Here is a 62,390-nt window from a genome sequence, read left to right on the forward strand (position 1 = left end):
GTTCATGGATCAGAAGAATCAATATAGTGAAAATGAGTATACTACCCAAAGCAATTTACAAATTCAATGCAATCCCTATCAAGCTACCAGCCATATTTTTCACAGAACTAGAACAAATAATTTCAAGATTTGCATGGAAATACAAAAAACCTCGAATTGCCAAAGCAATCTTGAGAAAGAAGAATGGAACTGGAGGAATCAACTTGCCTGACTTCAGGCTCTACTACAAAGCCACAGTCATCAAAACAGTATGGTACTGGCACAAAGACAGACATATAGATCAATGGAACAAAATAGAAAGCCCAGAGATAAATCCACACACATATGGACACCTTATCTTTGACAAAGGAGGCAAGAATATACAATGGAGTAAAGACGATCTCTTTAACAAGTGGTGCTGGGAAAACTGGTCAACCACTTGTAAAAGAATGAAACTAGATCACTTTCTAACACCACACACAAAAATAAACTCAAAATGGATTAAAGATCTAAATGTAAGACCAGAAACTATAAAATTCCTAGAGGAGAACATAGGCAAAACACTCTCAGACATAAATCACAGCAGGATCCTCTATGATCCACCTCCCAGAATTCTGGAAATAAAAGCAAAAATAAACAAATGGGATCTAATTAAAATTAAAAGCTTCTGCACAACAAAGGAAAATATAAGCAAGGTGAAAAGACAGCCTTCTGAATGGGAGAAAATAATAGCAAATGAAGCAACTGACAAACAACTAATCTCAAAAATATACAAGCAACTTATGCAGCTCAATTCCAGAAAAATAAACGACCCAATCAAAAAATGGGCCAAAGAACTAAATAGACATTTCTCCAAAGAAGACATATGGATGGCTAACAAACACATGAAAAGATGCTCAACATCACTCATTATTAGAGAAATGCAAATCAAAACCACAATGAGGTACCACTTCACACCAGTCAGAATGGCTGCGATCCAAAAATCTGCAAGCAATAAATGCTGGAGAGGGTGTGGAGAAAAGGGAACCCTCTTACACTGTTGGTGGGAATGCAAATGAGTACAGCCACTATGGAGAACAGTGTGGAGATTCCTTAAAAAATTGCAAATAGAACTACCGTATGACCCAGAAATCCCACTTCTGGGCATACACACCGAGGAAACCAGAATTGAAAGAGACACATGTACCCCAGTGTTCATCGCAGCACTGTTTATAATAGCCGGGACATAGAAACAACCTAGATGTCCATCAGCAGATGAATGGATAAGAAAGCTGTGGTACATATACACAATGGAGTATTACTCAGCCATTAAAAAGAATTCATTTGAATCAGTTCTGATGAGATGGATGAAACTGGAGCCGATTATACAGAGTGAAGTAAGCCAGAAAGAGAAACACCAATACAGTATACTAACACATATATATGGAATTTAGAAAGATGGCAATGACGACCCTGTATGCAAGACAGGAAAAAGACACAGCTGTGTATAATGGACTTTTGGACTTAGAGGGAGAGGGAGAGGGTGGGATGATTTGGGAGAGTGGCATTCTAACATGTATACTATCATGTAAGAATTGAATCGCCAGTCTATGTCTGACTCAGGATACAGCATGTTTGGAACTGGTGCATGGGGATGACCCACAGAGATGTTATGGGGAGGTAGGTTGGAGGGGGGTTCATGTTTGGGAATGCCTGTGAGAATTAAAGATTTTAAAATTAAAAAAAAAAAAAAACACCCAAGTCAGTCATTGTGAGTCAGAGTTACTAGGGCAACAACATTCAAGAAGAGAGATATAATACAAGAACTGAAAAACTAAAATACTTTTAAGAGCGAAAAAGAAAACAAAGATCATAATGGAACCTAAATAACATATTCTCCACCTACTTCCTCATCTATAAAATGAGGAGACTGTACTAAATGTTATCTAAACTTCCTTCTACCTCAAGTCTCTGAAGATATTCCTTTTAGAAAATGAAAAAGTCGGAGTGAAAAAAAAATTCTAAGTGCAAATTAATCTCTTCCATTGGCTTTCCAGTTCTATTGAATTTTTAGCAAAGAGGCTTTGAGAGGAGTCAGTCCTTGTGGGAACTCAAGGGGAATAAGCTTAGTGCATATGACCTCACAGAGACAATTGAGAATGGATGCTTTGGGAGAGGAACTGGATTATTTTTATCACTGTCATTGTGACTAGTTACTGAACTGGCTCCTTCCCTGTCGTCAGCTCTACCCTCACTCTAACACTGAAGGTCTTTTCAACAGGGTCCTTATATTCTAAGAGTTTTCTAGTTTGGGAAGAGAAGAGGAAGAGGAAGAAGTGAAACTTCTGGAGTTGCATTGCTAAAGGAAGCTTGTTCTTTCAGAACTTGGCTGCCAAGTTTTTACTCAAAGTTCCTCTTTTGTGAGGCAAAACTTTTTATTCATATTCAAACAAAAAAAATATTTGTGATAAGTACAAAACCCATCACTGGAGTGTCTTGAATAACAGATAAATATATTTTCAATTAAATAAGCTCCATCTTTCCATTCCTCCATCTGAAATAGCAGACCTAAACTCCTTAACAACATCCCCAGGGTAACTTGGAAAGAAACCAAAGTTACACTTTTGAAGAACACCAACTCTTCAATCCAATGACCATTTCAAAACACAAAAGTATGGTTTAGAAAAAGGTGGTGATACAAATAAATTATTAAAAACAAATACAAGACTGTGGCTAATAATATCACAAAACTGAAAATGAGGTGAGTTTCGTGTGCCATAGATAGGAAGAGTTAGACTGAATCATCTATATAGAGATTCAGCAACAATTTAAAAGGATGTTACAGGTGTACCCTTATTGAGGTAAAAAGATTTCCTTGAAAGAAGTGAGAAAAATGATTTGTGATTAAGTATGACATTAAAGATACAAATGATTGTGCACAATCATTTTGTAAGAAGAAAAACACACACCCAGACACAAGCCTGAAGTCATATAAAGTATTAGTTGCTCAGTCATGTCCAACTCTTTGCAACCCCATAGACTGTATCCTGCCAGGCTCCTCTGTCCATGAGATTTCCCAGGCAATGTCATATAAAAGATATTAACAATGCCCTTCTGTGAACAGAGGAAACAGGTGATTTGTGGTCCTTATTCCTTTATAAATCTCTATTTTAAAATTTTCTATAACATTTAGCTTATATTCTTACATTAGCAAAAGATTTTAAAGAAAACAGAAAATCAACTGAAGACAAGTTAATATAGAAATACATGGCCCAGTCTTCAGTTCAGTTCAGTTGCTCAGTCATGTACAACTCTTTGCGACCTCATGGACCCTGCAGCAGGCTAGGCTTCCCTGTCCATCACCAACTCCTGGTGCTTATTCAAACTCATGTCCATTGAGTCAGTGATGCCATCCAACCATCTCATCCTCTGTCGCCTCCTTCTTCTCCTGCCTTCAATTTTTCCCAGCATCAGGGTCTCTTCCAATGAGTCAGTTCTTCTCATCAGATAGTCAAAGTATTGGAACTTCAACTTCAGCATGGGTCCTTCCAATGAATATTCAGAACTGATTTCCTTTAGGATGGACTGCTTGGATCTCTTTGCAGTCTAAGACACTCTCAAGAGTCTTCTCCAATATCACAGTTCAAAAGCATCAATTCTTTGGTGCTCAGCTTTCTTTATAGTCCAACTCTCACATCCATACATGACTACTGGAAAAACCATAGCTTTGACTAGATGGACCTTTGTTGGCAAAGTAATGTCTCTTCTTTTAATATGCTGTCTAGGTTGATAGCATCTTTTAATTTCATGGCTGCAGTCACCATCTACAGTGATTTTGGAGCCAAAGAAAATAAAGTCTGTCACTGTTTCCCCATCTGTTTGCAATGAAGTGATGGGACTAGATGCTATGATCTTAGTTTTCTGAGTATTGAGTTTTAAGAAAACTTTTTCACTCTCCTGTTTCACTTTCATCAAGAGACTCCTTAGTTCTTCTTTACTTTCTGCCACAAGAGTGGTATCATCTGCATATCTGAGGTTATTGATATTTCCTCCTGGCAGTGTTGATTCCACCTTGTGCTTCATCCAGCCTGGCATTTCTCATGATGTACTCTGCATATAAGTTAAATAAGCAGGGTGACAATATACAGCCTCGATGTACTCCTTTCCTAATTTGGAACCAGTCTGTTGTTCCATGTTCAGTTCTAACTGTTGCTTCTTGACCTGCATACAGATTTCTCAGAAAAGGCAGGTAAGGTAGTCTGGTATTCCCAACTCTTGAAGAATTTTCCACAGTTTGTTGTGATCCACACAGTCAAAGGCTTTGGCATAGTCAATAAAGCAGAAATAAATGTTTTTCTGGAATTCTCATGCTTTTTTGATGATCCAGCAGATGTTGGCAAGTTGATCTCTGGTTATTCTGGCTTTTCTAAATCCAACTTGAACATCTGGAAGTTCATGGTTCACGTACTCTTCAAGCCTGGTTTGGAAAATGTTGAGCATTACTTTGCTAGCATGTGAGATGAGTACAATTGTACCATAGTTTAAACATTCTTTGGCATTACCTTTCTTTGGGATTGGAATGAAAACTGACCTTTTCCAGTCCTGTGGCCACTGTTGAGTTTTCCAAATTTGCTGGCATATTGAGTGCAGCACTTTAACAGCATTGTTTTTTAGGATTTGAAATAGCTCAACTGGAATTCCATCACCTCCACTAACTTTGTTCATAGTGATGCTTCCTAAGGCCCTCTTGACTTCACATTCCAAGATGTCTGGCTCTGGGTGAGTAATCACACCATCGTGATTATCTGGGTCATGAAGATATTTTTCATATAGTTCTTCTGTATATTCTTGCCACCTCTTCTTAATATCTTCTGCTTCTGTTAGGTCCATACCATTTCTGTCCTTTATTGTGCCCATCTTTGCATGAAATGTTCCCTTGGTATCTCTAATTTTCTTGAAGAGATCTCTGGTCTTATCCATTCTATTTCTTTCCTCTATTTCTTTAGATTGATCACTGAGGAAGGCTTTCTTATCTCTCCTTGCTATTCTTTTGGAACTCTGCATTCAAATGGGTATATCTTTCAAATGGCCCAGTCTTAGCATGTCACAATTCTGAGTGGAAAAGTCTGAGTAAATCACCAGGTTTTTTTTTTTTTAATGCCTCAGTTTCCTTTTCTGTAAAATTGGAAGAGCTGCTTTCCTCTGGTTCAGAGTTTTCATGATATCAAAACATTCTTCCATGAACAGTTAGTAATAAGTTGAACATACACTTGCTGTGAGGTTCAGCAATTTCACTCTTATGTATTTACCCAACAGAAATGAAAACATGTCCACAGACATGTCCACAAACATGTCCATGAATACATCAATGTCTGTACCATTATTCTCAGTAGCCAAAAACTGGACTGTTCACATATTCTAAAATTCTAATCAGCAATAAAATAAAAGAGAACAAATTACCAATATGTGCAACTTGAATCTCAAAAATATTATGCTGGGTGAAAAACCAGATTGCAAAATCGTGTGACAGCAGAGACAGAAGATTATTAGATCAGTAGTGGCTTAGTTGAGGATGGAAGTAAGGGGAGGGGGTGGGGATTGTCTGCACAGAGGGACAAGGGAACTTGCTAGAGCGCTGGGCATGTCTGCATTTTGTGGTGTTTACATAATAGTATGCATTTTGCCAATATTACCAATGCTTAAAATTGGTGAATCTTATTGTGTGTAAATTTTACCGCAATAAAGCAAACAGCAAACTTAAAAAAATCACTATCTAATAAAGTATGTGAAAATATATTTTAAAATTTAAAGCTCTATAGACTTGTAAGAAATATTTCTTAAAGGCTTTTTTTTTTTTTAATGAAACAAAGTACAAAGAAATAGCTTTGGAATTCATTCAGCTAATGACTATTTATTTATTTATTCAGCAATTTATCCCTCGGATAAATTGGGGATTATGTGTAAGCAAAGACAAAAAGAATTGCTATTTATTCTTTGATTTCTTTTAGCTGTGTTAAACTTTACCTAGCAGTTTAAAGAAAACATATACCTTCTAAATTACTCTAATACAGTTCTCTGTTAAATTCTTGGAGAGTAGAGAGGAGAAAGGAGAGGAGAAAAAAATTAATCAGTTCCAGCCCCAAATCCTACCATTGGAAACTAGCATATTAAATATTTAGAAAGCTTTTAAGTCCACATTTTCCATTTCTGATGATACTTTGGAGAAACTGAGTCTGAGAATTAATTACTTGCCTTAAGACACATGCCAACAAGTGATAGAGCTAGGCTTTACTGTCTGGTTATAGCCTGGACACTTGGTCACTACTGCATTCCACCTCAAATCAATGCTCCAAATAAATGTACAGTTAGAACCAATGAGGGGATCTTGAGGAGGAAGTCCTTCAGAAACAAGAAATGGGAAAGGTGGGATGGCGACACAAGGAGAAGGACTCAAATGGCAGAAGGCAAGGTGCCAGAAGTCAGGTCCTCCTTTCACAGCTGTGTCATGACTGGCCTTGGGTGCCCTTTACCATGGGCATGGGGGAGGGTAGCCACATGGCACAGTCTTTTCAAATGAACAATGCAAAGAACTAGAGGGAAACAACAATATTTTTAGAAAGACTGGTGATCTCTCCAAGTAAACTGGAGATATCAAGGGAATATTTCAAGCTAAGTGCAGTGAAGTGAAAGTCACTCAGTCATGTCCAACTCTTTGCCACGCCATGGACTATACAGTCTATGGAATTCCCCAGGCCAGAATACTGGAGTGGGTAGCCATTCCCCTCTCCAGGGGATCTTCCCAACCCAGGGATCTAACCCAGGTCTCCTGCATTGCAGGTGGATTCTTTACCAGCTGAGCCACAGATGGGCACAATAAAGGAAAGAAGTGGTAAGGACCTAATAGAAGCAGAAGATATTAAAAAGAGGTGGCCATAATATAAAGAAAAACTATGCAAGAAAGGTCTTAATGACCCAGATAACCACAATGATGTGATCACTTACCTAGAGCCAGACATCCAGAGAGTGAAGTCAAGTGAACCTTAGGAAGCATCACTATGAGAAAAGCTAGTGGAGATGATGGAACTCTATCTGAGCTATTTGAGGATTTAGCTAAATACTAAAAAATGATGCTGTTAAAGTGTGCAGTCTGCACTCAATATGCCAGAAAATTTGGAAAACTCAGTAATGGCCACAGGACTAGAAAAGGTCAGTTTTCATTCCAATCTCAAAGAAAGGCAATGCCAAAGAATGTTCAAACTACCATACAGCTGCAGTCTTTTCACATGCTATTAAGGTCATGTTCAAAATCCTTCAAGCTAGGCTTTAGCAGTATATGAACTGAGAACTTCCAGATGTACAAGCTGGGTTTCAAAGAGGCAGAAGAGGCAGAGGAATCAGAGATCAAACTGCCAACTTTCCATGGATCATGGAGAAATCAAGGGAATTCCAGAAAAACATCTACTTCTGCTTCATTGACTCCACTAAAGCCGCCTCTGACTGTGTGGTTCACAACAGACTGTGGAAAATCTTTAGAGAGATGAGAGTACCACACCACCTTACCTGTCTCTTGAAAAACAGCAGATCAAGAAGCAACAGAACCAGACATGGAACAAATGACTAGTTCCAAATTGGGAAAGGAGTACCTCAAGGTTGTATATTGTCACCCTGCTTATTTAACCTCAATGCAGAATATATTATGTGAAATGTTGGGCTGGATGAAACAGCTAGAATCAAGATTGCCAGGAGAAATATCAACAACCTCAGATATGCAAATGATACCACTCTAATGGCAGAAAGTGAATAGTAATTAAAGAGAGCTTTGTTGAGGGTGAAAGAGGAGAGTGAAAAAGCTGGTTTAAGAACCAACATTCAAAAAACTAAGATCATGTCATCTGGTCCCACTACTTTATGGTAACTAGATAGGGATAAAGTGGAAACGGTGGCAGATTTTATTTTCCTGGGCTCCAAAATCACTGTGAACAGTGACTGCAGCCATGAAATTAAAAGACACTTGCTGCTTGGAAGGAAAACTATGACAAACCTAGAGATCATATTAAAATGTCCGATGCAGGATACAGCATGCTTGGGGCTGGTGCATGGGGATGACCCAGAGGGAAGTTGTGGGGAGGGAGGTGGGAGGGGGGTTCATGTTTGGGAACGCATGTACACCCGTGGTAGATTCATGTCAATGTATGGAAAAACCAATATAGTATTGTAAAGTAAAATAAAGTAAAAATAAAAATTAAAAAAAAAAGCAGAGATATCACTCTGCCATCAAAGCCAAGGTTTTTGCTGTAGTCATGTATAGATGTGAGAGTTGGATCATAAAGAAGGCTGAGCATCAAAGAATTGATACTTTTCAAATTGTAGTGCTGGAGAAGACTCTTGGGAATCTCTTAGATGGAAAGGAAATAAAATCAGTCAATCCCAAAGGAAATCAACCCTGAGTATTCATTGGAAGAACTGATGCTGAAACTGAAGCTCCAATAGTTTGACCACCTAATGCAAAGAGCTGATTTGTTGGAAAAGACCTTGATGTGGGGAAAGATTGAGGGTAGGAGGAGAAGAGGGTGACAGAAGATGAGATGGTTGGATGTCATCACCAACTCAATGGACACGAATGTGAGCAAAGGGAAATAGTGGAGGACAGAGGAGGCTGGCAGGCAGCAGTTCATAGGGTCGCAAAGAGTCGGACACAGCTTAGTGACTGAACAACAACAATGACATAGAACCAATGAGTGGATGGTGAGGCGGAAGCTCTTTGGAAATAAGAAGTTGGAAAGGCAGGATTGCCACACAAGGAAAAGCCCAGAGGGCAAATGGCAAGGCTCCAGAAGTCAGGTCCTCCTTTCACAGCTGTGTCTTGGTTGGCCATGCATGCCCCTTACCGCAGGCATGAGGAGGGTGCCCAAGTGACACAGTCTGAACTGTGCCTAGGGTGCGGTGACAGCCCAGTGTGTCTCAATCATGGTGGGGAGAGGCGGGCATTAGCGTGCTGAAGGCTCCCTAAATCTCTGGGTTAAAAGGAGCAGTTACGTGTTGTGTACATGTCATTTCTCATTCATCTTTTGTCTCCTTCCCCAGGTTTCTGGGCTCCTAATGTTAGAACACTCTAAAGCCAGCCAGACACTCTGCATTTGAAGAAGCTCTTCTGCAAGAGCTGAGGAACCTGCAGGAAGCCAAGGTTTACACTCTCTTTATACCATTCTGTTTCTGGGGATGCTGTTTAAACATAATTTGCATTGGTTTAATATTAGGATAATTATAAAGTAATGTATGATTCATTATGTCTGTCTGCTTTATTTCCTACAAAGTAATACAGGACAAATAGCTAATGATCCCACCACTAGCTGATAGTGCTGCGATGCAGATCCTGCCAGCCATAATCACCACCTATGCTCTAGTGACCAGCTTTTTAAATTTACTGCACTATGAACATGTTTCATCGTCTCAAATTTTAATTTTAAGTCATCCTTTACTTCCTATTTTTATTATCTTCAGGATTAGTTGCACACTGTAAGGATATGTTACAACTTATTTAAATAACAAATAAGCCTTATTTACTGGATAGTCAATGCCTTCAAATTTTTAGTTATTAGATATAATATTTTAATAACACCACTTTTGAAATGCTTTTAACAAAAATATTGAAATTGGATCTAATCAAGCATTTAGCTCTAACTTACAATTTAAACAGAATGAAACAATCTGAAGAGCCCACAAGGTAGGACATTTTACAGAACAACTCATCTAGTTTTTCAACAGATCAGGGGCATAAAAAAAAGGGAGAGTCACTGCTCTCGATGACAAGAAACTTAAAAGATTAAACAAAATGCAATCTGAGGGTCTTATTTGAATACTGATTTGAACCACTCAATCATAAACAGATATTTGGGAGAAATAATTAAAGAAATATAGGCTGATATTAGAGTGTTACCACTAATATTTTAAGTGCAATAGTGGTAACTGCACACAAATTTTTTTTAATATTTTAGAGATGTGTACTGAAATACTGAATAATAAGATAAGTAAATGCCATCATTTAAAGAAGTATCCCTGTCCCTAAAAATGTCTAGAATTAAGAACAAGTAAATGGAAATTACATAATTGAACCAAATGACAACCATGGGATTGAAAAATATGACAAATAAAATAGCTGAAATAAAAGCCATACGGATGAACTCAATATCAGAGTGGAGATAATAGAGGACAGAAGCAGAGAACTTGAGAACAGATTAATTTACCCAGTCCAAGTAACACAGAGAAAATAGATGGAACAATAACAGAGTCTCAGTGACTTGACTGATCACAACAATCCCTTCTGTGGAATTTCAAAAGGGTAGGACAGAAAGAGTGGAACTGAAATAATGGACTGAAGTAAGGACCCAGTGACTTCCCTGGTGGTCCAGCAGTTAAGAATCTGTCTTCCAGTGCAAGGGTTCTATCCCTGGTCCAGGAACTAGGATCCCATGTGCCTAGGGAACTAGGCCCACTTGCTGCAACTAGAGAAGCCTGTCTGCTGCAATTACTAGGCCTGTGTGCCCCAGAGACTGAGGGCCACAGCTCGAGAAAGTCTGCAACAAAGACCCATAGCAGCCAAAAAAATAAAAGCAATGGTCCAGCTGGGCGAAAACATAATCTTGCAGATTCCAGCAACTGAGAAAGCCTCAAAGGAGGGAAATAGTGAAAATAATTCCACACCAAGAAAAATCGACTCAAATTTCTAAAATTATGAAGAAAAGATCTTGAAAGCAGCTAGAGAGATGTGATGTTTATTGATGGGGAAACACAAATTTTATTGACAGTGAATTTCACATCTCATACCATGGAAACCAAAAACAGTGAGACATTTTGAAGTGATAAAAAAACAACTGTCAAACATGAATTCGGTATCTGGCAAAAATACTTACAGGAACAAAGGGGTAAAGAAATACACTCTAAAATGAAAGAAAATCTGTTGTTAGCAGATCTACTTTAAAAGAATGACTTAGGAAGTTATCTAAGCAAAAAAGGAAATAATAAATGAAGGAAAATCAGAGAGAAGAAAGATGTTAACCAAAGATATTGATGAATATTCTGTTGTTTTACAGTTTATTGAATCAAATTTATAACACTATCTGTTGAGATTCTTAGTTAATGTAAAGGAAATAGTTCAGACAACCATATTAGAAATAGAAGGTTAAGGAAGTTCAGGTTTCTATACTTCACTCAAATTGATAAAATAATGACAACAGTAGACTGCCATAAGTTATGCACGCATAATGCAATACATACAGAAACCAGTAAAACTTTATACAAAGAGATACACTCAAAAATGCTATAGGTAAATCAATCCTAGACCATGTTCAAATAATCCACAAGAAGGCAAAAAAAGAAAATAGAAAAAAACAGAAGAGAAGGAAAACAAATACAAAATGGGAGATTTAGGCTTCACCATATCAATAACAACAGTAAAAATGGCCTAAATACATAGTGTTAAAAAGAAAAATGAGAAGAGAATAGATTTAAAAAGCAAGACCAGTTTGGAGACTTCCCTGGTGGTCTAGGGGTTAAGAATCTGCCTTGCAATGCAAGGGACATGGGTTAGATCCCTGGTCAGGGAGCTAGGATACCACATGCCAAAGAACAGCTAAGCCTGAGCACCACGCCTCTGAGCCCATGTGCCATGATTAGAGAGTCCATGTGCCAAAATGAAAAGATCCCACATGATACCACCCAAGACAGATGCCCCCGCCCAGCCAAAAAGGAAGATTTTCTTTTTATATGCTGTCTGTACTTCAAATATACAAATATAAGCAGGTTGAAAATAAAAGGATAGGAAAAATATACTGTCATTTGCACAATATACTGCATTGTGTTACTACCCAAGTTAATGTGGATGTTTTAATCCCCAGAATCTCAGAAAGTAACAGTATTTGTAGATAAGGCTGTTAAAGAAGAAAACTAAGTTAAGCAGATCTTTAGGATTGACCCTCACCCAATATAGCTGATATCCCAAAAGGAGGAATTAGGACACAAAAATTCACAAAGGGAAGGTGGAGTGAAGATGCAGTGAGATTTGGCAGCCATCTATAATCAGTAGAGACCTCAGAAAAAACAAAGCTGGTGATGTCTTGTCCTAGACTTCTAGACTCCAGAATTGTGAAAAAATAAATAAATTTATATCTTTTAAGCCACCCAGCCTATGGCATTTTGTTATGACAGCTCTGGCAAATGAATAAAGATATGTATCAAGCAAACACCTATCTAAATGTTAGTCAAGAGAGAAAGCACAAATGCTTATATTACCATTATATAAGTAGACTTTTGATCAAAGAATATTATCAGACACACAAAAAGGGCACTATATAAAGATGAGATGACCAGCCCAGCAAGACATAAAAACTGTAACAAATAACAGCTGTAAAATATGTGAAGCAAAAACTGAATGAAAAAAAAAGAAAAAGAAAATTTCATAATTCTAGTTGGAAACTTCAACATCTCCTCTCAATAACTGAAAGGATATCTAGACATAAAATCATTAAGGATATAGCAGAATTCAACAACACTATCATCCAAGAGGATGTAATCAACATTTATAAAACCCATAACTAGCAGAATACACATTCTCATCAAGTTACCACAAAACATATATCAAGACAGACAATACCCTAAGCCAAAAATAACAGGAAAATCACAGAAATTAAACAACACATTTCTAAATAATTCATGGATTAAAGATATTTAAAAATATATTGAGCTGAATAAAAATTATATCAGAATTTGTGGAACACAGCTAAAGCTACATGGAGATGGAAATTTATAGGAATTTTATGCATACATTAGAAAAGAGGAAAAATACTCAGATTAGTAATCTAACCTGAAGAACTTTAGAAAAAGCTGAGAAAAGAAACCCAAAGAAAGCAGATAGAAACCATGCCAAGAGATGGAAGAAAATAATAAAGTTAGGAGTTGAAATCAATGAAATTTAAAACAGAAAAACAATATAGGAAATCAAGGAAACAAAGAGTTGTTTTTTTGAAAGGTCAACAAAATTGATAAACTTCTAGTAAGACTAACCAAAATAAATAAATAAATAACAGAAAAGACAAATTACCAATAACGCAAATGAAACCAGGGATGTCACTATAGACCCCACGGCCACCAAAATGATAGTAAGAAAATACTAAGAATAACTCACTCACCTAGAGCCAGACATCCTGGAATGTGAAGTCAAGTGGGCCTTAGAAAACATCACTACGAAAAAAGCTAGGGGAGGAGATGGAATTCCAGTTGAGCTATTTCAAATCCTGAAAGATGATGCTCTGAAAGTACTGCACTCAATATGCCAGCAAATTTGGAAAACTCAGCAGTGCTCACAGGACTGGAAAAGGTCAGTTTTCATTCCAATCCCAAAGAAAGGCAATGCCAAAGAATGCTCAAACTACCGCACAATTGCACTCATCTCACACACTAGGGAAGTAATGCTCAACTAGAATAGTTGAAACAATTTTGGAAAAGTAGAACAAAGTGGGTGGAATCAGTCTATCCAATCTCAGGATTAACTACAAAGCTACAGTGATCAAGATTGTGCAATGTTGACAGAGTGATAGAAACACAGACCACTGGGACCAAACAGAGGCCTCAGATATCTGATAAGGGGTTAATATCCAAAATAGACAAAGGCCACATAAATCTCAATAGCAAAAAAACACATTTTTAAACGGCAGAGGATCTTGACAGACATTTTTTTCAAAAACACCCAAATGGCCAACAAGTAGAGCAAAGAGGATTAACATTACTGATTATCAGAGTAATGCAAACCAAAACCACAGTGAGACATCTCATCACACCTTATTATGGAGAAGAGAAGAAATAAAAAGTCTTGGGGAGCATGTGGAGAAAAGGAAAATCTTGAGTACCATTGGTGTAGCCACTATGGAAAACACTATGAAGGTTCCTCAAAAAAATTAAAAATAATAAAACCACCATATGATCCAGCAATTCCACTCTGGGAAATTATTTGAAGAAAATGAAGATACCAATTTGAAAAGATATATGCAGTCTGGTGTTCACTGCAGCATTATTTTCAATAGCTAAAGTATAGAACAACCTAAGAGTCTATCTGTGGAAGAATGGATAAAAAGATATGATCCAGTGGCTAAGATTCCATGCTCCCAAGGCAGGAGGAGATCTCTGGTCCAGGAACTAGATCCCTGGTCCAGGAACTAGATGCCACATGCAGCAACTTTGAGTTCTCATTCCACAACTAAAAGAATCTTCATTCTGCAATGAAGATCAAAGATTCCATATGCCGCAACTAAGACCAGGCACAACCAAATAAATAAATATTAGATAAATAAAGTCAGCCAAAAAATAAGTGATCTATCTATCTATGTGATTTACACCACACACACACAGAGAGAAACACACTGGAATACTATTCAACCATAAAAAATAAATAAATCTTGCCATTTAGAACAATAGGGATAGAACTTAGAGGTATTATGATAAGTGAAATAAGTCAGACAGAGAAAGACAAAGTATGATCTCACTTATATGTCAAATTAAACAACAGGAAAGCTGGTGAAGAGGAGATTGGTGGTTACCAGACACGGGGGTTAGGGGACAGAAGAAATGGGTAAAAGTGAAAAAGATGCAACACAAACTTCCAGTTACAAAATAATTAAGCTATGGGGATATAAAGTAAAGCATGGTGGCTACAGTTAATAATATTGTACAGCATATTTGAAAACTGTTAAGAGAGTAGATCCTAAAAGTCCTCACCACAAGAAAAAAATCTTTTCTAACTATGTATGCCATTTTGCAATACATAGAAATATTAAGTCATTATCTTGTAAACCTGGAGTTAATATAATGATATGTTAAATTATCTCAATTAAAAAATAGAAGACCTAGAAATAGACACACACAGATAAGCCCAATAGAGCTGGAAAAGCCCAGTTAGCAGTTCACAAGTGGGCCTAAAGCTCAGGAGAGAGATATGACTGTAATAGAGATTCAGAGATCTCCAGTAAAGAGGGAGAAAATAACAAGAAAGAAGCAAGCAGTGGATTGAGTTCTGGGGATCCTAACATTTTGCGAATTAGAGAAACAGGGATCCAGCCAAAGGTAGTAACAACAAATGCATAAAGGTAGGAAGAAAATCAGGATAAATGGCACCACTTCTTGAAAGCAGAAGGGACGAGAGACTTGTGAGAAGCATGGCTTGGTCAGTGGGGTCAAATGCTACAAAGAGGTCAGAAATGGTAAGAACTGAGAAATAACCATTGCACGACACTGAACTTTTGCTTGATGGCTTCATTGGAGGAGTAGAGCCAGAAGCCATGTGCATTAGCTTAAAAGTAAATGGGAGGCAGGAAAGTGGACATTTGGAACAGAAAAGTTGGCTCAGATATAAAGGAAAGAGGAAGGGGGGTTAAAGCATCAAATGGTCAAGGGAAAATTGTTAAGAGCACTGGTCATGCTCACAGGCAGAGGGGATGATTCCAATAAAAAGCAGAAGGCTAGAGATACACATGAGACTGGATTGTGCACATGTGAAGATATCTTCTAAAGTTCTCATAGTCATGGCTTTTGTTCAAAACCTGAACAAGGTGATTTTCCATTAAGATAAGAAACAAGGTAGGGTTATCCGCTCTTCTTTTCAACATCATACTGGATATTCACGCTAATGCAGAAAGACGAAAAGAGAAAATAAAGGGTATACAGATTCAGAAGAAAAACAAATCTCTCTCTGTTCACATATAATATGATAGCCCATATAGAAAATTCCAAAGAAGTGATCAAATAATTCCTGAAACTAATAATCAATTAAATCAAGGTTATAGGATACAATATTAATGTCCAAAGTCTGTTGCTTTCCTATATAACTGCAATGAAAAATTAAGAATTGAAATAAAAAATACACCATCACTTATATTAACAAACACAAAAATACTTAGGCATAAACCTAAAAAAATATGTATAAGATCAACATGAGGAAGGCTACAATACTCTGAAAAGAAATCAAGGAATTATATAAATAGAGATCTGTTCCATGTTCATGGATCAGGAAGCCCAATACTGTTAAGATGTCAGTTCCTCTCAACTTGCTTTAGACTCAGTGTAATTTCAATAAAAATCCCAGAAAGTTATTTTATTGATAATAACAAACTGAATCCAAAGTGTATATGGAACTGTAAAAGACTCAGAATCAGTTCAGTTCAATTGCTCAGTCGTGTCTGACTCTTTGTGATCCCATGGACTGCAGCACTCCAGGCTTCCCTGTCCATCACCACTCCTGGAGCTCACTCAAATGCGTGTCCATTGAGTCAGTGATGCCATCCAACCATCTCATACTCTGTCATCCCCTTCTCCTCCTGCCTTCAATCTTTCCCAGCATCAGGGTCTTTTCAAATGAGTTAGTTCATCACATCAGATGGCCAAAGTATTGGAGTTTCAGCTTCAGCATCAGTCCTTCCAATGAATATTTAGTACTGATTTTCTTTAGGATGGACTGGTTGATCTCCTTGCAGTCCAAGGGACTCTCAAGAGTCTTCTCCAACACCACAGTTCAAAAGTATCAATTCTTCAGTGCTCAGCTTTCTTTATAGTCCATCTCTCACATCCATACATGACTACTGGAAAAACCATAGTCTTGACTAGATGGACCTTTGTTGGCAAAGTAATGTCTCTGCTTTTTAGTATGCTGTCTAGTTTGGTCATAACTTTTCTTCCAAGGAGTAAGTGTCTCTTAACTTCATGGTTGCAGTCACCATCTGCAGTGATATTGAAGCCCTCAAAAATAAAGTCTGACACTGTTTCCACTGTTTCCCCATCTATTTGCCATGAAGTGATAGGACTGGATGCCATGATCTTAGTTTTTTTGAATGTTGAGTTTTAAGACATGTTTTTCACTCTCCTCTTTCACTTTCATCAAGAGGCTCTTTAGTTCTTTGCTTTCTGCCATAAGAGTGGTATTATCTGCATATCTGAGGTTTCTGATATTTCTCCCAGCAATCTTGATTCCACCTTGTGCTTTATCCAGTCCAGCATTTCTCATGATGTACTCTGCATATAAGTTAAATAAGCAGAGTGACAATATACAGCCTTGATGTACTCCTTTCCTGATTTGGAACCAGTCTGTTGTTCCATGCCCGGTTCTAACTGTTGCCTCCTGACCTGCATGTAGGTTTCTCAAGATGCAGGTCAGGTGTTCTGATATTTCCATCTCTTGAAGAATTTTCCACAGTTTGTTGTGATCTACACAGTCAAAGGCTTTGACAGAGTCAGTAAAACAGAAATAGATGATTTTCTGAAACTCTCTTACTTTTTCCATGATCCAGTGGATGTTGGCAATTTGATCTCTGGTACTTCTGGCTTTTCTAAATCCAGTCTGAACATCTGTACGTTCATGGTTCATCTCCTGTTGAAGCCTAGCTTGGACAATTTTGAGCATTACTTTGTTAGCGTGTGAAGTAAGTACAATTGTGTGGTAGTTTGAGAAATCTTTGGCATTGCCTTTCTTTGGGATTGAAATGAAAACTGACCTTTTCCAGTCCTGTGGCCACTGTTGAGCCTTCCAAATTTGCTGGCATATTGAGTATAGCACTTTCACAGTATCATCTTTTAAGATATGAAATAGCTCAACTGGAATTCCATCACTTCCACTAGCTTTGTTCATAGTGATGCTTCCTAAGGTCCCCTTGACTTTACATTCCAGGATGTCTGTCTCTGATGAGTGATCATACCATCATGATTATCTGGGTCATGAAGATCTTTTTCATATAGTTCTGTGTACTGTTGCCATCTCTTCTTAATATCTCTGCTACTGTTAGGTCTATACCATTTCTGTCCTTTATTATGACATCACAATATTGAAGAACAAAGTCAGAAGATTGAACTTACCCAACTTCAAGATTTATTATAAAGCTACAGGAATCAAGATAGTATGCTGCTGGCCAGAGTATAGAAAAATACATCACTGGGACAGAATAGAGAGCCAAGAAAGAGAACAACACAAATAAAGTCAAATTATCTTTGACAAAGGAGCAAAGGGAATTCAATGGACAAATGACTGTTTTTTCAATAAATGGTGCTGGAATAACAGGATCTCTACATTAAAAAAAAAAAAAGAATCTAGATACAGACCCTACACCTGACATGGATCATATTCCCAAATGTAAAGCCTAGATTATAACACAGGAGAAAATCTAGATGATCTTGTATATGACAATGGCTTTTTAGGTACAACACCAAAGACATGACCCATGAAAGAAAAAATGGTAAGCTGGACTTCATTAAAATTAAAGACTTCTACTCTGTGAAAGACACTGTCAAGAGAATGAGAAGACAAGCCAGAGATTAGGAGAAAACACTTGCAAAAAACATATCTGATAAAGGACTATAATGTAAAATATTGGGCTTCCCAGGCAGTGCCAGTGGTAAAGATTCCACCTGCCAATTTCCAAGATACAAGAGACTTTGGTTTCGATCTCTGGGTCAAGAAGATCCCTTGGAGTATGCCATGGCACCCCACTCAATTATTATTGCCTGGAAAATTCCATAGACAGAGAAGCCTAGCAGGCTATATAGTCCATGGGGTTGCAAAGAATCAGACATGACTGAGTACACACATCTCTATCTCTCTAATGCAAAATACATAAGAATGCTTAAAACTCAACAATAAGGAAATGAACAACCTCATTAAAAAATGGTCAAAAGATCAAAATAGACATGTCACTGAAGAAGATAAAAAGAAGGCAAATAAACATAGGAAAACATGTTTAATATCATGTGTTATTGGGAATGCTAATTAAAACAATGAGAGGACATCCCTGGGGCTCCAGTGGTTAAGAATCCATCTGCCAGTGTCGAGACACAGGTTTGATCCCTGACACAGGTTTGGTCCAGAAAGATTTCACAAGCCATGGGGCAACTAAACTCATGTCTGCAACTACTGAAGTCTGTGTGCTGTAGAGGCCATGCTCTGCAACAAGAAGTCACCACAATGAGAAGTTCATGAACTGCAGCTAGGGCATAGTCCCCACTCGCTGCAAGTAGGGAAAGCCTGCACACAGCAACAAAGACCCAGGACAGCTAATAAACAAACAAATAAAACACAAACAACAAGACACCACTGCACACCTATTGTTATTATGCAGTCGCCAAGTCATGTCCGACATTTTGTGACCACGTGGACTGCAGCATGCCACACCTCCCTGTCCTTCACCAGCTCCCAGAGCTTGCTCAAACTCATGTCCATTGAGTCGGTGATGCCATCCAACCATCTCATCCTCTGTTGCTCCCTTCTCTTCCTGCCTTCAGTCTATCCCAGCATCAGGGTCTTTTCCTATGAGTAGGCTCTTCATATCAGGGGGCCAAAGCTATTAGAATCATTATAATCCACCACCAATTGCTGTCAAGGATGTGAAGCAGCAGGAGCTCTCATTCATTGTTCACAGGAATAAAAAATGCTATTTTGCTATTTAGTGATTTTGGAAGACACTTTTGTAATTTCTTACAAAACTAAACACTTACCATACAGTCCATCAAATATGCTCATTAACCAGAAATGAATGTTTATAGCTGCTTTCCAAAATTGGAAGCCACCAAAATATCCTTCAATAGGCCAAAGAACAAACTGCGGTATATTTAAACTATAAAATATTATTCACAATAAAAAGAAATGTGCTGTGAAGCCACAAAAAGAAACAAAGGAAACTGAAATGCATATTGTTAAGTGAAATAAGTCAATCTGAAAAGGCTTTATACTCTGTAATTCCAACTACACAAAATCTTGTAAAGACAAAACAATAGAGACAATTAAAAGGTTAGTAATTATCACAGATTTGTGGTAGAAACAAATGAATGGGTGGAGCCTAGAGGATTTTTAGGGCAGTAAAACTATTCTGCATGATATTGTAAAGGTGGATACATGTAATGATACACTTGTCCTGTAGAATGCATCTCACAAAGTGAACCCCATTGTAAACTATGGACTTCAGTTGATAATGATGTGTCAATATTGGTTCATCAATTGTACCAAACGTACAAGGCTTGGGATAGATGCAGATGGTGGGGAGGCTGTGTATTTTGAGGAGAGGGAGGCAGACATATGGGAACTCCCTGGACTTCCCGCTCAGTTTTGCTGCGACCTTGAAACTGCTTTAAAAAATAAAGTCTATTGAGAAATATGTGAATCATTCATCACCCAAGTATTTTTAGGCTCCAGCAGGTGCAGAAACTGCCAGACAGAGCACACCCCATCTCAGCAGTCGACAGCACAAAACACAGAAGGTTACCTTAGAGCACTTCCTCACAGGCCAAAGGGGACTTTCTTTGCTTGTTTTTACAACTAGTGGAAGAAAACATTCAGTTCTTCGGAGGCCCAGGGATGGTCAAAGGAGACAGCTGTGGGCCAGCTTCCTGAGAAGCCTTACAAAAGCATGGCAGCATCCAGACTCTTGATTCCACGGCTGCACCAGCATCGCCATTGCCATGAAGCCACATGGAGGACACATCTGCTGTTGCAAGGTGCCCTGCCCTTTCCCCTCTTGATGGCTCGCCTGTCCGGGACTGGACTAGTGTTGATGCACTCCTGTTTAGTTTGTATCTTTCAGGCTTTTCTAGAGTGCTTGACACACACAGTAAGAAAATATGCTGTCATTTCCCTTTTCCAGTCAACCTCAACTGCACATTGAAATCATCTGGGGAGACTGAAAAGACTCATGCTACCTGGGCTCCACCTGCTGAGATCCTAATTTGTTTGATCAGGGCATGGCTTCCCAGGTGATTCTGATGTGCAATCAAGGTTGCAAATTACTAGTCTGAGTCCAGTGGAATTCACACAAACTCCTACACTCCAGTGAGTCATAAAGAGGGGTAGTTTCTAATTTTGAGACACTCTTCCACTCTCATCCCAGCTCCAGCACACGCAAGAAGGTTCTAGGGAACACTATTTCAGTCTATTCTATTCTATTCACTAACTGTCATGAAAAAGCATTGTGTAACCTGGATGCTGGGAAACTTATATACACTTCTCTCAAAAAGCTCAGTATAAAAAGCATCATCAATCTGAACACCTCCCATACACAGAACTAGGTTACAGGGTCACTATTTATGGTTACAGTTTGTAGAGACTCTATTTGACAGGTCTCTCTGCCTTGGCTCCAGAGCTCTATCAGGCAGAAGGAGGAGGAGGCCTCTCCGTAATTCACCCCTATGTGCCACACAAGCTAGATGGGGTGCTGGTCTCCTGCAGAAAGACCTGAGCTAGGCACTGGCACCATGCCTGGCACATGGGAGGTGCTCCATATTATTCACAGAGAGACTAAAATGGGCTGCACCAAAGTGTTCAGAGGAGGGTATCATTCTGTCTAAAGGGATGAGGTGAGAAAGTGTGAAGAGGCTAAGGCTGAGATGAACCTTGAGGGATGGCCTGGTGGAGAGACAGGAGACAAACATCTTCGCAAAACATGCTGACCTACAGAGTGGAGAGTGGGTATGTGAGGCATTTCTATCTGCCAGAGCACTGCATGGAGGGGCTGCATGAAGTGGACATGGGAGAAACTGTGAGGGGCTTAGGATGGAGTAGGGACTTGTACCCACTGGGGAGCAGTGGGAGGATTTTCAACTCCGATAGCACAATCAGATCCTGGTTCCTTCGATTACACTGGTGGCTGTGTGGAAAAAAAAAATTTAGGGACTATTGGGATCACCAAAAACACCAACAGAGTTGCAAAGCTTCTTAGTTTGAGAATTGCCAAGGGAAGTTTACAGTTACATCCTTGGGAATTCTAGTGTTAGATTATTCCTCTTGCAGCCCCATATCCACCCTGCTCACATTCTACACCAATGCTACTACAGGCACTCTTTGAATTTTTCTCAGCTATCACTACCTTTGCAGTAGGTGCAGCAATGACTTTGTCTTACTTTTTCAGATCATCTGATGTAATCAAGAATCACGAAACAAAGTCTAGAGAAGCTTTGTATCATAAGACTTCCTCCCTCAAAGCTATCCACAACCAACTGCAAAAAGACTTTGATCAAACAGAGAACAAAGGATAAACTGTTATTCCTTCTAGAGAGTATTAGGAACCTAGAAGAGATCATTCTGCAAAGCTAGGCTATGAAAACCAGAGAGAAAGTACACTTCCCCTACATTGTTAGGGTGTTCCTAAAGTTTAGGGACTCGGAGCAATTTCTTTTACCTTCTAAAATCCATCAGAAAACCCACTCAGTCTAAATATAAAGGGATCATATCCATTTCCTGAAATTTACTGTTCAAATAAAGTAGAAATAAAGGATTACTGCATGCTCTTCTTCTGTATATTCTTTCATGAAATCTGAATGTTTTTGTAAAAATGTAAAATAATTTGTAGACACTTATATTCTGTAATTTAAACAAACAGAAAACAAATTCCTAGGTCTCATCTCTTTTATTGAATCAGAATCTCTCGGAGCAGAGACCAGGAACCTGTGTGTTAATGAGCTTCCAGTTGATCTAACTCATTGCCTCTCTGACTTCAGACATCTACATAACTTTTGCCATACTCACATTGTCCATTTGCCTTTGTTCACTCAAGTTGCTTTAGGTTAACTTTAAAATTGTAGTCATCCTAAGTGATGTCCACTAAATCATAGTTTTGAAGCACTGTTTTCTAAAAATGCAGGTTAAAACACATAACTATTTTAAAAATCCATTGTGGACTAACTGAAGGTAGTACATGGTCCACTCCACTGATTCAAAGCTGTAAGTTTGGGAAGAATGGGTTTAGCTGTCTGGGTTCCTGTGATCCAAACTTTGGCCTTCTTGTTTCAGGACCTACCTTTCTAGGCCTGGGCGCCCTCAGACAGCTCTACGGAAAGCGCCTCACTGCCAGGACCCTACCCTCTTCTTTCCATACATACTCTCTCCCGTTACCCCAACCAAACTGGATTTTTATATCTGAACTTAGGACAGTATCACTAAAGCACATTAATAAATGTTCAAATATAATCTGTAGGTTTAACCCTTGACAGCAAAAATGCTTTGATTTTCAAGAATGGGATTCTCCTCATATACATTCACACAGCTCTTTGCATCAGCCTCTGAAACAGCGCACATCCCTGCAGCTTCATTTCCTTTCAATCTTCCTCACTCACTCTGCCTCAGACACCCTGGAGCATACCTTACTTTCTCCCTCTTAATATACAAGCTCTTCCTACCTCAGGGCCTTTGCACTTGCTGGATTTCTTCCATATGTCTGCCACCTACACATTACTTGGGTTTCAACTCAAAATCCCTACTTTCTGAGTGGCAGCTCCTGACCAACCCGGTTAAAGTTACACCAATTCCCCACATCCCTATGCCCCCCAGGGATCCTCTGTCACAGTAGTTTTTAACCAAGGGCGTTATTTCCTCTAAGGAGACATTGGTAATGTCTACAGACATTTGCAGTTGTCACTATGTACGGGGGTTGGTGGGGGGGGGGGGGCACACAAATACCCTCTAGCAAATAGAGGCCAGGCATGTTGATAAGCAATCCTATAATGCTTGCACAGTGCTCTCCCACAATGCATTATTTGGACCCAAATGCTGTGTTTGAGAAATTCAGCTCTGTCAGTGTGTTATGCCTTTTCCTTCTCATCATCAGCACCAGAGCAGATGGTGTGGGGGTTTCCTTCCTATTGAATGGAGCTCCTTGGGAACTGGAGTTCAGGGTTGTTCCTTGCTCCACCTCAGCACCTAGGGGAGTGTCAGGCACTTTGACTCTCAAATCTGGCTTCATTTGCCCTCATCCTGAGAGCCCACAGCAACTTGAAGATGCCTGGCCTCAAGTAAATGGTGAGGATAAGAAAATTTGTCACTTTAGAAAATGAAAACAAAAATGTGCTCAATTAATGAGTGTGCATACAAATGAAATTTGTGATAAGGAGTCCCTCATGGTTTCAACGACTGACAAAATTATCTTCGCAGCCATCAGTGAAAGACTGGTTCTCCTGCTTTTGAAGAAGAGCAAAATTTCCTAAGTTCAAATATATGGTTTTAATTATACCAGTATCTTAATGTCCCTAGATCAACAGGAGAAAATGGAATCTCAATGATCTCAAAAAAAAAAAAAATAAAAATTCAGTACATTCTATTTGATTGGCACTTTTAAAGGAAAGAATTTAATGTTAACTTAGTGTTAAATACCTCCCTTTCCTTCCCTCTAATCCATTCTCCCCCTCAGTTATTGACAAATTTTTCTATAGCATAAAATGATAGCCAAATTACCCACACAAATTTTTCTAGAACAGAACTGTTATTCAGACAAATAATAAAAGGGACCATATAATGAGAAACTTGTGAACGCAATACCACTGAAATTCTTTACTGAGCACTGATGCTAGATTTCCTATCACAAGAAACTCTATAAACAGAGGAAAACCCGTTGTATTTCAGAAGTGATTTTCAGTTTTGTCTTTTCATATATATCATGTCATTGAAATTACCACTATACACCAATGTAAGTGTGGGAGTAACTCTCATAGGAGCAAAAAGAAAAAACCAACAAAACATGATAAATCAACTACACTTAATTTAAAAATATATTAAAAATAAGGCATAAAGAATGATTTACTCTAATGTCATCCAATGTCCCAATGCAATTTGGGATTAGAGCTCAGGGCCTGTCTCTAATTCTGAGTACCGCCTGCTTTCTCCTATGCCCTGCGTCTTGTTTCACTGAATGCTACTGGGTATGCCAGTAGTCACTGTGCTCCGGGGATTCCAGCAAATTTTGGAAATGCTGTATTAAACAAAGTTAAGCAGATTTCCAGAACTTGTAATGTGCCATCACAAACTTTAGGAAAGTCTTGGAGAAGAGAGCACAAATCATAAATTCAAAGCCCCACAAGTAACAAAGTAGGTAACAAACGTGAGGCTGCAGGCAAGGCAAGGGCTCAGGGATGTGGTGCCATCTAATGGGGCCCTGGCTGCACAGCGATGTTGCCCAATGTTGTTAGGGCTTTCCTGACAAGTTACAAATCTGGGCTTTAATTCGACATCTCCATCTTTGTGCGTGTTGTCTTGAATAAAAAAAAACAAAACAAAACAAAAAACAAGTTATCGTAGTTGGAACATAATTTTTTAAACCAGATCAGCGTGGTTTCATTTACGAAAACTAGTATGCAATGTTTAGCCATCTTCATTGCCCATGCACACATGTTGTTAAGTTACTTCAGTCATGTCTAACTCTTCACAACCCTATGGACTCTAGCCCGCCAGGCTCCTCTGTCCATGGGATTCTCCAGGCAAGAATACTGGAGTTGATTGCCATGCCTTCCTCCAGAGCATGTTCCCAACCCAGGGATTGAACCCACATCTCTTATGACTTCTGCATTGGCAGATAAGTTCTTTACCACTAGCACCACCTCTTCATTGCCCACACAACCTTTATTCAGAGGTCCTATTAATTTTCTATAGCTCTGCAGAAGATTAAAAAATGGTGCCTTTAAAAACAACCATCCAGCCCTCATCGACCACTTTGGTGTGAGCAGCTCTGAACACCACTACCCTTCCCCCCACCAAAACAAAAACAAAAAACTCAAGAATGAGTTATTTCAGGGTTTACGCAGAGTGAAATTAATTTCCAGCCTTCTTAGCTGTTCATGCAAAAATACTTCAAAGTGACTAAAACCAGCTTTACTTTTTGTCTTTGACTAAATCTTCTGGAAAAAACAAAAATTTAATTGAGTCATGAAAAAGATATAACACAGGAATTGATTATATACGGAAAAGACTCTTTATCTTTCCAATGTAATTTTAAGAATTGAAGTGGTTTGAGGACCATTTAGCCTTTTGGTGGTAACATGATCAAAGACTATTATATTTGCAAACTGGCTTTTCCAAAACAGAAAGCCTCTTTTGTTACTCCCTCCCTCTTTTCTTTCCTTGTATTTATTTCTGCCTTGTCTCATTCTAACAATTCCATCAGAGCCTACCAATTGTCTACATGAACACCTAGAACTGTAGCACCAATGCAGCAGCAACAGCGTAAATCGCATGGCAATGGATTTTCTTCCCCTGGTGTCTCCATGGACCACTCACTACCCTACCTTCTTCTAACTGCTAAAATACCATTCTGGTCCCAGGGAAAGCACTTAACGCCTTCCATTTCCAGAGCCCTGAGAAACCAGGGCTATAAGGGCAAAATCACATGCATTTCTATTTTCCCAATGGGTATATAGAAACCTGTACACTCCCATGATTTGAAACCCTTGATGTCCTAAGGAATATAACATTTGGAGTCAATTTTTAAAAAATCATGAAATGCTTCCATGTTAAGTCCTTTAAGTACCAAATTAAATTTGCTGATTTTAAGTTGCGGTCAGCTCCTCTCCACAGCTTTATTAACCAAGGTCGAAGTGTGTTTTCTGTCTCCCCAGTAAGAATTCTTGATGGATAACAGGATTCATAGAGTCTAAAGAGAATGTACAATTCTAAAGTGTACCTTTCATGTTTTGGATAGATTTCTGCAATGGCCAGAATGATTGACTCAGTTTTAATATAAAAAATTAGGACTGTGTGACAGAGGTTGATTGTGCGCAGATGATCTAGACTCACTCTACCCAATGTTCTTGACTCTGTGGAATGTCATCAGAAACTGACCAAAAATTTGTCCTGCTGCTTGAAGGATTCTGACATAGTGATAACTTGGCACTATCTTCTACATAATGCCTTAGAATCTGGGCCCACGACTTAATGAGAGTCATCAACAATGTAGGCATTATCTTCTGCTTGGATAGGCTTCAGAGCTGCCTGTTTCAAAGCTCCAATATGAGACTCCTTCAAGGGAATCACACTGTAGAAAGAATAACATGCTTAAGAGAAAAACACTTCTCAAGGATGAGCAGCACAGTTCTTTATGTTCAGGCAATACTGGGTATTTGCATTTCCTAGGGCGTCATTCAGACAGCCTATGAAGTCAATAGAAGTTTCCAGATTTTATAAATATGAAGTTTTAGGAAAGTCTGTTTAATGAAGTGATAGAAATCCTCAGCAGTCATTTCAAAATCCTAGACTTGTCTCCTTTAAGAGGCTTATGTAACAGAAAACAAAAATTGAAAATGTAAGAAGACAAATATCAGACATCAAGATGAAGTACTAAACCAGGATGCACATTCACAAAGATGGCCAGGGAATGGTTTGGTTGGTGTTTTTCTGAATGGAGACTGTGACCCTTTAGAGAAGGCTAAATTAAATCTACTTAGTGGTCTAAATTCTATATTTAAGATAAATATATATCAGCATACAAAATATCAAAGCATACTGGATATATTAAAACAGCATTGCTTCATCTAAGTGTGTCCTAGATCATGCAGCTAAAAATCTTACTGTGTCTTAATGGTCAAAATTGGGAAGCTATGAGTTAGATGATTTTTATAGCTTGTATGAGCATACAAGGGTACAAAAAGGTCTTAATGGTCAAAACTGGAAAGCTGAGTTAGATGATTTTTATAGCTTGTACACATCAAAGGTACAAAAAGGTAATTTGTGGGGCTTTGATAGAGCTACTTTCTTAGAACTTGTATGCAGTCACTATTTTCATTACCTAAGCCTGCCCAGAAATGATATGAAATGCACTGAATCTTCACTCAGCTCTGATCTTTAAACAGATTAGTCACGTATGTGTGGAAACAGTTTAGGTGTCTGTGGTTCAAAACAGTTAATGTGGTAAATTAATAGCTGCCCCCAAAATAACACGATGAGGAAACGCTCAGCTTTGTTTTTTGTTTTTTGGTTTTTTTTGTAAGGTGTTTTCTACAATAAATATTTTCTTTTCTAATTAGGGGATAAAAAGTGAAAATTTTAAAAATCTAAACAGTGAAAGGACTAAGAGGATGCTATTTTCCATTCTTTTCTGCTTATAGGGAGTGTTTATTTTTCTTCCATTTTTGGAAGCAGATAGTCAAAAACTTCTATAAGTCTGGGTTTTGGACTCTAGCAGACTTACACTGGAGCCTTTTAACTGCTGTGTGATGTGACTTTCGATATTACTCAACATCTCTAAACCTGTTTTCCAAACTGTAAACTAAGACTAATACTAGTGCCTGTCTCACAGGTTTATTGATGTGAAGGGCATGCCTACAATAATAAAAGTCAGCATTTATGGAACAGTTGCAATGTGTTGGTCATTGTTTAAGGCATGTTCTGTGGACTGGCTCATGTGATTAACTCAGGTATAGGAAAGACATCCAATAAAAGAGAACTAGGAATAATGGATGGTGGCTTAAGAAGGATGGATTTTATCAAAGAAAGACTGCCTACAGCCCAAGCTGGACCAGATGAAGCAGGCTATTTGGATTTGGAAGTAGATCGTGGTTTCCCACCTCTACAGATGTTTGGGAAAATGACTACAGGGATGCATACAAAGAGGATTTAACTTTTTATTGGGCAGTGGGGTAGATTTACACAACTGTAAAGTCAAATGGTTTTGAGGCCACACAACTAATGTAATTGAGCACAGCAGGCTAGTTATGGAACAATAGGGGATGGTGGGACCGTGGAGAGCTGGAGGCACATCCCAGCTTTGTGGGTCTTCAGCCTGGAGGTGTCCTCCTCCAGATCTTTGCAGAGCTGCCTTCTGCTCCCTTGGGGCTCACTCACATAGCCCACTGCCCTGCTCTGTATTCCCCATGGTATTTCTCTGGAGGTCCTATAAGTGCCCTGCTTATTCACTTACATGTTTTCAGTCTGTTCTGCTCATCTCTTCAGAATATAATAGGAACTCAATAGACAAGCAATAAACAAAGCAATGAATGAAATCAAAAAACAAACCAAACAACCCACTCAAACAGCCCATGAAACAAAATCTGCAGTTTAGTTCTCTTGCTCTAAAAGGTCTGGTTTCAGGTGCTGTTTCTGTACAGTTCTAGCACATTTGCAGAAAACACAGAGATGTATTCTCATCACATCACTAAAATCATTACTGGAAGGTTAGACAGCAATGGAGATTCTCTATATACTAGATTTTTCAGAATCCTGAGTATAAAATGGAGAACTCAGAAGGAAAAGAGGAGAGGGACAGAGACATTTTCCTTATTTTTAATAGAATAAGAATATCAAAAGGCATTGACACAAACTCTTTCAAACTTACCATAGTGGCTCCACCTTGTTACCCAGGCAAAGATATTCTAAACTAGATAAGAAATGAAGAGAAAATTAAACATATAAGCTAAAGAGTTCATGAGATTTTTTTCCCCAATAAGTATATTATTACTGTTATTACCTTAATATGAGAAAAATAGGTACAGATATCAGACACTGAAAAAATTAATTAAGAGGAAAGAATATTTTTAAAATGAAGGGGAAACAAATCAATCTGGGCTCTTCCTTGATAACTCCAGATAACTTTTCTTGAATCTCTAGAAGCCAAATAAACCCCTTAGTGGAAAGTATCTTATGATTATTAGGGTTAATGCATTCACTCACATGCCCTAGCTTACTTTAATACAATCATGTTTCACTGTAAAAAAATGGGAGATTGTGTTTCTCCTATAGATGACAGGTTTTACACACACACACACACACACACACACACACACACACACACACTGGTGGAAGGACACCAGGAGGCCCTGGGTGGCTGCCTTGTGAAACCCTTTGTTCTCCTCTTAGCCCTGAAATCATGTATCCTCCCAATGGCTCATTTGGTTCCTCTGTTAAGTGGGTGTTGTAAAACTCTCAGCAATTTCATCCCCTATAGGAACAAAAATTGGTTATTGGAGAAAGGGGAAAAGGAGGAGTGAACAAACCTTGTATATTACACTGGTTTGTTGATATCCAAATCCCAGCTCTACCTAACCAATGCTTAATTCTCCATATTTAATTTCTCCCATGGAGAACTTAAGTATCATGTTTCTCTTCACTGGGAAGATAATTTTAAGATAAATAAAAATAAAAAAGAACAAAGTAAGAACAAAGAAAGTTATGAGAAACCAAAATCATATGGAATGTAGGGCTACAGATAGTTTGGCTCAAGAATACTCCTGTGGGCATAGTCTTGAGGTGACTTACTTTTGTTAATCTAGAATACCACAAATATTAGCAATACTACTAAGACAGCAACAGAGATTCCAGTGGAGACTCCCTTGTCGGTGCTCATCCATGGACCTTGTACCAGCCCCTAAAGAAGCACCAGCAGATCAAAAACAAAATAACAAATAACAAAATAAAACCATATTATTAGAATTGTGGGTAGAATACACTTCCTAAAATAAACTACCTAGATATATTTATTAACATTTGGCTAGTTTATTATCATGAGGGGTGAGACCAAATGATCTGAAGTTATCATCATATGGTGAGATTCTAAGACAATTTAAAATTCAAATACATTTAGGGATGGTGGAAATGTATATCTTGCTAGTGATGGTATTTGCAAAGGTGTATACATTTGTCAAAACTCAAACTGTACATTTCAAATGAGCCTGTTTTATAATATGTAAATTACAAATACTTTAAAAAATGAATAAGGTATTCCCATATATACTATTCTTATGATACTAAAACAAAAAATGTTTTTTCTTATGTAAGTTTGACACATTTTTTAGTTCTGATATATTTTTTAGTTCTGATATTTTTAAATATATATATATATACATATTTTAAATATATATACATATGTGTTTGGCTGCACAATCCATGGGATCTTAGTTCCTCAGCCAGAGATGGAACCTGTGAACCCCTGCATTGGAATTGTGGAGTCTTACCCACTGGGCTTCCAGGGAAGTCCTTACATTATTTTAAAAGTTAGTTTTTCACTTATCAATTGATACTGTCTCTTCATGGCAGTAAATACACTGTGGTGCCAACATTGTTAATGGCAATAAGTGGGCATGTTTAATTGACTAATTAATCCCTATTATTGAGTGTTAAGGTTATTTGAAACATTTTTATGATTATAAATAGCAGCAAAGAACATCTTTTCTTATATATTGTCAGGTATTTGTTCAATTCTCTCTTTAAAGTGGAGTTCAGGAAATTGATTTACTACTAGGACAAAATATATACTCCTTGGTTTTCAGGATACCTGGAAGACACTGTGACATCTTTAGAGTCAAGACACAAAAAGCCCACAGTTTTGCTACTGCCTATTGTGGACTTGCTTTTGTAATGATTCTATTTGTTGCTAAACATACCTGTCCTAAAGGTAAAAAAAAAAACAAAACCCACCATTCAGAATATTTTTTTTAATCCAGCATAAATCTAACTGTATAACAATATTACAGTCATTTACACAGTGGCAGTTCTGCTATTTAATAGATATAAACAAATTCTATCCATATTCATCAGATCAGTCAGTGCCCATAGCTGATTGGTGAGAGTGGCTAATATCTTTCATATCATTCCTGTATGGTAGTGTTATCATTGTCACTAAGGTATGCAACATAAAGCCATTTGATCTCACAATAAATAACTCCACTTTTCGTGAGCTTGACTTTCTCTTACAATGGCCATGTTGCAATCTCTCACCACTTGCAATCAGGATTACTCTCATACCCAAACTCTTTTTGTTTGTTGCTTCTAAGAGTTACTTGCACATAGAAAAAAGAAAAGTTTTTTAACCAAGTGAGCCAAAAGAAAATATTCTATTGAATTCTTCTAACTTACAAAGATCAGACTTTAATGAACATCATGAGACTATATAGCTCCTTATATTTTTTCTCAAACTATGTATGAGAACATCCTACAGAATCACAAAGATGTTCAAGACCTTAGGACCTTAAAAAGTCATCATATGGGGAGGATAAGGGCTTCATAAGTGGCTCATTAGTAAAGAATCTGCCTGCCAAGCAGAAGACATGGGTTTGATCTCTGGGTGTGGAAGATTCCCCGGAGAAGGAAATGGCAACCCACTCCAATATTCTTGCTTGGAAAATTTCATGGACAGAGGAGCCAGCAGGTTACCATCCATGGTGTTGCAAAGAATCGGACAAGACTTAGTGACTGAACACCAGCAACAAATGGGGAGGATTACATATAGAAAGACTCAGCAGTAGCCTCAAAATTTCTCAATAGGAGGACAATTGGGTTGGAAAAAGATATTAGGGGACCTAAGTTTAAGCAAGCACACTTTGATTTGCATAATATTTTTGGTTGGGATGGCCCCCATTCCACCACGTCAATTCAAGGTATGCTATTTCTCTAATGATGGTCGAAGTCTTCCTTGATATGTAATGTTAATTCACTATCCTTGAATTAATTCACTCTTTTTTTCTAATTTTATGGCCAGGAGACATTTTTAGAGTGTTTGTGTGAGGTATAATATCACTTTTTTGTATATTTCTAACAAAATAGTGCATTTATATAAATTTTTTAAATTAATTAAAACATCCTTATTTAAGAGTCAAATTCTTTTCTTCCTTTATTTTATGGATTAGAAATAATCAACTGTGAACAAGACTGTTAACAATACTCTCTAGCGTAACTTGCTTCCAAGAAAGCATACAAGTGAATCAGGCTAATAAAGTAGGAAAGAGTACGCTTACAGCTTGATAGCTACGCCAAAGGGGATCTGAAGACTCTGTCACGGTGTCATTCCCATCTGCTCAACAAGAAGGAACATTTATTAGAATTATAAAAATACTGAATTTTCATTGCAAACACCAAATATATTCATTCACATTGCTTTCTGGTAATGAATAAAAACTTGAATATTCATATGGCCAAATGCTGTAGGCATTGCAGGAGTTAAATCAAATAACTAATGTTAAATTAAATCAAATAATTAACGTTATTTAATTTAACCTGTAACCCATGCTTCTTAACCATTTTCATCACCAACCCTTCCAAAATGGACCCCTGTTTTTTCTATCTACGGAAACAAGTATACGTTCACAGAATGTTTACCTACAATTTTTGAGAAGTTATAGTGGCCCATTCTCAGAACTAGGTTAAAGATTACCACTTAAGGTAGGTAACCAGTTTTTTTAATGACGGCTATGAAACTGCAGTGAGGCCACTGCACAGCAAACAGCAGAACCACCCTTTTCAAAACAGATGTTACATTGGCTTTACATTTAAAATGTGAGTGAAATGCACTAAGATATCCCACACAGGTGGCATCCAACTCCTACATTATGTGTTAGTGTGCCCAAATATTGATCCAAATGAGCTTTAGAAAATATGTTACATCAGCTCCAAAGCTAATGTAACATGAGGATATATGCAGAATTTCTAAGGATACTCTATGGGCTTCTCTGATGGCTCAGATAATAAAGAATCTGCCTGTAATGAAAGAGACCTGGACTCAACTCCCAGGTCAGGATAATCCCCGGGGAGAAGAGAATGGCAACCCATGCCAGTACTCTTGCCTGGAGAATTCCACAGACACAGGAGCCTGGTGGGACAGTCCATGGGGTCACAAAGAGCTGGACACAACTGAGCAACTAACACATACAGACACACATGTACACACACACACACAGGGATGCTATGTACCTAAAATCTTGATATAAAATAATACTATGCTTTAAAGTTTTGAATGTTCAAATTTTAATAGTGTTTTGAAATATGCCTTTTGTTACACAGAACACATACTGTTGACCTTCCTAAGCAACCTATCTGACACATAGGTCAGACACAGGATTCTTTCTTTACTGAGTATCTGTTATAGACCAAGACCTTTATATTCTTATACCAATTTTCTTAATCCTATTTTATACCTGAGGAAGTAGTCCTGAAATGGTTGAAGTTTCCAGCTATAGAATGGGGCAAGAGCTTCAGTTCATAACCACTACACAAGTTACATTCTCATCCAATGAAAATACTGAAGGTCTTAGAAAATCCTCAACTACTGACAAAACTTTTGTCATGTCATTTTGCAATGGCAGTGAAAATGAATCCACCATATCCCCTCTAAAGTTTTACACTTTACATTACTGTGTTTACGTTTTAATTATTCTGACAGTACTTCTTGGAGAGCCAAAGACAATATCTACAGTCTAGGCTTTGTGCATGACTTGTATTATAACCTTAGGTAAGTGTTTCAGGTATAGAATGGGCGATTTTGTAAAAGCAGCATGGACTTGAGTAAGATAAAGCTTGACTTCAGTGTTGACAATGTCCCTCAAAATGTGACCTTGATCGAGGTCCTTTTGCATACACATTTATGTATGCATGCACATAAATGTGTATATTTATGTTTCTAGCTAGGGTAAGAGTTAGAACTCCAGGCTGTTGATAGCACCCATCTCATAAAGCAGTCATATTAGATGATGCATATAAGGTGCTTAACACCATGTTAAACAAATATCAGCCATTACTATTATGTTATTATATAACAATAGGAACAATGTGGGGAGAGACACCATGCAATAGACTTTTCGAACATCTTAGTTTTCATTCCTCACAACCTTGAAGTGAGGAATGCAACATTTTGCCTATGGGTGCACAGCTAGTAACTGGCAGTTGAACTGAAGACTGTCTGTCTCCAAAACAGAACTAAACAGGCTCCTTAGTCTGGCAATGGCAAGAAATAAACCTGCCCTGAAAGAATTAAATGAGATAATGTATGACAGTTTTCTTTGCATTGTTCGTTTAAGAAGGCCTTCTTATCTCTCCTTGCTATTCTCTGGAACTCTACATTCAGTTGGATATATCTTTCCCTTTCAGTTGTGTATATCTTCCCTTTCTCCATTTCATTCAAGAATGGGCATGATGAAGGACAGAAATGGTAAGGACCTGACAGAAGCAGAAGAGATTTAAAAGCGTTGGCAAGAATGATGAATGATACAAAAGAAGAATGATACGAAAAGGTCTTAATGACTTGGATAACCCTTTCACATGCTAACAGGTTATGCTAAAAATCCTTAAGCTAGGCTTCAGCAGCACATGAACTGAGAACTTCCAGATGTCCAAGCTAGGTTTAGAAAAGGCAGAGGAACCAGAGATCAAATTGCCAACATTAGGAAGATCATGGAGAAAACAAAAGAATTCCAGAAAAACATCTATTTCTGCTTCATTGACTATGCTAAGCCTTTGATTATGTTGTTATTGTTCAGTCACTAAGTCATATCTGACTCTTTGTGACCCCATGGACTACAGCATGTCAGGCTTCCCTGTCCTTCACTATCTCCCAGAGTTTGCTCAAACTCTTGTCCATTAAGTCAGTGATGTCATCCAACCATCTCACCCTCTGTTGTCTCCTTCTCATCTTGCCCTCAGTCTTTCCCAGCATCAGGGTCCTTTCCAATGAGTCAGCTTTTCACATTAGGTGGCAAAAGTATTGAGCTTCAGCTTTAGCATCAGTCCTTCCAATGAATATTCAGGGTTGATTTCCTTTAGGATTGATTGGTTTGTTCTTCTTGACTTCTTTGATTGTGTAGATCACAACAAACTGTGGAAAATTCTTAAAGAGACAGGAGTACTAGACTACCTTATCTGTCTCCTGAAAAATATGTATGCTGGTCAAGAAGCAACAGTTAGAACTGAACATTGAACAACTGACTGGTTCAAAATTGGGGAAGGAGTATGACAAAGCTACTTATTGTCATCCTGCTTATTTAACTTGTGTGCAGAGTAAATCATGTAAACTGCCAGACTGGATGAATCACAAGTTGGAATCAAGATTGCCAGGGGAAATGCAACAACCTCGGATATGTAGATGATACCACTCTAATGCCAGAAAGTGAAAAGGAACTAAAGGGCCTCGTGAAAATGGGGAAGGAGGAGATTCAACACTTGAAAACTAAGCTCATGGCATACAGTTCCATTACCTCATGGCAAATAGAAGGGGAAAAAAAGGGAAGCAATGACAGATTTTATTTTCTTGGGCTCCATAATCACTGTGGATGGTGACTGAAGCCATGAGATTAAAGATATTTGCTCCTTGGAAGAAAAGCTATGACCAACCTAGACAGCATATTAAAAAGCAGAACATCTCTTTGCTGACAAAGGTGAGTAGAGTCAAAGCTCTGGTTTTTTTTCAGTAGTCATGTATGCATGTGACAATTGGACCATAAAGACTAGCACTTAAGAATTGATGCTTTTGAACTGTGGTGCTGGAGAAGACTCTTGAGAGTCCCTTGGATTACAAGGAGGTCAAACCAGACAATCCTAAAGGAAATCAATCTTGACTATTCATTGGAAGGACTGAAGCTCAAATACTTTGGCCATCTGATGTGAAGAGCCAGCTCCCTGGAAAAGACCCTGATGCTGGTAAAGACTGAAGGCAAAAGGAAAAGGGGGTGATAAAGGATGAGATGGTTGGATGGCATCACTAACTCAATGAACATGAATTTGAGCAAACTCCAGGAGATACTGAAGGACAGGGAAGCCTGGCATGTTGCAGACTATGGGGCCACAAAGAATCAGACATGACGTGGCTAATGAACAACCACAACAACTGACGGTTTGCTGGTACATCTGTCTGTCCAAAGGTGGGTGGCAGGCCATATGATGACCAAAATTCCTTCCACACTAAAATTCTTTGTTTTGTGAGGCTTTAACCCATTGAAGTCTGACTTGGGCATTGTGAGGATTTGGCTGGAGAACCTCAGAGACACTGCCAAGAGGCAGCAGTCACAGAAGTTGTGGGGACACAGCTATTCCAATGTCTGTTCCATTCTGAAAATCTCTACCTTGACCAGGTTTTAATGACATATTTTAGAGATTGATTCCCAGTTGAATTGGTCCCTTTGTGCATCCTACTGCTGGTCCATTTTCTATTAACCAGCTTCCAGGGATGACTGGCAAAAGGTAGGCCATACTGCGGGTCTGCTACAGATTGGCAGCTCCTGAACATGATGACTCATATGCACCAGGAGTCTTGAAAAGCCTGACCTTGTTTGAATGCTTCACAGGCACAAGGACACATAAGCCAGCTCTGCATTGCAAAGGAGTTCAGCATGTGCCACACCCCCAAATTTACCACCACAGGCAGCAAATTAGCTGGGGAAGATGACAGGATTCAGCATCACCTTTCACCATCACAGGGAAGGCAAGACAAATCTTACATCTGAAAAGAATATGGACTTTCCAAAATTGGGGAGAGCAGGGAGACTTTTCTGATAGAATAGCCCAGTCCTAGTAGGGCATGCCTCTTTGGTTCTCTTGTCCATTTTCTCAACCCATCTCAAAGCGTCCATGTGAAATGAAAGCTTAACAAGGCAGCGGGAGGGTCTTGTGGCTCTGTGTAGTTTCTGGAGCTTAGGCAAAACATAAACAAGTGACTAGTCTGGTCTGGACCAGGTTAATTTGGATTTAAGCTTTTAAAGGCTCTGTCCAAGGGACTAAACCTACTAATAAGTTTAAAGAAAAGGCTGGTTCATTTAATTTAGAGAAATGCAGATACACGTGTGGATGTTCCCAAATCTTACAAGCTAGCTATGTTGCTCAGGTGTGCATATCTGGACAGGCTAAGTGACAGTCATAGTTGCCACTCTATATATCACTACCATTTGACTATGTTCCAATCTTTATCTAATTTAATCCTTGAAAGAATTCTACATCAGTAAAATTCCATCCATTTTACAAAGGATAAACACAGATTCAAAAAGGGTAAGACATTTGTTCAAGTTGTATAGCTAATTGGAGTAGCCTTTGTAGGTACTCAAGTCAGACCTGTGTTATTACAGCATATGTGCTCTTAACAGTGTGCTATTTATCAAAATTTGAAAGCTCCCAGGCTTTCAGGAAAGAAAACAAAGTTACATTTTGAGCAAGAGTACGATGGTGAGCAAGTTTTATTTGTTTCATATGGGGTGGTAGGCTTGGTTTCTGCAGCCTGCGTTGGAGAAGATAAAGAAGGTACTGAAATGATAAGAATGGAAGAATGTTATTCAATTTGTGGAGGAAAATTTCCAACTCCAGCAAAAAAATGGCAAACAAAACTAAAATTAGGAATTACCCTTTGACTCTTTCTTAGAAAAATATTAAAGGATGGCCTTGAGACATTACTCTGCCATATATGTGTTTCATTACCATGAATAAATATTACCTAGATAATGATCTGAAGAGCTTATCAATAGACAGAATCATTTCTCCTTTTATACTCTTAGTATCCTCTTAAAACCTATCAATAGAGCATCTTATATAGGGCACTCAGTTAAGTGTTTATTCATATCAAACTTTTATCATACCAATGACATTTCAATTCTATGGAGCATGGCCTTGGGGCTGGCACTAACCCACCTTGTTCACAAGAACCCCGATCTTGATTTCCTGACCATATTCAAGTTCCTAATTATCCATCTACATCTTTCCAGGGAGATGTACACATTTTCCAGCACAGAAAACATACTGAGATTATTCAATTTCTTGAAGTCACTTTAAGGAGATGGTACAATCCATTGTCTGAGTCTTGGTAATAAACCTCAAAGCAATGTTCCTGGTACCCTGGCTCCTTCTGCAGTTGTGTTCTGATCACTCCTTTCATAAGACTGATTTCATATGTTATCTGACTCATCTATTTCTCACCAGAAAGTTTACTCAGAATTCTCAGGGCTATGTTTCCTTTTTCCTTTGCTTGATATCTCTCCTTTATTTTCTATCAAACATCTCACCTGACCTGCAGAGTTGACCAGTTGCCTCGTAATAAGATTTTTATATCCCTTCCTCTGAGAGCATCACAGAATTTTAGAGCAAGGCAGCGGTGCTGGCTGAACAAGAGTTCTCAAACCTAGGCTTTCCCCATTGCCTCTCATTGGTCTTCTTTCCACTTTCTCACCATGGACTTCACATTTCAACATTACCTGTTCTCTTGTTCTGAGCTATCTTTTGTTTTTGTTTTTATGGGAGTTTTTTGGTCATTCTTGTTGGTGGTGTATTTCTTTTCTCTTCTTCTTCTTCTTCTTTTTTTTTTTTTTTTTTGGCTTTGCTTTTGCCTAATGCTCAAATTTGTAGCAGGATATGGCTCTCTTTAGGAATTAAGAACAGGACAATAAAACAAAATCAAATGATCACAGTCTTCATTCAACTTATATCTGTGCAGAAGACCTGTTGATCTTAACTTCTTTCTGTAGTTTTGGTCTTTGTGGGCATTTTTTCTGTTCTCCTGTTCTCCTAGGACTTTACTTCCAACCAGTTCAGGAATATTCTAGGCAACTAGCATGGACAAGGGCACAGAGCACAGAGAGGGAATGAATGTAAATACAAATGCCCCTGCTATAGATCTGTTCCAGTGCTAACATCCTTTCCATACTGTAAAGTTCAACTCTGAACTCAAACTCACTAGGAGACTATCAGGACATGTATAAGACTCAACTAATACTGCCTCTAGGAGGTCACACGAACATATGCACCAACACCTTCCTTCTGAACTTCTGCTTTAAACAAAGGCCATAACGTACACATGTCCCTCAAAACAGGAACTCTAATCCATCCACCTCAGCAGTCACAAACTATTAAGCTAAATCAATATTGAAAAAGTCAACAGATGCTCTAGTGTATTTTTCTTGCAAACTTTTATGGCTGTAAAAATCCCACTTTCAACCTAAAGACCTCCTTCCAAATTCAACTTGAAGAAAATCCTTCAGATCCCTCCTCACTGAATACACACATGGATCAACAGGGGTGATGGGAAATCAATCAATGTGTTCCCACAGACATTTTGGCTAAGAGTTTGTGATATTTCTGTTACTTTTCAGTTCTAGAGCCACTTCAAAGTGCCAAAGGGTTGTGGAGGCTTTGAGAATCTCCACATAAAAATTATCTTTTTAATCCTAAAAAGAGAAAGTTTGAACCCAAACATGTCCTCAAAATGAGTTATTTCCACATCTATAATTCAAAAATATTCTCCATTTATATTAAACCTAAACTATGATCTAACAGAAATTTGAAGTATGAACACTGTAGTCTGAATTTAAAAAAACAAGTGTATGCATTCTAAATTGCATAATACTTAAATCTGATGTTTACTTTGTCATCAGTATAAATGACATTCCTCTGATACATGAACAAAGGAGGTTAGAAGCAAAATGTGTAAGTCACTGACACCCCGAAAAAGCAGGGTAATTGTATGAAAGCTTTTCCAGTGAGGATGTCAGATCAGAACAAACTCATCCAAACATAAACTCTATGTTCAGTATAGAATGCAGCAAAGGCCAGCATTCAAATTAATGCTAGACCAAACTAGCTAGACCCACTATCTAGACCCAACCATTTTCTATTCATATGAATGAACAGAAACAACAATGAACTCAGACTCTGTGCCTCAGTCCTCAGGGATATAAGGTAGGATTGAATCACACTGACAATAGGTGAGTGAAGTGAAGTTGCTCAGTCATGTCCGACTCTTCCTGACCCCATGGACCATAGCCTATCAGGCTCCTCTGTCCATGGGATTTTCCAGGCAAGACTGCTGGAGTGGGTTGCCCTTTCCTTCTCCAGGGGATCTTCCCAACCCAGGAATCGAACCCAGGTCTCCCACATTGCAGGCAGACGCTTTACCGTCTGAGCCACCAGGGACAATGACAATGGGTAGGGTTGTCATAAAAATTAAGTGGCCTAATAGTTGTAAAGCAGTTAGCATGTTTCCTGACACAGAAAACAGAGTAAGCATTAACTTCACTGAAATCTTATCCTCATGTGTTGGGTTAGGCTTTAGAATGGATTAAATTATCTCTATTCTGAGCTCCTTGAAAGGGCAGAATCTCATTCACCAGGCCCTGTTCTGGCATCCTTATTTTTCCGTCATAATTCTGTGTTAAAATGAGCCATTCTCCTTAGATGTCCAAGATCAGTGATCTGGGTTTTTGTTTTGTTTTGTTTTTTTTTGTATTAATGAATTTCTTGAGAGTCTGATAAAAAGCCTTAGGTCTCCTTCACTCTGTAAATGCTTATAGATATAAAAGGTGAATATAACAGGGGACAGGGGATTCACAGACTCTGTAGAGCCAGCTTTGGAAGCCTGTTAAGAATCCTTACCTTAGATTGTACATCTGACTTAACACAGTGCTCTGCATAGTCAATATCCTCTCCTTTAAAGCCTTCTAGCATCAGAAGCACATCTGTTTACCTGGCTGGAAGTCCTCTGTGGGTGTTGCCATTGGAAGAGCAGAGGTAGAAGCCTTCGTTGTCATTGGAACAGTGGTGATCATCGTGATTGTTGAAGTAGTGGTGGCAGTTGTTACTGGAGTAGTAGTGGTGGTCATTTTTGGAACAGCGGTGGTTGTCATTGGAGTGTGGTGATGGTGGTTGTTGAAGCAGTAGATTTTGTCTGATTAGTTTCGGTCGTTGTTGGAGTAATAGCCTCGGTTGTTTCTCTTGGAGGTGTAGTAGTCATGGTCGTTTTTCTTTGAGTAGTAGTAGTGGTGGTCGTTGTTGGAGTAGTGGTTGTTGTTGTAGTTGGAGCTAGAAATTAACATGAAAGCAAGGATTCAATAAGCTGCAGGTAACAAGAGCCATGTGCTGGGCCTGTGCAACAACATGACCAAGGAGACTGTCCCCAGATAGAACTCAGTATTTATTTCCCATGAACTCCAAATTCTAATCATTGGTCAGCTAGAATCTGTGACAAACAGGGAGTGAAGACATGGTCACAGCAAGGAAACAGCTGCATTGAAAGGATGAAATTTCAGGAAGTGTCAAAAGAAAAAAAACTGACATACGGGATTTGTATTGAAGCACTTTGTAAAGACTAGTCGTGCATACCAAATGTATGTATCTTCAAAAACATCTGTGAGAAAGAGAAAATGTCTAGAATTTGAAACCGTCTTTATCCTCTCAGTGGTGTACACCTAGGACCTAAATAGTAGTTCCTGAGAACCAAAATATTTACCAGATAAACAGCATTCAGTTTAATCAGTCCTAGGGGTACTCTCCCAACAGAACTACATCTTAAATGCAGATTAATTGAAACTATTACATATACTCAATAACACAAATGCATTTTGAATCTGGTTAGAAGAGAGACTATATGTTTTAAAGTTCCTTTCTACCTAAGAGATAATAACAACAGGTAATAACTTTGACTCTTTCCAGAGTCTGAAGTGGTATAGGATTCCAAACCACTTACTGAGGTCCTCAGAGTTACCCAGAGAAAGAACTGGAACTAGAATTAAACCAAAACACAGTGTCTGACACAAAAGCAGAAATTGTAGGGTTGAATGAAAAATAAGTACTTTTTTTTCTCACCAGGCATCTTTTTGCACAGAAGTATTCTTAAATTTCAACTCTACTAACTATGAATTGGAACCTCAACTCACTTAAACAGGGGAAAATTGGTGTGCAAACTATTTTGAGGGACTCAAGTCAACTTAATTTGGACACTAGTTCATTTTTGCATTAAAAAAGAAAAACTGTTTTTCAACAGATATTTGTGAGTCCTATCATGTATAAGGCATTAGTAAATTTTAGGCTTTGGGAGGTCCTGAGATTTTGGTGGTAATTGCTCTAATCTGTCAGTGTGAAAACAACGTAGATACAATAGAAACAAATGAATGTGGCTATGTTCCAATAAAACTTTATTTATAAAGCTGTTGGTGAGCCTGTTTTATAATCTGACCTAGCCCTGGAGCTACAGTTTGCTGACTCTGGTCTAACAGTGTACTCAGAGGTTTTGACGAAGAGAGCAGTCTCAATCCCCTCCATTCAGTCTGAAATCAAATCTAGACCAAAAAAAAGGAAATATGCAAAAAAATCTGATAAAAGACTGTAACAAGGAGGAAACTGAATTGGCTTGTTTAACTATGTGTCTTCCTTAGTTGTAAATATTTCCTGAGGAATAAGCTAGGAAGCTAAGGGTATGAGAAGATGCTGAGGAACAGCCCTAGCAGAAGGTTGGAAAGTAAGCTCATTCTGTGAAAAGGGCAAGAAAACTTAAGCAAAGAATTGAATTGGATGTGGAGTCACTTTGGCTCAGTTATGGACCAGTTTCCTGCTGTACAGGGCAGTGACTTTAAACATTCATCTATTAAACACTATAAAAGTCCCCTACTAATTTTTTTTTGTATCATTGAAAAAATATTCAGCCAGACCAATCATACAATTTTACAACTCTAAAAAATATCTCTTCTCCACATGCAGCCTCCTTACCTATGTCTCTAGCACCAGCCTATTTTCCTTAAATTACCTCCTAGATGTACTTTCCTCAGAGTCAGCTATTTGCTGTATCAAACTTGACCTTATTTTACTTTCCTTCAAGGACACAAGCCAAGTACAAAAGATGGAAGACTGTAATGTAATATCAAGCTCATTTAAATTAAACAAGAGACATAGCTCAAGAAGGCCGGGGCATTGGGTTCTGTTGTCAATGGAAGACCTTAGTGGAAGAACATTTATTAGGAAAGAGCACCAGAAACTAGGAAATCCTGAAGAACTTGATCCTTTCATCAAACAGTAAGGAAAATTAGAATATCTACCTCAAGATGGAAAAATGTAAACTTTCCAGTTTTTTGAATTTCACAAAATTTTTAAAAGCCACAGGTCAAAAGCTATTGAGATGCAAATGTTCTCATAGAACAATGAGGCTATTTTAAATTTAAAACTAGCAATTTAATGATAAGGGGTGAAACATGTTTCAAAAAATCCAAGACAGAGCAGAGGGAAGGGGTGACACTATATTGGCTCATACATTGTGGCTCACCTGGTAAAGAATCCGCCTGCAATGTGGGAGACCTGGGTTTGATCCCTGGGTTGGGAAGATCCCTGGAGAAGGGAAAGGCTACCCACTCAAGTAGAGTGGTGGCTGTGTGGTGCTGGAGCGACTTTGAGGAGCTACCCCATGTCCAAGGGCAAAGAAGAAGCCCGAGCAAGATGGTAGGAGGGGTGAAATCTCATTTAGAATCAAACCTGATACCCGCCAGGGACACTTAGAGGGCTCAAACAAACCTTGTGTGCACCAGGACCCAGAGACCCCACAGAGACAGAGACAAAACTGTGTTTGAGTATCTCCTGTAGAGGTACGGGTCAGCAGTGGGCTGCTGCAGGGGCAGGGACTCTGAGGGCAGCAGACTTGGGTATGGCATAAGCCCTCTTGGAGGAGGTCACCGTTAACCCCACCATAGAGCTGCCAGACTCACACAGGACTGGGAAATAGACTCTTGTTTGGAGGGCCCAAACAGAACCTTGTGCACACCAGGACCAGGAGAAAGGAGCACTGACCCCACAAGAGACTGATCCAGACTTGCCAGTGAGTATCCAGGAGTCTCCAGGGGAGGCATGGGTTGGCAGTGGCCTGCTGCAGGTTTGGGGCACTGAGTATAGCAGTGCATGCAAGGGACCTTCTGAAGGAGGTCACCATTATCTTCATTACCTCCACCATAGTTTGCCCCAGGTAGTTAACAGGGATGGAACACAGCCAACAACATCAACAGAAAACTAGATTAAAGATTTACTGAGTACGGCCCCGCCCATCAGAACAAGACCCAGTTTCCCCCTCAGTCAGTCTCTCCCATCAGGAAGCTTCCATAAGCCTCTTATCCTTCTCCATCAGAGGGCAGACAGACTGAAAACCACAACCATGGAAAACTAACCAATCTGATCACATGGACCGCAACCTTGTCTAACTCAATGAAACTATGAGCCATGCCATGTAGGGCCACCCAAGACAGAGGGGTCATGGTGGAGAGTTCTGACAAATCGTAGTCCACTGGAGAATGGAATGGCAAACCACTTCAGTATTCTTTCCATGAGAACCCCATGAACAAAATGAAAAGGCAAAAAGATAGGACACTGAAAGAAGAACTCCTCAGGTCAGTAGGTGCCCAATATGCTACTGGAGAAAGTGGAGAAATAACTCCAGAAAGAATGAAGAGATGGAGCCAAAGCAAAAACAACATTCAGCTGTGGGTGTGACTGGTGATGGAAGTAAAGTATGATTCCATAAAGAGCAATATTGCAGAGGAACCTGGAATGCCAGGTCCATGAATCAAGGCAAATCGGAAGTGGTCAAACAGGAGATGGCAAGAGTGAACATCAACACTTTAGGAATCAGCAAACTAAGATGGACTGGAATGGGTGAATTTAACTCAGATGACCATTATATTTACTACTGTGGGCAGGAATCCCTTAGAAGAAATGGAGTAGCCATCATGGTCAACAACAGAGTCCAAAATGCAGTACTTGGATGCAATCTCAAAAACAACAGAATGATCTCTGTTCATTTCCAAGGGAAACCATTCAATACGACAGTAATCCAAGTCTGTGCCCTGACCAGTAATGCTGAAGAAGCTGGAGCTGAACGGTTCTATGAACACCAACAAGACCTTCTAGAACTAACACCCAAAAAAGATGTCCTTTTCATTATAGGGGACTGGAATGCAAAAGTGGGAAGTCAAGAAATACCTGGAGTAACAGGCAAATTTGGCCTTGGAGTACAGAATAAAGCAGGGCAACGGCTAATTGAGTTTTACCAAGAGAACGCACTGATCATAGCAAACACCCTCTTTCAACAATACAAGAGAAGACTCTACACATGGACATCATCAGATGGTCAATACTGAAATCAGATTGATATATTCTTTGCAGCCAAAAGTAGAGAAGCTCTATACAGTCAGCAAAAACAAGACTGGGGAGCTGACTGTGGCTCAAATCATGAACTCCTTAATGCCAAATTCAGACTTAAATCAAAGAAAGTAAGGAAAACCACTAGACCATTCAGGTATGACCTAAATCAAATCCCTTATGATTATACAGTGGAAGTGAGAAGTAGATTCAAGGGATTAGATCTGATAGACAGAGTGCCTGAAGAACTATGGATGGAAGTTTGTGACATTCTATAGGAGGCAGGGATCAAGACCACCCCCAAGGGAAAAAAAATTCAAAAGGGCAAAATGATTGTCTGAGGAGACCTTACAAGTAGCTGAGAAAAGAAGAGAAGCAAAAAGCAAAGGAGTAATAGAAAGATATATCCACTTGAATGTAGAGTTCCAAAGAACAGCAAGGAGAGATAAGAAAGCCTTCCTCAGTGATCAATGCAAAGAAATAGAGGAAAACAACAGAATGGGAAAGACTAGAGATCTCTTCAAGAAAATTAGAGATACCAAGGGAACATTTCATGCCAAGATGGACTCAATAAAGGACAGAAATGGTATGGACCTAACAGAAGCAGAAGATATTAAGAAGAGGTGGCAAGAAAACACAGAACTATAGGAAAAAGATATTCATGACCCAGATAATCATGATGGTATGATCACTCACCTAGAGCTAGACATCCTGGAATGTGAAGTCAAGTGAGCCTTAGGAAGCATCACTGTAAACAAAGCTAGTGGAGGTGATGGAATTCCAGTTGAGCTATTTCAAATCCTAAAAGATGATGCTGTGAAAGTGCTGCACTCAATATGCCAGCTAATTTGGAAAACTCAGCAGTGGCCACAGGACTGGAAAAGGTCAGTTTTCATTTCAATCCCAAAGAAAGGCAATGCTAAAGAATGCTCAAACTACTGCACAATTGCACTCATCTCACACGCTAGTAAAGTAATGCTCAAAATTCTCCAAGCCAGTCTTCAACAGTACATAAACTGTGAACTTCCAGATGTTCAAGCTGGATTTAGAAAAGGCAGAGGAACCAGAAATCAAATTGCCAACATCTTTTACATCATCAATAAAAGCAAAAGATTTCCAGAAAAACATCTATTTCTGCTTTAACAGAACATCTACTATGCCAAAGCCTTTGACTGTGTGGATCACAAAAAACTGTGGAAAATTCTTCGAGAGTTGGGAATACCAGACCACCTGACCTGCCTCTTGAGAAATCTGTATGCAGATCAGGAAGCAACAGTTAGAACTGGACATGGAACAACAGACTGGTTCCAAACAGGAAAAGGAGTACATCAAGGCTGTATATTGTCACCTAGCTTATTTAACTTATATGAAGAGTACATCATGAGAAATGCTGGGCTGGAAGAAGCATAAGTTGGAATCAAGATTGCTGGGAGAAATATCAATAACCTCAGATATGCAGATGACACCACGCTTATGGCAGAAAGTGAAGAAGAACTAAAGAGCCTCTTGATGAAGATGAAAGAGGAGAGTGAAAAAGCTAGTTTAAATCTCGACAGTCAAAAAATGAAAATCATGGCATCTGGTCCCATCACTTCATGGGAAATAGATGGGGAAACCATGGCTGACTATAATTTTTGGGGCTCCAAAATCACTGCAGATGGTGATTGCAGCCATGAAATTAAAAGATGCTTACTCCTTAGAAGGAAAGTTATGACCAACCTAGACAGCATATTAAAAAGCAGAGACATTACTTTATCGACAAAGGTCCGTCTAGTCAAGGCTATGGTTTTTCCAGTGGTCATGTATGGATGTGAGAGTTGGACTAACCGAAGAATTGATGCTTTTGAGCTGTGGTGTTGGAGAAGACTCTTTAGAGTCCCTTGCACTGCAAGGAGATCCAACCAGTCCATTTTAAAGGAGATCAGTCTGGGTGTTCATTGGTAGGACTGATGTTGAAACTGAAACCCCAATATTTTGGCCACCTGATGTGAAGAGTTGACTCACTGGAAAAGACCCTGATGCTGGGAGGGATTGAGGGCAGGAGGAGAAGGGGACAACAGAGGATGTTATGGTTGGATGGCATCATCTACTCGATGGACATGGGTTTGGGTGGACTCCGGGAGTTGGTAATGGACAGGGAGCCTTGGCGTGCTGCAGTTCATGGGGTCGCAAAGATTTGGACACGAATGAGCAACTTAACTAAACTGAACTGAAGAACCTCAAGGAAAGAAAAATGTGCCTATTATCAGAGCAGTGTTCACTTTATTTCCGTGTTCACTTTATTTGCAGTTTTCCTGGGTTGACAGCCAAGTCCTCATGCATGTTTGGGGTCATTAAAAACTGCTTGGACTTCATATTGTTGATGAGCATTATGATCCAATTCAGGGCTGAGAAGAAGTGAATCCTGATACTTGAGGAGTAAATAGGAAAACCTGCCCTCAGGGAGCTCTCCTGAGAGATAGCTGCTGCCAGTCGTGGGACAAACAGTACATGAGATTAGAAAAACTGGCCTCTGGTCTCAGCAATCTCCCTAACTTACTGCAAGCCCTCTCTCACCTCACTGGCCTTTTCTGGGACTCAATTTAATATCAGTTCTCTACTGTAAACATCACCCTCAGGGGTCTCTGGGCCCAAATTTAAAGCATCTGAAACCGAGGAACGAGTCTCAGCTCTCCCTCTGCTTTGCTGTGTGATCTGGGGAAAGTCACACCATGTCTCTGAGCTCCATTTCTAGGCAGCCACAGAGTGGAGGTAAGGATTTGTCTACCTAGGTAGGGTTTCTTCAGATGGTGTCTGCAGACCAAACACATTCAGAGTAGAGGAGGGCCCTGCAGCAGGAGATCCATACTTGGAGATGTCTTATAAAATACGAAATACAAGTCAGGAAGCCTTTGCATGGCATACTTGACCACAGCTCTTAAAAAAAAAAAAAAAAACAACAATTTCTGAGCCTAAATCATAGAATGGAGCCTCTCTATTGAGTGATGTGAGCAGGAAATAACAACTGAGAGGAATCCGAAGATTAAAGATGTCCATCCGGAGGAACAAAACCTAGAGAGAAACAAAACTGAGAGTTCTGTAGAACCATGTGAAAAGGAGTCAGTGGAGCTTTCAGAATCTCAGATTTATTCTAATAGTGAGTCAAGTAGGACTACCATGAGTTGTTTTTTTTTTTAAATTTTTGTCAGTTCTCCAAGTTTGTAATTTTGCCACTCATCAGCTGTTTGTTCCCCTGGTATGATGAACAGTGGGGGTAAAAAAATCATAAAACCAATAAATGTCACTGTACTTGGAAGGAACCAAGTCAGCTGGGAGCTGGTAGATGTGGCCTCTGCTCCCAGCCAGCCTGGCCTGAGAATGAAGGTATGTGAGTAGGAAGATCAACAGAGATGCAGTGAGGAGAGGGGATGGGAGTCCTGCCTGAGGGCTCTGATTCACCACCAGGAATTATGGACCAGGCACTGTCCTCATTCATGTCCTAAGTCACAGCCCTGTGAAACCTTTACTATCATCTCCATGGTACATTTTGAGGAAAGAGATTTAGAAAAGCTTAGAAAAAGAACTTGAGATTTTAAAAGAAAAAATAAGGCATACAATGGTGGAGCTGAGACTTACTCTTCCCAACAGAGGTATTTAACCTCTACCTAGTGCTATCAGATAGAGAAGGCAATGGCACCCCACTCCAGTACTCTTGCCTGGAAAATCCCATGGACGGAGGAGCCTGGAAGGCTGTAGTCCATGGGGTCGCTGAGGGTCAGACACGACTGAGCGACTTCAATTTTCTTTTCACTTTCATGCATTGGAGAAGGAAATAGCAACCCACTCCGGTGTTCTTGCCTGGAGAATCCCAGGGACGGGGGAGCCTGGTGGGCTGCCGTCTATGGGGTCACACAGAGTTGGACACGACTGAAGTGACTTAGCAGCAGCAGCAGCAGTGCTACCAGAAGACTGGGAGGGAAAAGGACTAAAAAGAAATAATTTGGGATATTATTGAGGTAGTAAAAGCGAGGCTGAGGCATAAACACAGGGAATTTAATCTCAGGCCACTGGATTTTGTTTAGGAAGTGACTTAGGCATGTGGGTCTCCTCATGCTGGCTTCAAGCTCCCGACTCAGTAGAGACATTGGCTCTGTAGGAAACAATTTGGGACCATTTTGCACATTCCTGCAGCCAGATGAGAAATGAAATTAATCCCCAGGCTCAATGGAATGATCTGAGTTCCCATCTAACTGAGGTGTAACAGTTCATATTCCCCTAACAGACTGCATTTACCTGGGTCTAGGAAACCTATGAGAATGTTAATTGTGTTGTTGGTATTGCTGTTTGCTTGTGTTTGAATTAGGTTCTTAATCATTTGGGGCTTTGCAGAATTCTTGGAGAATCTAATAAGAGTTCTAGACTTTTATACATACACAATTATATGTGTGTGGTGTGTGTTTATGTTCAAAGTGGCCTGTAACCATCCACTTGCCACCCAAAAACTAAATGAAGAAACTAGGAAGGAATTGGGAGTATTTAGCCAAGGTAAGAAAAGTCCCACAGAGGCATGCAGGTTCTCTGAGTAGGTTGAAAGCATTTTTATGCAAATGAAGAAGTTTTACTCAATATATGTATCTCCAGCGGGTAGATGGGGCAGGGGCACTGTGGCATGATGTCAGAATGGCACCAGAATTGAGCAGACATGAGTTAAATTAAGGCCTATCATCTACCAGACAAGTTGTATAACCCTCATGGATTCTAAAATGTAAGTGATAATCATATCTATTTCATAATATTTTGTGAAAAGTCAAATGAGCTAATAAACATAAAATGTATAATGTTGAAACAAAGACAGACTTCAGTGTGTGTTAGCTTCTCTAGTAAACTCTTTGATCCTCCATATCTTTACTTGTAAAGTGGGAATAATATTCGCTCCTGGCTAGAAGGTCTTTGTGAAATGTAAATAAGAGAATACATGTTAAAACCCTTATACAACAGCTAACACCTACCTAAATCGTCAGTATGGATTATAAATGTTTCATTGCAAATAACATAGGGGAAAAGGAAGGTCAATGACAAAAACATGATGTTTTATTTCAGACTGGAAGATAAGGCAAAATAAAATAATATCTAAAAGTATGGAATCAGAGCAAGACTTCCTGGGTCTGGCAGCCAAGAGCTATGCAGCCTTGAGAAAGATGTCAAAGAGAGATAGAAGCATTGCTAAGAGGGATTGAATGACATGGCCCCTGAGAACAGTTGACCCCACATCAGCACATGATCTGTGCTCAGTAAACCCTGGTTGAGCAGATGTCACAAAGGGACCAAGAGACCTCCTCTTCAACAGTGCCACCTATGGGTTGGTCACACGTGTTCTCTCTCCCAGGGTTTATCAAGTGAAATGAAATTATCAGGAGAAAAATTTCATAAAAGATACTAAATTTAAAAGCACACATTTCTTTGAACCTAGCAGTTCTCCTTCTTGGTCATTGCCCTAGCTAGAGAGATACTTGCTTAATCGCTTAAAGAGATACCTACAAGGATGCTCAGTGCAGATTATTTAAGAATGAAGCTTTGGAACAACTAAGTACCCCTCAATGGGCAATGGATACTGTAAGTATTCATAGCAAAAAAAAAAAACAACAAGGCCTGGGTGAGGCAGCATGCCTGCCCAGTTGCTCAGTCCTGTCTGACTCCTTGCGATCCCTTGGACTGTAGCCCGCCAGGCTCCTCTATCCATGGGATTTTTCCCAGCAAGAATACTGGAAATGGCAACCCATTTTCTCCTCCAGGGGATCTTCCTGACCCAGGGATCGAAACTGTGTCTCCTGTGTTTCCTGCATTGTAGCCGGATTCCTTATTGCTGAGCCACCAGGGAAGAACAAAAGACTACAGAGCAATTTAACACAGTGATGAAGATCTACATGGACCAGTAAAGAAAGTGGTCCAATGTATAATGTTAGGTGGATAAACAGGCAGAAGGCTGAAAGTATATTTCAAAACTTATACATAATGCTGTATATTTCTATAACTCCATACATAAGGGACTAGGAAAAGATCCGAACAGTGATCACCTTCAACTAATATCAATCATTAATCTGGGGAGGAACTGAGATTAAAGACAGGGAGTCAAAGAGCATGCTATTTCTACATTAAAAAAAACTTTTTATCTCTAACAAAAATATATTTTTGAACTGTCAGTAACACTCGTGGTGAATTCATGTCAATGTACAGCAGAACCAATACAGTATTGTAAGTAAAAATAAAATAAAATAAAGAGCAAAAATAAATAAATAAAAAATAAAATAAATTAATAACATTTTGAAGGATGAATGTGGGTTTTTCCTACTAGCAGTCCTAGCTTTAGATCCCAAGACTGGTTTCAGAAATGAGGCAGAGAAGGGAAGGAGCCAGCGCTGATGCTTTTAGTCTGTTCCACTCTCATCCCAGCTTGCAGGGGGATGTAGGCCGTGACCACAGTGCTACGCAAAGAGCAGAATCCTAGACAAGCAGGCAGATGACAGACTGTTCCCATGGCCAAAGGCAAATCCCTCACAGCAGCACAGCCCCCCTATCTCCTGACTCAGAAGTCACCAAGTCATACACTTCCTGCATCAAAGTCTGGGATTTCAACTGAAGAAGCCAAACTTTAGACACTGGAGGAAAAAAAAGAAAAGGATAAAACAAACTTAGGTAAATGCTTGTATTCCTATCTGGGGGGCCCCACAATTGCCCTAAACTGACTTCTGTCATAAAAAAAAAAAAAAAGAAGAGCAAAGGTTTACTGAATAAACCTTTTATTTAGTACATGGCAGACACTGTTCTATGGAGAAGGCAATGGCATCCCACTCCAGTACTCTTGCCTGGCAAATCCTATGGATGGAGGAGCCTGGTAGGCTGCAGTCCATGGGGTCGCTAGGAGCCAGACATGACTCTGTGACTTCACTTTCAGTTTTCACTGTCATGCACTGGAGAAGGAAATGGCAACCCACTCCAGTGTTCTTGCCTGGAGAATCCCAGGGATGGGGGAGCCTGGTGGGCTGCCGTCTATGGGGGCGCACAGAGTCAGACACGACTGAAGCGACTTAGCAGCAGCAACAGAGGCAGCAGCAGACACTCTCCTATGTGATCTACATGCACTGTCTCATTTAATCCCCAGAAAGAGACAAGGATTGGGGTTTCATTATTCCTGTTTGACCAGTGAGGAAGCCAAGGCCCAGAGAGATTAAGGAACTTTGCCAAAATCACACAGCAGAGAAGAGGCAGCATGCAGTGGACACGTGCACACACACATGAACCATTTGACTTCACTGCCCCCTACATTCTACTCTCACAAGCATTGGCTTATTTACCTCATAGAAGTCTGTTTTCCCCTTCGTGATTATAAACTTCACTAAGGTAACAACTACCTTCTGTATGTCTACTAGCTAGCCCGGCACTCGTCTAAATTTTACATGCATGAGTTACACAACAGAGGCCAGAGACCGCGAGGGAACAGCAGTAGCAGCTGATAATCAAACCCAGGCAGCCCCTCTAGCACCTCCAAGGATGTAAATTATTTGGATATTCTCTGCCCCTGGGCCCTAGTAAACACCTAAAGAAGTCTGGTAGAGGGAGGAGAGGACAAATGAACGAAAAAACGCTCCTTCCACTATACAGAGTCAAGGGGTCTAATGAGTTCACCCTCTGGGGCTTCAAGGAAGAAGACCACTGTATTTGGAAATAGGATGAGATAGCTGAGCTCCACCCAGCCTAGAGTGGACAGGCAAATATTCTAGAGATGATCTACCATGGAGAACTGCAGAAACAAATCAAGGTCAATGGTCTCTCTTACCCTGTAAAATCCATAGGAGGAATAAGCCACAAACACAGTCTTGACACCAGTGTGTCCCAGGTGGGCTTCACCACACAGGACCCAACAGTCATCTCTAGCCATCTGATTTGGTGACACTCTGTTCAGTGTTTCCCCCTCAATCTAAGGGGAGAGGAAAGAAAGAGAACCGCATCCACGTACCCTTGGATGTGAGCAAGGCAGTGTCTCCTGAAATCGCCTCTGTGCTTCACTGAGAGGTCCTGGGGAGGACACTTTCTGATTCTGGATGAGAGAAAAGTTTGATAAAGGCAGTTAAAAAGAAGTATTTGTGCTGAGTGGTGGGATTTGGAACTATTTTTATCATTGTCTTTTTACTCTTCTATCTTTAATTTTTTTCCCAATGATTTTAAGTAATTTTTAGAATCTAGGTGAAAAACTGCAAATGTTGTATTCTAAGATGATGATTTTAAAGACCAAAGGAATAAAATTTACATATAAAAATTCGCTTAGGGTTCATAGACCTTAGGTCACTACATAATGGAATTAGCCAATTCAATACTATAAAGTTGTTTAAATAATCCAAGCCCTATTGAGGCAGCCAAAATGCCTAAGCTTCAAGCTATCTCATGATTCTTTTCTGAAAATCTTACCTCAGAATCAGAGGTTGAAAGATGGTAGGAGCTCTGATAAGTCCCCATAATTAATGGAGCTAGTGACTCAGTGAGAGTTCCAAGATACAGTATTAAGAAGGTTTTAGGAGGAAGGGAGGGAGATAGGAAGAATAGAGAGAGACAGAGGGGGGAGAAGGGAAGGGAGAGAAAGAAAAGAAGGAAGAAAAAAGACAAGTAGAATCAGTTCATCAGGGGATATTTTAAGGCATCTAGAGGTCTTTCCGCTAATGCCTAAGTACAGAGTTGAGCCCTGGCAGGATGGAACTCTTCTGACCCAGGGTAACATTTCCTGGTTCTTTACTAAGTGTCTCCAAGTCTCCTGGAGGGAGGTCAACAGGAGAACCCAAAATGCTGACTTTTCAAAAGTACAAAGGTTAAAAAAACAATAGCAACAAACAAAAGGAAACCATTGAGTAATATAAAAGAACATTTTTTTTAAATAAGAACAATTTAATGACAACAATCTAATTTAAACTACACACATACAGACACACAGAGTTACGTAATGAATTGTGCGGCCCCCACCCACAAATTCATCTGTTCAAGCCCTGACACCTAGGACCTTGAATGTGACTATATTTGGGGATTGCACATTAAAAGGGATAATTAAGGTAAAAATGATGTTATATGGATGGGCTCTACTTGAATATGACTGATGTTCTCACAAAAAGAGGAATTTAGAACAAAGACACACAAAGGAGAAAGATCACGTGAAGACACAGGGAGAAGGCAGCCATCAAAGAGAAAGACCTCCAAAGAAACCAACCCTGCTGGCCCCTTGGTTTCAGACTTCTTGCGTCTAGAATTGTGAGAAGTAAACTTTGGCTGTTTAAGCTGCCCAGTCTGTGGTGTTTGTTATGACAGCCCTGGGAAACTCACACACATACACACACACACATAGACCCTAGAGCAAGTTGCTGAGCTGCCCCGTTCAGTAGAGAAACTTCTTCCAAGGGATTCAAGGTACATCTGAGCAGCAGAAGGAAAAGAGTGGCCAGGTGAGCCCGGTACCTGCGGGGAGGATGGGCCCTTCGTTGGAAGGCTCAAGGGTCAGCAGTGTCGTGTCTTCCTCAGGAAGCGAGCTTCTCAGAAAGCATGTGGAGGCCATGCCTGAGAGCGCAGCTCTCATCTGAAGTGGTCTTGTGGTTGTGAGGTCAGGTGTAGTCATGACTGTTGTTGGAAACACCGCTGTGGGCATCATCTCGGCAGTGGTGGTGGTGGTGGTTGGGCAGTGGGTGGTTGTTGTGTGAGTGATTGGCTGTAACCAATAGAAGATATGTACCAAGTGGAAATGGAGGAAGAGGGAAACATCACAGAGATAGCTGGCAACCATCCATTTCTCTGTGTTTTAGCTGCCTCATCTGGTCCACAACTTAGACCTTTAAATGTTCATGAAAATTGGGTTTCTTAATTCTAGTCTTGGCCTATCCAACTTATTCTTCACAGAGTGGCTAGAGTAATCTTTGAAAGTAACCAATTATTATGTAATGTCTGTTTCTCCTAGTACACTGTAAGCTCCATGAGCAAAAAGCTGGAATTTATGTTGTTCTCTGCTACTAATCTAATACCTACCACAGTGTCCTGTAGATAGTAAGTATTCCCAAATACAACATTAATGAGTAAATGAACAAGTCCATTAAAAGTGAGTCTAAACATAATATTTAAGTTAAGCAAGATGAATAAGCTCTAGTAATTTGCTGCATACATTGTACCCATAGTTATCAATAATTTATTATATAGTTGATAATGTGTGAAGACAGTTGAACTTATTCTTGGTGTTCTTTCAACAATAAAAATCAAAATCTAAAAAAAGCAAGCTCAAAGACTATAATACAGGGTGAAAATGTAGTCTCTTTCATATTGATTCATGTCAAAACCTCTCACCCCCTAAACATCTGAATTAGCATCACTACATATACCACCCTTTCTTAAATATGCCAAATCTCCATTAACACTAGTGGACCAGAAACTTATCATTAGTTTCAACTGAGCTTAGAACTCATAGAGTATTGAAGATGTCATAGAGTATTGAAGTCAACCAATATTTTATAAAATAATACTACTAGCTGGTTATGTCAGGCATGAAAAGCAAAGACTTGGATTGGCATCATTTATCTTCATCAAATCCAAATAATACCTTCTATCTCACAAAGTTGCTTTGAGAGAAAAGTACACTAATGCTTATGAAAGTTCTCTTACTGGAAGCATTCACATCAGTTCTTAAATTTTAGAGTGTATGAGACTCATCTGAGAAGCTTATTACATTTATGGCTAGCAAGACCTTGCCTCCTGAGATGCCAGTCCCACTGGGGAGAGAGACCAAGGATCCTCAGTCCCTGGTGCAGGCTAATTTGACATCATTCAAGAGCACTCTCACCTCTGATGCCTGATGAGTCTGAGTAGCCACTGACCAAAACCCATCTTTTAGAAAAGGCACCAAATAAAGACAGTCATCAACTAGGTGCTGCCTTCTTCAAGTAGGGTTGGAGATGCCCATTTAATCAGTATCCAGCCAATAGCGGTAAAGGCAGCCATAGCAACTATCTGCATCACCAAACCCTTCACGCCTTCAGCTCAAGAACAATATATAGACCAGGAAAAACAATGGTAAAGAAAGTGACAAGAACTGCTTTCATTCTATTAACTCCCATAGGGTGTCTTGGAAGAGAGGTAGTTAAAGGAGTAATTACTATGGGGCAACAAGTTCTCTAAAGTGGGGGACTCCAGGGAGGACAGGAACTCACAGCAGAAACATTTAAACCAGTCTGGAGACTACGGGTGGTCAGGAAAAGCCTGACTTAGGTGGAAACCTCAGGATGCATAGAGTTATAGAGGAAAGAAAGGCAGAGAGAACAGTAGGACAAAGGCTAATATTTCTTGGAATATAGGTGTTTTCTCATACAGCACATCTGAAAGATTCATATGCAGAAACGATGAACTATTTAAACTGCAAGCGACATTAGATACTGTCTAGTCCTAGGGTCATGGATTGTTAAAACTGGTCCTATCCAGGTCCCTCCTTTCTTACCTGGAAGGGCCATAGTCCTCAAAGGATAATAACCAAGATGTGACTTCAGCTCAGCTCAGAGTATCCCACCCTATAGCATCAGGATGTGAGGGTCTGCACCAGTCCACACTGAGTGTGTACATTTGTGTTGTCCAAAAGAAAACATAAAGCTCACCTTGAATCCTGACCTCTGGGAAAATAAAACAAACCAAGAAGCAAACAAAAATTCCTATAAGTAAAGAGAAAATAAAGATTATAGTAAGAGCTCTTAGCAGAACAAATTCCTCTGCTAGAATACTCTGCTAGTAACACCTGCAAAAGACATGTCTTTTCTCCATGTTATCTGACCCCTTATTTCTGTGTCTTAAATTACCATTTCTGGTATGAACATAAATATCGCCCTAAAATTCCCAGATAAATTTATCTGGGCATGACCAAGATAATTGTGATGGTATGATCACTCACCTAGAGCCAGACATCCTGGAATGTGAAGTCAAATGGGCCTTAGGAAGCATCACTACAAACAAAGCTAGTGAAGGTGATAGAATTCCAGTAGAGCTCGTTCAAATCCTAAAAGATGAAGCTGTGAAAGTGCTGCACTCAATATGCCAGCAAATTTGGAAAACTCAGCAGTGGCCACAGGACTGGAAAAGGTCAGTTTTCATTCCAATCCCAATGAAAGGCAATACCAAAGAATACTCAAACTGCCACGCAGTTGCACTGATCTCACATGCTAGCAAAGTAATTCTCAAAATTCTCCAAGCCGGGTTTCAACAGCACGTGAAGCGTGAACTTCCAGATGTATAAGTTGGATTTAGAAAAGGCAGAGGAACCAGAGATCAACTTGCCAACATCTGCTGGATCATCAAAAAAGCAAGAGAGTTTCAGAAAAACATCTACTTCTGCTTTATTGAATATGCCAAAGCCTTTGACTGTGTGGATCACAACAAACTGTAGAAAATTCTTAATGAGATGGGAATTCCAGACCACCTAAACTGCCTCTTGAGAAATCTGTATGCAGATCAGGAAGCAACAGTTAGAACTGGACATGGAACAACAGACTGGTTCCAAATAGGAAAAAGAGTACATCAAGGCTGTATATTGTCACCCTGCTTATTTGACTTATATGCAAAGTACATCATAAGAAACGCTGGGCTGGAATCAAGATTGCCGGGGGAAATAATAATAACTTCAGATATGCAGATAACACCAACTTTATGGCAGAAAGCGAAGAACTAAAGAGCCTTTTGATAGAAGTGAAAGAGGAGAGTGAAAAAGCTTGCTTAAAACTCAACAGTCAGAAAACTAAGATCATGGCATCTTGGTCCCATCACTTCATGGTAAACAGCTGGGGAAAAAGTGGAAGCAGTGACAGACTTTATTTTGAGGGGCTCCAAAATCACTGCAGATGGTGACTGCAGCCATGAAATTACAAGATGCTTGCTCCTTAGAAGAAAATTTATGACCAACCAAGACAGCATATTAAAAAGCAGAGACATTCCTTTGCCAACAAAAGTCCATCTAGTCAAAGCTATGGTTTTTCCAGTAGTCATGTATGAATGTGGGAGTTGGACTATAAGAAAGCTGAGCACCGAAGAACTGATGCTTTTGAACTGTGGTGTTGGAGAAGACTCTTGAGAGTCCCTTGGACCTCAAGGAGATCCAACCAGTCCATTCTTAAGGAAGTTAGTCCTGAATATTCATTGGAAGGACTGATGCTGAAGTTGAAACTCCAATACTTTGGCCACCTGATGTGAAGATTTGACTCATTGGAAAAGACCTTGATGCTGGGAAAGATTGAAGGTGTGAGGAGAAGGGGACGACAGAGGATGAGATGGTTGGATGGCATCACCGACTTAATGGACGTGAGTTTGAGTGAACTCCTGTAGTTGGTGATGGACAGGGAGGCCTGGAATGCTGTAGTCCATGGGCTTGTCAAAGAGTCAGACATGACTGAGTGACTTAACTGAACTGAACTGAAAATTCCCAAACAAGTCTCAGGAAAAACCCTGTGTCACAAAGAGAGGGAGTGGCTCCAAAGTAAAGAAAGTGAGTGGATGCAGGAGTGCAGTGAGCTTCTGCCCTACAGATCATCCGTGGAAATTCATCACAGGGAGCCAAGCCTCCAGGGACTCCTGATGGCAGGACTGAGAACTCTTACTCAGACAAAGCTGCCTGAGTTCAATTACCAGCCAGAGAATCCGAGGCCTTTTAAACATTTTGGCTGTTGGCAGGCCCCAGGAGTCTGTTTGTCTGTCCAAATTCCATTTCTTACACTCCTGTGAATGCTGACAGGGCAGGACCTTGAAGTTTCATTTCTCTTTTTGCCTCATTATCTTCCCGTTCCCTGTCCTGAATGGCCTTCCTCAATCTGGGATATATGATGAAATGTGCTAAGCAATTTCTCCTGGTTATTATTATGTGTAACAGACACGTGGAGTGGTGGTGTGGACATGCACTTGTCCACTCATTTAGTGGGTTTCCACATGTACATGAGGATCTGTGCTGTGTATGTGCACACTCGTAAACTGCATCAGCCATGGTCTTCCTGGCTACTGTGCAGCTCGTAATCGAATGCAATTAACTCCCCCTACTGGCAGGGGTTCACACACAGACCCCATGACAGCCAAAAGGAAATTAGATGGGAATTTGGGTCTGCTATCATCCTGAGTTCTCCCTCACCCAGCCCTTGGGCTCTTTGACCTGCTAATAGAGAAATAAAAGCACAGCTCCCATCAACCATCCCATAAGCCAAAAACACCACTAGAGTCTTTTGAGCAAAGAAAGAAGAGGTTCAATAGAGGAAACATGTGGTGATAGCTACCAGACAGCCTCAGGTAACAAATAAGCCCAAGGTCTGGGCCCATTTCCACCATTTCTTAGTGAAACTGCTTGATGGGGAAGAGCATACAATACAATTCATGAACCAGATTTCAGGGCTTAAATCTCATGATATTTCTAACCCTCTGGATTCTACGGATTCAACAATATATCCAGGACCACAGAATCAGTTAGATGAGGAATCAAATCAATGCTCATCCACCAGATGTGTTTTTTAAAGCATATTTATCTCATCATCATTAGTTATTGAATGCTTAATTATATGCCTGGAACTCTAGTACATGATATAGAAGTATTATTTAATTCTCACAACCCTAAGAAAGAGATAATACTGTTTCCTCATTTAATATATGCAGAAGCTAATGCTTAAGAGAGCCAAGTAATTGGGATTCATAGCAAAATTTTCAGAAACAGAACTCAAGCCAAGACTTTCTGATCCCAAAGCTCCTGATTTTAATCACTATACATTCCTTTGATCTGTGACCCTAGGGCAATGCACCATGAGACCAAGTAGATCAGTGGCAGCTCCTACCTAGCTATAGAGAAGGAATTTGTTCAGTTGCTAAGTCATGTCAGACTCTTTGTGAACCCATGGACTGCAGCATGCCAACCTTCCCTGTCCTTCACTATCACCCAGAGTTTGCTCAAACTCACATCCATTGAATTGGTAATGCCATTCAACTATTTCACTCTCTGTCATCCCCTTCTCCTCCTGCCCCCAGTCTTTCCCAACATCAGGGTCTTTTCCAATGAGTCAGCTCTTATATCAGGTAGCCAAAGTATTGGAGATTCAGCTTCAGCAATAGTCCTTCTAATGAATATTCAAGGTTGACTTCCTTTAGGATTGACAGGTTTGATATCTTTTCTGTCTGGCAATGGCAAACCAGTCTTCTCTAGCACCAGAATTTGAAAGCATCCATTCTTTGGTGCTCAGCTTCTTTATGGTCCAACTCTTACATCTGCACATAACTACTAGAAAAACCATAGCTTTGACTATATGAATCTTTGTTGGCAAAGTTATGTCTCTGCTCTTTAATATGCTGGCTAATTTTGTCATAGCTCCTTCCAAGGAGTATTTATATTGTATTTATAGTGTATTTATATTCATGGCTGCAGTCACCATCTGCAGTGGTTTTGGAGCCCCCCAAAAGAAAATCTACCATTTTTCCCCATTTATTTGCCATGAAGTGATGGGACAGGATGCCATGATCTTCATGCTTTGAATGTTGAGTTTTAAGCCAAATTTTTCACTCTTCTCTTTCACACTCATCAAGGGGCTCTTTCCTTGGAAGGAAAGTTATGACCGACCTAGATGGCATATTAAAAAGCAGAGACATTACTTTGCCAACAAAGGTCCATCTAGTTCAGGCTATGGTTTTTCCAGTGGTCATGTATGGATGTGAGAGTTGGACTGGGAAGAAAGCTAAGCACTGAAGAATTGATGCTTTGGAACTATGGTGTTGGAGAAGACTCTTGAGAGTCCCCTGGACTGCAAGGAGATCCAACCAGTCCATCCTAAAGGAGATCACTCCTGGGTGTTCATTGGAAGGACTGATGTTGAAGCTGAAACTCCAATACTTTGGCCACCTGATGCGAAGAGCTGACTCTTTTGAAAAGACTCTGATGCTGGGAGGGATTGGGGGCAGGAGGAGAAGGGGATGACAGAGGATGAGATGGCTGGATGGCATCACCAACTCGATGCACATGAATTTGGGTGAACTCCGGGAGTTGGTGATGGACAGGGAGGCCTGGCGTGCTGCCTTTCATGGGGTTGCAAAGAGTCAGACACAACTGAGTGACTGAACTGAACTGAACTGAGGCTCTTTTGCTCCTCTTCACTTTCTGCCATTAGAGTGGTAAGATCTGCATATCTGTGGTTGTTGATATTTTTCCTGGCAATTTTGATTGCAGCTTGTGCTTAACCCAGCCCAACATTTCACACAATGTACTCTGCATGTAAGTTAAATACGCAGGGTGACAATATACAACCTTGATGTATTCCTTTCCCAATTTTGATCCAGTATGTTGTTCCATGTATGGTTCTAACTGTTGCTTCTTGACCTGCATACAGGTTTCTCAGAAATCGGGTAAGGTGGTCTGGTATTCCCATCTCTTGAAGAATTTTCCCCAGTTTGTTGTGATCCAGACAGTCATTGCCTTTAGTGTAGTCAATGAAGCAGAAGTAAATGGTTTTCTCAATTTCCCTTGCTTTTTCTATGATCCAACGGATGTTGTCAATTTGATTTCTAGTTTCTCTGACTTTTTGAAACCTAGCTTGGACATCTGGAAGTTCTCGGAAACGTACTGTTGAAGCATAACTTGAAGGATTTTCAGTATTACTTTGCTAGCACATGAAATGACTGCAATTGTATGGTAGTTTGAGCATTCTTTCACATTGCTTTTCTTTGCCATTGGATAAGAATGCAAAAAAGTTCCAGCACTTTTAAAAAATCTCTTTTGATTGTAACCAACCAAATGAACCTTAACCCTTCCAATTTCTCACACTGAAAGATTAGTGAAAATAGAAATCTTGGGTGAAGTTTCGACTCAGAGAAGCCAGAAAAGGGGGGAAAAGATGGTAATAGAGTGATTCTGAGACAATCTTTCCGCTGAATGCTCACTAAACTGTGGGATCCTTTCCCACCCCATTTCCAGGAACCTGGGGAATATATTCTCTGAATAAACTGAATGGTCTGAATAAAACACTCAAAGATACTGAGATTTCTG

At 39.6% G+C, this 62,390-nt stretch overlaps 1 long non-coding RNA gene across 5 annotated transcripts; it reads right to left on the reverse strand.

The window, feature by feature from the left end:
• Window positions 1–5,849: 5,849 nt before the first annotated feature.
• LOC121819665 (uncharacterized) lies at window positions 5,850–57,632 on the reverse strand. 5 transcript variants are annotated; one of them, XR_006060007.2, is made up of 6 exons: window positions 57,288–57,632; window positions 56,844–57,012; window positions 54,827–55,073; window positions 53,346–53,426; window positions 40,926–41,260; window positions 28,340–32,513 (listed from the first exon to the last, which is right to left on the reverse strand). It is a non-coding gene; the product is annotated as an uncharacterized LOC121819665 (long non-coding RNA). The 5 variants fall into 5 exon arrangements; XR_009600719.1 differs by having other exon boundaries at window positions 56,998–57,051; window positions 57,288–57,627; XR_009600717.1 differs by adding an exon at window positions 5,850–26,768 and having other exon boundaries at window positions 29,064–32,513; window positions 53,346–57,051; window positions 57,288–57,614.
• Between the last annotated feature and the right edge of the window lie 4,758 nt (window positions 57,633–62,390).

Source organism: Ovis aries, chromosome 5 (genome assembly GCF_016772045.2).
Source record: "Ovis aries strain OAR_USU_Benz2616 breed Rambouillet chromosome 5, ARS-UI_Ramb_v3.0, whole genome shotgun sequence".
In the NCBI taxonomy this organism is placed as follows: Eukaryota; Metazoa; Chordata; class Mammalia; order Artiodactyla; family Bovidae; genus Ovis; species Ovis aries.